The sequence below is a fragment of the Diabrotica virgifera genome, chromosome 3 (assembly GCF_917563875.1).
Source record: "Diabrotica virgifera virgifera chromosome 3, PGI_DIABVI_V3a".
NCBI classification, from domain to species: Eukaryota; Metazoa; Arthropoda; class Insecta; order Coleoptera; family Chrysomelidae; genus Diabrotica; species Diabrotica virgifera.
The window spans coordinates 242979505-243051593 of NC_065445.1; the positions used below are offsets into that span (position 1 = coordinate 242979505).

Sequence of the window (72089 nt, forward strand, 5' to 3'; positions counted from 1 at the left end):
ATATTTCTAATAATGTTTAAAAAGTAATGACAAAAAAAATGTTTCGTCTTAAAATAATTTAAATTCAATATACAGGGTAATTAATGAGTGTGATAAAGCTCAGTAGATCCGCTATAGTAATAGATAGCAATAAAAGTTGATAAAAAAAATTGTAGCCAACTTTTAGCTTCACATTACGAAATTAGTTAGAATGTTACAGGGTGTGTTCGATAACATAGTGGCAAACCAAACTTATGTTTTTTTAAATGGAATATCCAATATTTTATTTTATATTCGAAATTCTCTTAACTTTCCCATCACAAAAATATAAAGGTCTGTTATGTTATATAGGGCTTTTACAAAGTTATAACCAATTTTTTATGAAAAACGTAACAAGTTCAGCTCCCTGTATAAATAAAAATAAGCACAACAGCAATGGTTTATTGGTGCTATATTTTTTTGTTAATTGTCAAAATTTATAAAAATGGTTGATATTGCTAATTTTCCTTATATCGAATACAGGGTGAGTCAAAACGCAAGTACATTCTTTTCTCAGAAATTTTAATTGGAACACCCTGTATTTTATATCACCATCGAAAAGTATCATTACCGTACTTTAATTTTTGTATAATATTCCCTATGCCTAAATTTGTTATTTTTCCAGATATTTTCATTTTTCAGAGCAAGTTATTAATTATAAGGTGTTCTATTTAAAATTACTGAGAAAATAATGTACTTGCGTTTTGACTCACCCTGTATTCGATATAAAGAAAATTCGCAATATCAACCATTTTTATCAATTTTGACAATCAACAAAAATATGGCGCCAATAAACCATTGCTGTTGTGCTTATTTTTATTTATACAGGGAGCTGAACTTATTACGATTTTCGTAGAACATTATTGGTTATAACTTTGTAAATACCCTGTATAACATAACAAACCTTTATATTTTTGTGATGGAGAAGTTAACAGGATTTCGAATAAAAAATAAAATATAGGGTGTTCCATTTAAAGAAAACATAAGTTTGGTCTGCCACTATGATATCGAACACCCTGTAACATTCTAACTAATTTTGTAATGTGAAGCTCAAAGTTGGCTACAAGTTTTGTTATTAACTTTTATTGCTATCTATTACTATAGCGGATCTACTAAGCTTTATCACACTAATCAATCACCCTAATTTTGTATTTACCCGTAAAGGTGTGCTGCGTAGTAATAAACGCAACCTGTATCAGCAGCCAGATGGCCGGTACGGTGTTCGAGGAAGCATAGGGAACAATATATGAAAGAATCAGCTGTCTTAAAATAGTTTCTCGAAAACGTTGCTAGCTCTTAGACCAATTCTAAAGTTCCAATTCTCGATAACGCGTTCGAGCATTTCGATTGGTATTTGACCAATGACTCGAGTAATATTGGCGTCCAATACCTCCATCGTATAGCCGGTTTATTCATGTAATCTTTAGACTTGCGTGAAATAAATTGCTCACCGAATCGTTTTCGCAGTAAAGCAATGCTTTCATGTGCTTTTGGAACCAAATGTAATTGAAACTACGAGCTTCAATTTCTGGTACCAAATAGTCCGTTATGATGGCGCGATAACGGTATCCATTCACAGTAACAGTCTGACCGGCCTCTGTTTTAAAGACATATGGACCGACGATTCCACCGACCCATAAACCACACCAAACAGTTATTTTTTTTAATGTAATGACAACTCTGAACCTCTTCGGGTTACTCATCAACCCAAATATGAACATGTTGTTTATTCACTTCCCCATTAAGCCAAAAATGGGCCTCATGGAAAACTGCTCTAAGTGCACGAAACACATTTCTCATTGAACGCCTATTTTCGTAATACAGCTGAATAATTTCTAGACGGTGTGCTGATCTAAGTATTTCCGGGATGAAATGTCAAATACTGAACAAAACCGCAACTTCAAGTGGTACGATTCATGCACGATCTCCCATCAAATCCCAACAAAAAAAGTGCCTCTAAATGAATCACCCTTTACATTCCATATAACTTTCCTCCAAATATTTTCCTGATTGACTTTTCTTTCCCACACTTGGAACATGACTTTTCGTATTTGTTTATCTTCCATGTTTCACTGGCAGAGGTCTTGTCCTTATCACTGCCTTATATATTCTTATCTTAGACCTTGATATGTTTTTACTTCTGAATAACTCATTTAGAGCAAAGATATAACGATTACCAGCCAATATAGGTCTGGATCCCGCGTATGAAAAAAAAGTTGATTAATAGCAAGCTGAAAATTTGTTAATAGCTTATTAAGGGTGTCTAGTCGGACAAACTTTGATATATGGGAACACTGGAACAGGGGCAGTTTTAATTGTGGAACAGGTTAAAAATTTGGAACGGTCACACCACGAAAACGGCATATTTATTTTGTCCGACAGAACAGACTTAAACTCTCTGAACATAGAGATAAAACTCTCATGCAAAAATCAGACTGCTATTTATCACCTGTCATAATTCCTGTCATTTGACATATTCTACATGTTCCACTCATTAAAACGCCCATTTGGTGATAAATAGCAGTCTGATTTTTGCATGAGAGTTTAATCTCTGTTCGAGGAGTTTAAGTCTGTTCTGTCGGACAAAATACATGTGCCGTTTTCGTGGTCTGACCGTTCCAAATTTTTAACCTGTTCCACAATTAAAACTTCCCCTGTTCCAGTGTTCCCATATATCAAAGTTTGTCCGACTAGACACCCTTAAGCTATTAACAAATTTTCAGCTTGCTATTAATCAACTTTTTTTCATACGCGGGATCCAGACCTAATAATTCACACTTGCTTTTCCGCCTTTATAATTATTTGGTCTCCTGATGAATATCGCTCCTAGGTATACTGGAATCTTTCTACTTCTTCCAATTTATAAATTTTTACTTCTATAATTCTGCCCATTCCATATATTGAGTCTTTTCATCGTTTATGTATATTCCTTTCTTTCTTGCTAACGCTTCTAGTCTTTTTAATATTTCTTTTAATTCTTGTTTACTTCTGGCTATCAGTACTGTCATCAGCGAATGCTAAGCATTGGTGTTTTCGTTGATATACAAGTCCTGCCATTTCTGCTTCTGTGACGACAATTTCAAGAAGGATACTGAATAACAGTGATGATAGTGGGTCCTCTTGTCGCACCCCTTCACTGACTTCAAACTGATTTGTGTCTTTTCCATTTATTTTAACCCTATTCTCTATTTTTCTGAGCGTCACTTTTATCATTCTTATTAATTTTTCACAAATTCCCATTGCACGTCGTGCCTTGTATATGTCTTTCCGTTTGACTCTGTCAAACGCTTGTTTAAAGTTGATGAATAGAGACATTTAGATTTACCATAATAACTGATCTACTGTGTTGAGTCCTCTTCTGAATCCACATTGATATTTTCCTATGTCATTATTTATTTTTGTGATATATTTTATGTACTGCAAGTATTTTATATGCAACATTTAGTGTATTATTCCCCTGCAATTATGGCATAAACTTTTGTCGCATTTTTTATGAATTGGGCACAGCAGTGTGGCTTCAGTCCATTCTTCTGGTATGTGTTCTTGTTCCCATATTTCTTTCACCAACTGTTCCAAATGTTTAATTAGTAGGTACTGGTCCTCCCAGGCCTGGCCCTAGGAATTTTGCCGCCCTGGAAAAGTTGGTGACCTCGCCCCTCCCCCTCACTTGGTAGACAAAAATATGACTGTCCTCTAAAATTTGCCGCCTTGGGCAGACGCCTGTGGCTCCCACCCCTGGGTTTTCCGTATTTGAACATTTAAGTTGTTACTTCATTCTTTCCTGGGCTTGTATTTTTCTTTAGTTTCTCTATTATTTCTTTTTCATTATCTTTCCTCTGTTCGTGATTGATCGGTATATTCTTTCAGTTCTTCTCCTTCTTCGTATTATGTTGTGTATATTTCATTTAGAAGCCTCTTTCCATCCGTTCAGTATTTACTCGCCACTAAATTACTTCCATTTTTTGCTTTTGTAGTGTACAGGTTGAAAAATTTGACATTTGTACATCTAGTTCTTGTTCTATTTTACATTCCTCATTGAACTCCTTCTATTAATCGTTTATATTTTTCTATTACTGGTTTTCGCTGCTTTGGTCATACATACTTTTATATGCATCCATATTTGTTCGATATTTAAATTATTTGTTTTCTGTATCTTCCAGTATTTGGGACCATCTCTAGGCTACTCGTGTAGTTATTACTTCTTCTTATACTTGATATAGATCTGTCGATCTGTTAACTCCGACGTTGAAGTATCTCTTGAGAGGTAGACTGCCAGCTATCTCTCCATCTTTTTGATGGTCTCCCCGGTGCTGGTTTTCTTTCTAGCGCAATTCTTGGTAGTCTGTGCTCTTCCATTTTTTTTTACATGACTGAGCCATTCTCTTCATCTTTGTCTGCCCCATCTTACTACATCTTGCACGCCACATTGTTCCCTGATAGTTATTACGCTTATGTATACAGGGTGAGGCAAATAAAGGGCCTATTAGAAATATCTCGAGAACTAAAGGCAACAGAATCATGAAAATTTGAATAAAGGGGTTTTGAAGGATGATCTATTAAATGAAAATATTTTCATCTCTTTGCAACTTCCGATTATACCGGAAGTTGCTTATAACTTCGTTTTTTTTAATGGGACACCCTGTATATTTTTACATTTTTGGATTCTCTTCGATGTCTTCTTTCTTAAAATATGAGGTTTTGTAATATTATACAGGGTATTTTAAAAGATAATTACGTTTTTTTATTAATTTCGTAGCAAAATTAACACCCTGTAGAATTGTAGTAGTTTGACATCTAAAACTCTACTTACGTTCAAATGATTTTTAATATACTCTACTATTGTTAAGAATCATTAGTATAGCTAAATTTTTAATTTTAGTATACAGGGTTGGTCGAAACTCGGAATGAGTATTTTCTGAGTTTTCTTAAATGGAACACCCTGTATTTTAGTATTGTAATGAAATGATATTTTATGGTACTTTTTTATTTCTTAAACATTCCCTATACCTAACTGCTTTAATTTGTGCTTAATTGTTAATCGCACCAACAATCTTAACTAAGTAGGTATTTCGATAGCTAAACCATTATTGGTAATTTTAAGGACCAGTCTGGATAATATGTATTTATTTCTGAAAAATTATTTGGGATTAAATATTTTCACGGCCAACCTAATAAAATTTTACGTATTTTTTGTTGCAATTAATGTTTAGCTTGAATCACCAATAACTCACAAATTAAAGCAATTAGGTATAGGGAATGCTTAAGAAATAAAAAAGTACTATAAAATATCATTTCACTACAATACAAAAATACAGGGTGTTCCATTTAAGAAAACTCAGAAAATACTCATTCCGAGTTTCGACCAACCCTTTATACTAAAATTAAAAATTTAGCTATACTAATGATTCTTAACAATAGTAGAGTATATTAAAAATCATTTGAACGTAAGTAGAGTTTTACATGTCATACTACTACAATTCTACAGGGTGTGAATGTTGCTACGAAGTTAATAAAATAAACGTAAATATCTCTTAAATACCCTGTATATTACAAAACCTCATATTTTAAGAAAGAAGATATTGAGAATCCAAAAATGTAAAAATATACAGGGTGTCCCATTTAAAAAACGAAGTTATAAGCAACTTCCGGTATAACCGGAAGTTGCAAAGAGATGAAAATATTTTCATTTAATAGATCATCCTTCAAAACCCCTTCATTCCAATTTTCATGATTCTGTTGCCTTTAGTTCTCGAGATATTTCTAATAGGCCAGTTATCTGCCTCGCCCTACATTCATTATTCATTATGTATAGGCGCAGTATAGGTATTACTATATTAATATTGTTATCCTCTTGATTTCTAATGTTGATTTATTCACGAAACAAAAATATGTGGCATAATCTTTAAATGGAGTTTATTTCCTTTTATTCGTTTAGGATAAATTATATAACAACAAAATGTTTGACGATTTATTACAGATAAAAATTATTATAATAGGTAGATCTTATAGTACATGTTTTATTTTAATTTGTGTCTCTGCTAAATTGTTTATTTTTCTATTTATACTCTGAAAAAACTATCAAATTTTTGCGAAAAACACGAAATAGTTTATTATAAAAAATGCAACATTTTTTTCAACAAACTCCTCTTCTCCTCCAGTAAGTTGGTTGGTTCCGTTTTCATGTAAAAACCAAGGCGGTAGTCCAAAATCAGCTGTTTTACCAAATGTAAAGATCATGTGAATTAACGTGTAGACAAAGTATATTTTTTTTTGTAAATAACTTATATACCTACTTTATATCACAAGTGGTAAAAAGAAAATAAATGAAGTTTTTTTCTTCAGAGTATAAAAATATCTTATAGAATACAGAAACAGTATCCTTAGTATGACCAACTAGTCCGAAAAATCCGGGACATAGCCCGAATTACGAAGTCGTGCCCCGGTGTTCCGGGCCATCCGAATTTTCAACGTTTTGGTAAAATTCTATTTTGAATATGATATTCTTCTAGGAATTCAGATCAAATTGAATTGGTGGGACAAAAAAAGATGGAAATCCAACATCAGTTGATTTTATAATTTTTCATTTATTGAGGATCATTTCCGGATTGGAAGTCGAAACGTCAAAAACTAACAAAAATGTAATTATTATATGAAACCAATTGTGGTTTAATCCCACCAAAAATATCATTGTCAGCACAAAAATATTAATATTGTTCGTAAGCTGTATAATCAATAAAATAATGATATTAAAGTTCTATATTGAAAAAAAATTACCCGCTTATCATTGAAAAGTCCCGGATTTCAGGTATTCTTATCAGTCTTGTCCCGAATTTGACTGAATTGGAGTTGGTCACACTAAATATCCTATAATTCACTTGTCCATAGATAAAATCGTTCAGCAAAGACACACTTAATAATCAACTTCATCAACTTAGATATTAATTGTTTTATACACAATCATCAGATCCAATATTCTAAACATAGTTTTATCATTCATGGTTTCTAGAATACCAGACTACAACGCTGACTTAACAAACTTTTGATATCAATACTATCAGCATTTCAGGTGGAGGGATACAAAGAGAGGGATCTAGAGAAAATGGGAGTGAGATAATGGGAGATAGTGGCACATGACCGACAAACATGGAAGGCAATAGTAAGCGCGGCAAATATTCAAGGAGAGTTGTAACGCCATAGTGATGATGATCATAAAAGTCTAGCCATAAATGTTGAGGCAATAATACAAACAAATAATATAAAGGCAGTTTTTGTTTATATTCGATTCAGAGTTGGACCACCATCTCCATATAGCTATTTCAGCATCCTCATGCATCCTCAGTGAAGCTATGCAGTCACAACTCTGAAAGAAATATCAACAATCTGTCTATTTAAGGAAAACCATCGCGATACAATGATTCCACCTTTTGAGACGCAATCTAGCGACATCTCTCGTATTACGAGGAAAATAACGAAAAGCCCTAGATACAAAGTTTACTACTTTTTAAACAATTAGAATAATTGAAATAAAAATATAATAAACAATATTTTAAATCTAAGACTTTTCGTTAATAAACTGCTTTCTGGCTGCATCCTGTATCTCCGGCTTTTATAATATATAAGCACAGAGGCGACGAAAACAGGAGAAAGCAAATAGAGGACACTTAGGCCACGCATTTACCTTCTCTTCGTCTAGGAAAAGGACCGAAAGACAGTTTCTAAATACTCAAATCTGAATCAAGATGAAAAAGATAAAGGCAGTTTTTGTTTATATTTGATTCAGAGTTGGACCACCATCTCCATATAGCTATTTCAGCATCCTCAGTGAAGCTATGCAGTCACAACTCTGAAAGAAATATCAACAATCTGCCTATTTAAGGGAAACCATCGCGATACAATGATTCCACCTTTTGAGACGCAATCTAGCGACATCTCTTGTATTACAAGGAAAACAACGAAAAGCCCTAGATACAAAGTTTACTACTTTTTAAACAATTAGAATAATTGAAATAAAAATATAATAAACAATATTTTAAATCTAAATCTTTTCGTTAATAAACTGCTTTCTGGCTGCATCCTGTATCTCCGGCTTTTACAATATATAAGCACAGAGACGACGAAAATAGGAGAAAGCAAATAGAGGACACTTAGGCCACGCATTTACCTTCTCTTCGTCTAGAAAGAGGACCGAAAGACAGTTTCTAAATACTCAAATCTGAGCAAAGATGAAAAAGATAAAGGCAGTTTTTGTTCATATTTGATTCAGAGTTGGACCACCATCTCCATATAGCTATTTCAGCATCCTCAGTGAAGCTATGCAGTCACAACTCTGAAAGAAATATCGACAATCTGCCTATTTAAGGAAACCATCGCGATACAATGATTCCACCTTTTGAGACGCAATCTAGCGACATCTCTCGTATTACGAGGAAAACAACGAAAAGCCCTAGATACACAGTTTACTACTTTTTAAACAATTAGAATAATTGAAATAAAAATATAATAAACAATATTTTAAATCTAAGACTTTACGTTTCGACAAACAAATAAGTAATTATTACTAAAGGAATACGAACAACAGGCTAGAAGAAATCCCAGCAAAGTTCAGTAATAAAAAAGAAAGAGACAAGAAAAAGAAGTATGGGACATATCCTGTACTCACATAAACTTACGCAAATAAACGAATTATTCAAGAAAAACGCACCCACAGTAAAAAATGGAATTCATGCGTTAGGGTGAGTACAACGATGCCTACTCTTTTAAATTGGATAATAGATTCATGAATATAAAGAGTATAAATATTTTGGACTGGATATATACCCTGATGAGCACTCAAACCATTGTAGGAAAATGTCAACAATAGCTGATGCTGGTATGGCAGTAAAGAACGTAAAGGAGACAACAAAAACCCAACAAAAAAAGTATGAAGAAAAAAAATGGAAAAAAAAAGAAATAAAAAAATACATAATTAAACAATCAACAAATAGAACAAAAATAACAGAAGGGTACGGGTTTTGTGTAGAAAGAGAAATGGCATGTGATGAAATATAATAGCACGACAGTATAATAAAACAAATACATTTTTAATTTCTCTACTGGTTGTAATCTAATATCCTGTGTAACATAAACTGAAAATACATAAAACAATCCTCACACAAATCCTTCCGTTAAAGGAGGGAGGGTATGGTTTGAAATTCTTAATTTTTTTCTCATTTTAAATAAAACTGCACAACTCCAAGAATACTCTATGACAATTTCAGATGGATCAGAGTAAAATTACCAGAAATACAGCTTGTTGAATATTCCTATCTTCATTACCGCGGTTTCGCATCAGCACGCTTAAGCGTAGTGAGAAACGTTCAACAACTGTTCCTCTTCTCTTTTGTAGATTACTCCACGATTCAAAATATATTCTAGTGTGAATTACTTTACGATTTTACAGAGAAATAAGAAGATGAAAACGAAGTTGTCCACACTTTAAACGAGTTTTTTTTTAAACTCTATTTTCAAAGGCGGTGGACACGTGTAACTCAAAAACTACTTGACCAATCCACCTGAAATTTTGCATAGATTTTCTTTAGACATTTTTTGAGGTAACGCTGTCGAGATATATGTATTTGTTTTTATGCTTATTTTTTCAATAATATGTTGATTTTCACTCTTTTGTTACAAAGAATTTCGTGTTTTTTTTTACTTCAGAGTCATGTAAAGAACTGAAAAATCGGTAAAAATAAAAAACTCGACAGCATTACCTCGAGGAACTCATAAGCTAACAAAATCTTTTTGAATTATTTGTTTCACCTGATCGAGTGATGAGTTCTGATATCCACCGCAAAATTTATTTTTTCTTGTAAAAATTTGCCACCGTTGGCTTATTTTTCAATATTTTTCCTTGACAATGTTTTTGAATATTCTTTGAATAATTGTACTTAATAATCTTATTTATATTTAATTTAACAATAAATGTGCTTAATAGTGTTAAACTATTAAGTATACAAAATAAATGTCTCTTCAAATCAAAAAATAATCTAATACAAAAAGAAAAAAATGTAACATTCCTGTATAAATTCACAAAAACCTCTTCAATGAACACATGTAAGCTTAAAACTAGAACATTGAGACATATGTAACCACAGTAACCAGTGATATAAATGTAGTATAGAATTTATTTGAACATAATAAATTTGATATATTTAGAGACTGTGGCTCTAAATATTATGAGTTATGATTATCAAATAAATGATTAAGTGGCTCACTTAATCCAAGAATAGTTAGTCAAATATACGATTAAAAGCATTAAGTAAAAGTAATGCAGTATATAGATTATTTTTGAACTTCCGGGAAAAGGAGTATTTAAAATTAGTTAAATAATTTTAAATTTAATAAGCACTTTAATAATTACATGTATAAACATTACATAAGACACTTTATATTTACGTCTGCAGTTGTTAATCTATGTTGGAATGCGAAAGTGATATTTGACCCTAAAGCCACATGTCAATTTATTATGTTGTGATATACAGGGTGTCCCGAAAAGATTGGTCATAAATTATACCTAACATTCTGGGGTCAGAAATAGTTCGATTGAACCTAACTTACCTTAGTACAAATGTGCTCATAAAAAAAGTTACAGCCCTTTGAAGTTACAAAATGAAAATCGATTTTTTTCAATATATCGAAAACTATTAGAGATTTTTTATTGAAAATGGATATGTACCATTCTTATGGCAGGAACATCTTAAAACAAAATTATAGTGAAATTTGTCCACCACATAAAAATTTTATAGGAGTATTGTTCCCTTAAACCCCCCCCCAAATTTTGTGTACGTTCCAATTAATTCATTATTGTGGTACCATTAGTTAAACACAACGTTTTTAAACCTTTTTGCCTCTTAGTATTTTTTCGATAAGCCAGTTTTTATCGAGATGCGGCTTCTTTTTAAATATATTTACATAAAAATTTTATGGGGATTTTGTTCCTTTAACCCCCCCCCCCCCAATGTTTGTGTACGTTCCAATTAAACTATTATTGTGGTATCACTAGTTAAACAGTGTTTTTGAAACTTTTTTGCCTCTTAGTATTTTTTTGATAAATCACCTTTTATCGAGATGCGGCTTCTTTTTCAAAATATATCTAAAAATGTAAATTATAAATAAATTTTCAGATTATTAACAGGTCTATAATCGTACTTAACCTCTTAACCATATACAAATACGTGGTGGATTCGACAAATATTCAAAATATCTCGATAAACACTGGCTTATCGAAAAAGTAATAAGAGACAAAAACGTTTTAAAAACATTGTGTTTAACTAATGGTGCCACAATAATAATTTAATTGGAACGTACACAGAAGTTTGAGGGGTTGAAGGGAACAAAACCCCCATAAAATTTTTATGGGGTGCACAAATTTCACTTTAATTTTTTTCAAGATGTTGCTGCCATAAAAATGCCACATGTCCATTTTCAATAAAAAATCTCGTAAGAGTTTTCGATATATCAAAAAAAATCGATTTTCATTTTGTAACTTCAAAGAGTTGTAACTTTTTTTGTGTGCACTATTGCACATAGGTAAGTGAGGTTCAATCAATCTATTTTTGACCCCATAATCTGTGGTATAATTTATGACCAATCTTTTCGGGACGCCCTGTATATTGGAGAGATCCTTGATATTGGTATTGTTAATTTTGATCTCTCTTTATGTGAATTTTAATAAGAGTCTTTTATACCGCTAACGCAGCTTGAGTGCAAAAACTATTTTATGTTTCTATTTTTAAAACAATTGTTTCAACGTTTAATATCTTTATTACGTATTTGGTCGTTTACAATTATTAACTTAAAAAATAATAAGTAATGTAAATGCGGAATGTGGGCATCTGATGAGCAAGTAAAAATTCTATCTGTCAATCTGTCTTTTGACGTTTTTTTTTCATTTTCAATTTCACGTTAATACATTACATTTTATCACAAAGCATCTACGTTTTATTTATATTTCAAACAAATATATTGGTTTTGAAATATGTTTTTTGGTTCAGTTTAGGTAACTATAACTAAATAAATAAACTATTTTCCAAAAAATTTAAACAGTACACTTCAATAATACTAAAACCTTATCGACAAATAGTTTTGTTGGAAAATCCTAAAATTGTTTGTTTCCCATTCTAAATGATTAGATACTACGAACATACTGTTTGTTAATTAATGAACAACTATTTAACCACGTAGCAAGATAAAAAAAATAATGTATACCACATGAAATTATAACCAATTCAGTTTAAAGAATGTTTTTCCAGTATTGTCACTACTATGCAATAAATATAATGTATGGACTACTTCTTCACTTCTTTTAATTTGTTTCATTATATGACCAAGATCTTCTTGTGAATAGGTTATTAGTGGTATATCATCTGCATATCTTACTGCATAGTTTAAAAACCAGTAGACATTGCAATACTAATACAGTATTGGTTAAAAAATAAATCATGGTCTTAAGTTGACAAAAAGTTTCAAACAAAACAAAAAATCTGTTTGATATTCAGAGCACAATTATTATTAAAAACGTTTCTTTGGATTTATTTTGGGGTTGTTGAGTTGAATTTTTTACCAAATAGGGAACTTGCACATTTCTTTTACTCCATAATAATGTTCAGTTTTGTTTAAAAATAAGATTTCTAAAATTTTACGCTTCAAAACCTTAAGGGGATGGGTACGAACTTTCTGCTTCAATAATATTTAAATTGGATTCATTTTTTTCGAATCCTGAGAAAACTAATGAATATTTTTAAAAACTTTAAACGCAAAATGAAAGATTACGTTATTACCGAGGGCCGAAAGTCCCTGAAAACTTCTATAATGTTTATTTTAATAACTTACAGGAGCGAAAAACTAAGAGAAAATTTAGTGTGATTTTTAATTTCAAATATCTCATTTAAAAGAAACTTTTTATTATTTTAACTATTTATAATGGGAAATAAGCCACAATATTATTAAAAATGATTTTTATTAACGTTTCGACGCCCAAATCGGGTGCCGTTGTCAAAATACAAAATACTACTAACATAAACAAAAATGTTCTTGCTTTATAAAAAAATTTTTCTAATAATTTATTTAATTTGACTCATTTATATCGGCAATTCAGATACATATGATACATTTTAAAGTAGAAGACTTTAAAATGATATTGCCAATATTTATGAGTTGCGTTCCTGGGACGACTTTACTGAAAGATAGTTCATTCGATTACATGAAATCAACCCCAACTCAAGAATATCCGTCACAAAAAAATCATAGCATGTGATCTGTCTTTAAAAAGACAACCATATGCAACGGTGACATTAAAATTCTCGCGTTAGAGATCTCATAGTAAATCACGAGGGAAAACCAGGAAAACCCTCGTGATACTATCCCGACATCGTAAGTATTTGGTCTTACATTTAATTTACTCTCAAAATTAATACCAAATTCTGACTTTACTATAAACTTTTTATTCATTCTAAAGCAAGAAACCCATTATGAACGCCCGGCACGGCACAGCCCGGCCCGGCACAGGACAGTCCAAATTCATTTGTATAGTTTTAAATGCAACGTAACCCATTATGAGCGGCCGGCTCGGCCTGGCACAGTCCAGCACGCAAACGGAACGGCCAAAATTCTCCGAGGAGAATAAAATCCGTTGAAGTCGAACGGCCTGAACGGCCAGTCGGCGCCAGTGCGTCATAATTGGTAATAAGCAGATATATTGTTGATTTTTTAATTGAAAGCGCGTTGTTTCTTTTGAAATAAAATAATATGGACGAATTTTTCATTGAGAGTGTCAGAGAATACCCATTTTTGTATGATGCATCGGACTCAAGTTATCATGATAGTAAGAAAAAGGACAAATACATGGGTACAAATATCCGAAAACGGAACGGCCAAAATTCTCCGAGGAGAATAAAATCCGTAGAAGTCGAACGGCCTGAACGGCCAGTCGGCGCCAGTGCGTCATAATTGGTAATAAGCAGATATATTGTTGATTTTTTAATTGAAAGCGCGTTGTTTCTTTTGAAATAAAATAATATGGACGAACTTTTCATTGAGAGTGTCAGAGAATACCCATTTTTGTATGATGCATCGGACTCAAGTTATCATGATAGTAAGAAAAAGGACAAATACATGGATACAAATATCCGAAAATTTCTATCAATGGGCAGGTACGTACATTATCTTTTAACCATGAATTCGTTTTTTAATATGATGCATATTCTTTAAAATTGTGTAGTTTATGTCTTTTAAAAACTTTTATTTTACGATAGTTTTTAAAATATATGATAATTTTTCCGGTGCCGTGCCGGCCGTTACAAATGGGTTTTTGGACGTGCCGGCCTGTGCTGTGCCGTGCCGGGCCGAGCCGGCCGCTCATAATGGGTTACGTTGCATTTAAAACTATACAAATGAATTTGGACTGTCCTGTGCCGGGCCGGGCTGTGCCGTGCCGGCCGTTCATAATGGGTTTCTTGCTTGTCCCTCGGTAATAAAGTAATATATTTCATTCTGCGTTTAAATTTTTCAAAAATACTTAGGTATTAGTTTTCTCAGGATTCGAAAAAATGATTACATTTAAAATATATTGAAAATTTTGACAAGCGTCAAAATGTTCCTTTCCTCTTAAGTACAAATTTAAAATCTTCTCGTGTTTTTAAATCATTTCAAACGATCGAAAAATCGCGCGAAACCCTTGTGACGTCAGATCATAATATTTTATAATGACATTTCTCATGTCTAATATAAAATTATATACCCCTTTGTTTACTTTGCAGTTGGTTGAATACAGTTGTTGAAGAGATAGTATTGAATTGTGTGTTTACAATGAAAAATAAAAGTAATTACTATGTGTTGCTTAGTACATACCATTTTGTGTTACAGACAACCATTAAAACCCCAATAAAATATTTATTATATTACCAGTCGATAAGCAAAAATGTTAAATTACATTTAGTCCGTTCATTAACGGTAAAATATTGCAAAACCTCTAAATTTTAAAGAACCGCTTGGATTGACATGAAATTTGGCATACACATAGCTAACAAGTCAAAGAAAAAAAGTGATATTGTGCCGATATGTGCTTTTGCCCTGGGGGTGGTTTTCACCCCCTCTTGCGGGTGAAAAATATTTGTCCAAAGAAAGTCAGGAAATGGATAAACTGGCTAATTTTAAGTAACTTTTGTTCTATAGAGTTTTTTCACTAAGTCAATACTTTTTGAGTTATTTGGCAGTGAATATGTTCATTTTTTCAACAAAATAACCACGCTTTTAGACGGTTTTTCTCAAATAACTCAAATAGTAACTATTTTGTCGAAAAAACATTTTTAACAAAAATATAGCCTGTAAAAAATTTAAAAAAATGGTGTATTTATCACGTGTCCACACCTAGTAGAAGCAGAGTTATAGATAATGAAATATAGGTTCATATTCGTCAAATTCCAAATAAAATACTTTAACGTGAAATAGCCAAAAATGAAGCACATTTTGGGGAAAACTCATTGCAACATATTTATAGTGTTTAAAAAAAGCTTCATTTTTGTTTTATAAAAAAAATTTCTAGCATCAAAATTAAACAAGTTACGCTCAAAATAAAGTTAGTCCCTTTTGGTTTTGGTAAAAAATCGAGAAAATCACCCCCTAATTAGTATCTTAAATGAACTTAATATACGACTTCACAAGTTTCTTGACTCGTGTATATATTGTTTATATGATCTGTAAGTTTCATCGGTTCAAAGTCCTTATTATTGAAAGGGCTGTAGTTAAAAGGGGTTGAACGAGTCACTGATCACGAATCTATGCAAATTTAGAAACACCAAATCTTAATCAATTTTTGTCCGACAGAAAAACAAAAAAATACATGATATTCAGAAAAGCAATGCCGACTTTTTTTTGTTTTTCGAGATTTTTGGTATCTCTAACAATTTTTAAGTTATTTTGAAAAAAAAAACATATTTTTCAAAATTTAAATTTTTAAATATTTTACTTTGGAACCAAATTTTTTCAAAAATAAGCACTTTGAATCGATGAAACTTACAGATCATATAAACACAACATAAGTAAAATAATTTGTGGAGCGGTAACGATTAATTTCATTTAAGTTGCTAATTAGGGGGTGGTCTTCCCGATTTTTTTTTGCACAAAAACAAAAGGGACCTACTTTATTTTGAGCGTAACTTGCTTAAATTTAATGCTAGAACCTTTTTGTCAAAACAAAAATAAAGCTTTTTTAAACACTTTAAAAAAGTTAAAATGTATTTTCCCAAAAAAGTGCTTAATTTTTTGGATATTTCACGTCGAAATATTCTATTTGAAATTTGGTGAATATGAATCTATTTTTCATTGGCTGTAACTCTGGTTCTGTGAGATCCAGAGACCTAACGCGTACACCATTTTTTTTTACTTTTTTATAGGCTATATTTTTGCTAGGAACGTTTTTTTCAACAAAATACTTACTTTTTGAGTTATTTGCGAAAAACCGTCTAAAAATGTGGTTATTTTGTTGAAAAATGAACATATTCACTCGCAAATAACTCGAAAAGTGTTGACTTGGCGAAAAAGCTCTATAGAACAAAAGTTACTTAAAATTAGTCAGTTTACCCATTTCCGGACTTATTTTGGACATATATTTTTTCACCCCCAAGAGGGGGTGAAAGTCACCCCCAGGGCAAAAGCACATATCGGCACAATATCACTTTTTTTCTTTGACATGTAAGCTATACGTATGCCAAATTTCATGTCAATCCAAGCGGTTCTTTAAAATTTAGAGCAAAAACCGTGAAAGAATGGACTAATTGAAGTAATTTCAGTTCATTCTCACAGTCTTCATTTATGTGAAGAACATTTTAATGTCTGTTGTCTGATTAATAGTTTTTTTTTAATAAACCAAGTGTATTTTGCACAAAAAGAAACTATTATAACTTTTGGTATATTTTGGTAGATGTACATTACAGATTGAATGATATTTACCTACCTATACAATATTTTTCTGGAACTGTTTTTACTATAAAACTAAAATAAACTAATCATAATAATAAATATTTATGTTCATAATGGGTAAGTTATCATATTCCCCTTTAGAAAAACCCTCTTCGGTCATTTTAAAAAAATTGTCTTAATAAAAACACTCAAATAATATGAAATATCTACACAGCAACTATCTAAAGATTTATAAAACTGAGACACACCATAAAATGGTTACAAACAAGCAAACGAATATCAAACATAATGAATTAATGACGCGGAACTCGAACATTATAATGATATGACGTCACGACCAATGAGGGAGCGTTTTGGTCTGGCTGCTATAATTTGAATTTTCTCTCGATTTTAATCGTCTTCGGTTGTGATTCAAGTTCCCTATTCTATCACTTTTTTGTGCCCACTGTATAAATACCTAAAATGCACATTTATCAATACAGGAAACAAGGAAAGTAATGTAGGAGATAGAAAAAATGAAGGGGGAAAAGGAATATAAAACAAGAAAGAGAGGAAAAGAGATAAAATGAAGAGAACAATTAATGGTGAATGATTGAAATCTTATGTATAAAAAAATGTTGTATCTAACATTAAAAAAAATAGAGTAAAAAAATATTAATAATAATTTATAAATAAATAAATTTACGAAGACGAAGGAAATTTTAAGAACATTTGTCAGTACTGCCTCACGTCATAAATATGTGAAACATGAGGTTTACTTGTTACTATTGAAGTAGGAGAAGCTTTTGGGGTTCTTTGTTTGACTTAAGTACATGTAAATATATACAAAAATTAGTAAATGTGTAAAAAAAGGCCAAGTATACAGTAACCGCCGTGCTACTAGACACACGGGTACATTGAGCTAATACAGTCCTGGACCCCTCACTTGTTGCACTGTTTACTTTTATGTCTAGTGACGTCTAGAATGCCAGAAAATGTATACAGGGTGATTGATTAGTAGGGTAAAGCTCAATAGCTCCGCTATAGTAATAGATAGCAATAAAAGTTAATAACAAAAATTTTAGCCACCTTTGAGCTCCACATTACACAATTAGTTAGAATGTTACAGAGTGTTCGATAACACAGTGGCAGACCAAACTTATGTTTTTTTTAATGGAACACCCTATATTTTATTTTATATTCGAAATCCTGTTAACTTCTCCATCACAAAAATATAAAGGTTTGTTATGTTATACAGGGTATTTACAAAGTTATAAGAAATTTAATATGAAAATCGTAACAAGTTCTACTCCCTGTATAAATAAAAATAAGCAAAACAACAATGGTTTATTAATGCCATATTTTTTAACGTATTATCAAAATTTTCAAGAATGGTCGATATTGCTAATTTTCTTTAAATCAAATACAGGGTGAGTCAAAACGCAAGTACATTATTTTCTCAGTAATTTTAAATGGAACACCCTGTATTTTATATCACTATTGAAAAGTACCATTAACGTACTTTCATTTTTAGATAACATTCCCTATGTCTAAATTTATTAGTTTTCGAGATATTTTCATTTTTCAATGGACCAGTAGCGTGGCCACCAAAATCACTTGAATTTAATAAACTGGACTGATTTTTTTGGGGTTACGTTAATAATGAAGTTTATGACGATGAGATGAAAAATAGAATAAGGCATTAATAAACCATTGCTGTTGTGCTTATTTTTATTTATACAGGGAGTTGAACTTGTTACGATTTTCATACAAAATTGGTTATAACTTTGTAAATACCCTGTATAACATTACAAACCTTTATATTTTGTGATGGATAAGTTAACAGGATTTCGAATATAAAATAAAATATAGGGTGTTCCATTTAAAAAAACATAAGTTAGGTCTGCCACTGTGTTATCGAACACCCTGTAACATTCTAACTAATTTTGTAATGTGAAGCTCAAAGGTGGCTAAAATTTTTGTTATTAACTTTTATTTATATTTATTACTATAGCGGAGCTATTGAGCTTTACCCTACTAATCAATCACCCTGTAGAAAGTAATATAAACATAGAAAGTTGACAGTTTATAGAACAGTTGTATTTGAAGTAAGTATTGTAATATTTTTGGTGTTTGAATAAAGTTTTTTTAAAGCAAAGTAACAATACTATTAATTCATGTATTTTTTGTCTGGAAAAACAATTATTTTGAATAGTTTTATGATAGTCACATGACACTACAGAAAAGAAATTCATAAGTGAGAACGGGCCGGTTTAGCCCAAGCCTAGCAATTAGGCACCCGTGTGTCTACTAGCGTGGCGCTTACTATATAAAAAACAAATGTGAAAGCTGTTTAACACGTTTTCTGAAAACAATATTTTCTGTCGATGCCTCTATATAATCGTCTTTTTAAACAAGGTGGTTGTGCACGCCACCATATTTTTGTAAGTACTTTCGAAAATGTATTTAAGTAAGTAATACACCCTGTTAAAATTTATATTTTTACAATATTTTGCGTGATTTTGGTTGTCTCATCATTCTAAATCTCTGACAGAACGTGATTTGCAATTTGCAAAAGCTTCAATTTGGGTGAAACTTCTGATGCAAATTATGAACCATTCAAAGCTTCCGATAGCGTATAAGTGTGTAGAGTCCTTTTCATGAGCACTTTTCAGTGCGTCACAAATGATAGAAAAAAGGTAAGACCGTGATAATACCAAAGATCTTATACACATAGATTAGGCCAACTCGGAAAAATAGCGTAACGCGGAGCAGTTCGGGTCGGTGGTCTATCTATCTCTCTCTACCAGCGTTTAAATTTCTCTCTCTAGCATATGATGGCTGCCGCCTCTGTGTAACTGTCGTTCCATTACTTCCACCTCTTGGTAGATACGATCACACTCGCACGACAGGCAAAGATAGCTAGACCACCGTACTTAATATCGGCGTTACACCCCGATGCATTGAGTGGCATATCCCTAGCCAGATCTATTCTCTTTACATATCTCTGGATAATACACATTTATGACATTTATTCTAACATGACATTTTAATTAAATCTGACAGTTGTCACATTTTATTTGTAATTTGGCATAAAAACAAATCAATTGTGTTTATTGCATTTATAAAATGGTATTTTCTTTGATTTGTATAGTTTTATAAATTGTACAGGTTATATTCGGAGATATATAATTCGTAAATAATTTTTTTTTCGATTACAGCGCCATCTATCGACAACTAGAATAAATGTTATAAATGTCTGTAATCACAGACGTGCCTTTTTTCTGTCACATACAGTTTAATGCGTTAGAAAGAAATTAAAACTGTGACGCACTGAAAAATTCTCATGAAAAGAACTCTAGCTCAGAATAAGAATCATATTCGTAGAATTAAGAAACTGGAAAATATACAAAAGTTTGTAGAGAAAAATATCAATACAGAACCAAACTTCGATTCACAACATAGTGAAGATCCAGTACCGAAAATAAAACCAAACTGGGTTCCAGTATTAATAAGTACCTACAAGCTAATAGCACCTTTTTCTATTCCTTCAGAAATAAATGCTTAAGTAGCTAAAACGTTGGCAAATGGTGAGCCAGGAAATTTCTTTGACGCTGTAGTGGATGGTAGAGTAATTAATCTGATTTGTAATCAAGCAAATGTTATACAACTCAGTCTCTAATGGCTGCAGACGCAGCACCAAGCCCTCACTTATATTATGACTGGACTCCAACGATAAAAACTAAAATAATAAATTTTTAAGACTGACTGCCCCACTGGTGGGGATCAGTTAAACTATGTTCTGGGTTTGGATATCGTTATTACATCGACCTATCCTTCTAAAGCCATTCTCATGACATGTTCACCATTTGAGATGTGGATCTATCGACGAATCCTTAAAGTTCCCTGGACCGCAAGAATAACAAATGAAGAAATCCTGAGAAGAATTGGTACAGAACGACAACTGATGTGCACAATTAAACAGAGAAAAACGGCATACCTGGAACACATAATTAGAAATGAAAGATATCAGTTTCTGCAAACCTTAATTGAAGGAAAGATCGAAGGAAGAAGGGGAGTGGGCAGGAAGAAAATGTCATGGCTCCGTAATGTCAAACAATGGACAGGACTAAAAAACATAGGAGACCTAATACATACTGCAAGGGATAGAGAAAAATGGTCAAACGTGATCGCGAACATCCATTAGTGGATTGCATAAGAAGAAGAAGAAGTTCACCATAAATATTGAATAAGTCAGGTTCAGTTGGTAAATCTTTGTCGTAACCCCTCTCTTTGCTCTGAATTGACTGGGGAACTTTTGATATACCTAGTTGTACTTTTGCCATATTGGACTGGTACAAATTTTTAATAAGTGTCACCAGGTGTATCGATGCATCCACCTATATTAAAAGGGACCAAAGATTTACCAAGCTTGCACAATCGAATGGCTTCTGGTAGTCAACAAAGCATATTATCATAGATACTTGAAATGTTCTCGACTTTTTAATGAATTGTCTCGGGTTTACGGTTTGCTCACTTGTGTCACTCAGGTATACACCAACCACATGGATATTTTCCCAAATAGCGACACAAACAAAAGGAATGATCTATTTATAATCCTTTGTCACCTAATGACTGAATCATTTCTCCTGATATAGTGTCAATGCCTGGGAATTTATTTCTTTTTAGCATTTTAATTGCCTATTTTACTTCAGAAAACAAGACAGTAGGTTCTGTAGGAAAACTTTCTCTAGAGTTACCATAGATAGTTTTTAGTGTGATAATATCGTATGACATTTTTGCGGGGAGATCCTTTCGGATTGTTCAGGCTCCACTGCATCTTTAATCCTGTTTGAAGTAGCTAGTGTCGATGCACAACTAGCACAGGGGGACCGACGGCTTAACGTACCCTCCGAAGCACGGTGCACGCCTCTCATATCATTTTAGAAATGAAAATGTCGCTGTTAGTGCCGAGAATCGAACTCGTTTGCTCTGGCTTATGAAGTCAGAACATTGCCGCTGAGCTACAGCCGTTCACAAGTTTTTACTAAATAAGCACCGACGGCTCGGTACATATCAGCATAAAAGTTTGTTCCATAGGACCAACATGATCTGTTAATAAATACAAAACTTCTGATGATCCCATCGGAACAATATGTAATGTTGAACGAACACCAGTAATGTCTCATCGGACCAACGTGGCAGGAAACGTGCTAAATGAAAGCTTTGAACTCGTTGAATACGTGTCCGTATACTCCACCAGATATGGCTAAAATAGTTTCTGTATACTACTTCAACAGGCCAGATTGTCGAGAACGATTTGACATTTTTGAACAGCGGAATAAATCGTTTCAAAATCTCCTTCGTCAGTGTACCATTACAAAATTGAGCAAATAAAATTACGTATGTATCAATAAAACACTCATTGGCGAGGTGTAATAAAAATCAAACTTAAAATTAAAACTTGGTTCCGACATAGCTACTTATGTCTATAATAAATTTCATTATGACCCATTATATGACAATTTTTTTATTATTTAAATTAAAGGTATGAAAGTGTGACTAAAACACTACGTAAAATTAAAAACTCACTAATATCGCAATAGTCTAAGATTGCCATGAGATCAATAAATACACAACATAACATACAATTTCAAGAAAAAATACGATGTAAGACAAGGAAAGATTTGTTGGCCCTTAGTATTATCAATAAATGCAAAAAAATAACAGAAATAAAAGCAGCTTTGAAAGTACAAAATTAGAAAAAATTTTAAGTGTTGAAACTAACTCTTCTGTATATTGCTGAAATGTGGGTTATAAATAAGACATCTCAAAATAAGCTGGGAAGATAGGAACGGAAACTTATGTGCAGAATATGTGATGTGCAGCTAAGAGAAAAATAATGGGATAGAAGGCCAAATAATGAACTGTATGAACCCCTCAAAAACGTGAAACATTTAAAGTTATAAGAATACGAAGAGTACAATGGTTGGGATATTTAGGTAGAATGCAAGATAGGTAAAAGATATTGGATGGAGAAAACGTGACCAAAAACAGGGGAAAGAAAGGCCCAAAACAAGATGGTCAGAGATGATTACGGATTATCTAAATCAGAAGTAAATTAGAAACTGAGAAGAAATGGTTAAGGACAGCAGAGAGTGAAAGAAGATAATATTTAGCTCAGAACCTACAAGGCTCGTAGATCAAAAAACTTAAAATAAGTTTTTCGCGGTACAAATAAAATCAATTCAAATTCACAGAGCCCAAATTCCATTTATGTCTTTGTCTCTTGTCATGGATACCAGGTGCACCTGATTTTGAAATAGATACTGCAACTGATTGGATTTTGCAAGTCATACTGGAAAAATACATCTTACACAGTTTGTAAAATAAATAGACACAGAAGAAAACGAACACGAAAGTATTGCGAGAAATGGGCAAAGAATACGAAAGAATAAACACAATCAAAATAAGAAAGTTACAATATCTGGGGCACGTAATTAGGAGACAGCGATATGAAATGCTATATATAGTCCAGGGCGCATCTGTTTTGAGATGGACGTTGAGAGGCGACTCTTATTTTTTTGCAGAAATTGCTTGAAAATAACTCATATAATAATAATTGAGCTGTCCCCCCACTCAAAAAGGTCCGGAACATTGTTTAAATAATCAAAATGCCAAAAAATGAAGGAAAATTCGATTTTTTTGTTCGTTTTTTGATTATAACTTTAAAAGTATTCACTTCCGAGAAAAGTTGCACTAAAATAAAAGTTGCGTAATTAAATTTTCTACAATATAAGATTGGTTTAAAAATTGTCACCCTTGTTGCAAAATAGCAATAATTGCGAAAAAACCATAAAAAACAAGTATTCGCATTTTACGTTTTTTAACCATTTATGCTACACTTAGGACCTTCATATTTTACCCAGAAAAACTTTAGTATATAATAAAACAATACTGTAAATTTCATTAAGATCGGTTTAATAGATTTTGCAAAATAAATTTTGCTATCCAGCTTTCGCAAAAACAATTCCTTTTTTCAAAATGCTGCAGGACTGAAACTAATGCAGATAGCAAGTTGAAATTTTTTATGTACATATATAGAAGAATACTGTACCTTTCATTTGCAATTTGCAATTTGCAAAATTAAAATTGGTTAACTACCACGACGTCAGGAATTTTTTTAAATAAACATTAATTTTTGGTGCTACGCGCAGGACAGAGGTGTTTTTTCTTTCTTAGTTTCTTACTCTATATTTTGTTGTATTTTAATATTTTAATTCCACAAAAATCAAACTAATTTGATTATTGTTTGTGAAATATTGTTTAAACAATGGCATAATATGTTTAAAAATAATAAACTTTTATTCTCGAAGTTAAAATATATGAACAAAGAAAGTTTTTGTCAAAAAAGTGTTACAGTAGAACCCCGTAAATCCGAACCCCGCGAATCCGAACTTTCGGCAAATCCGAACCAACGGAAAGTGAAAAAAATTTAAAAATTCAAGACAAAAACTTAAAAACAAGTTTATTATACAGAGTAAAGCCAGAAAATTGGACAATGTTGGATTACTATAGCACTTTGACATTTAAAATTTCTTAAAAATAAATATTATACTTTAATATATAGGTTTATAAAGTGTTTATAAAGGTTAAACACAAACTTACTTTGGTTCTATCGTAGTCAACTTGACTCCAAAAATATTGTCCAGACTCTTGCGAGAACGTTTGGCTACTCAAAATCACAATGAAAGCTTTGAACTACTAGTTAAGGCTAACTTTCGGATAATCCGAACTTTTCGGAATCCGAACAGGCTGTCCCCCCAATTAGTTCGGATTTGCGGGGTTCTACTGTATTTCAAGGACAGAGTATGTGTTTTTATTTTGCAATAAACAAATTTATTTATTTATTCCGAAATGTACTAAAAATTAAAATTTATCAATAATTATCAAAGGTCATTGGAATGCCCAATCAGAGCAAACGTATCCGCTGTCCTGCGCGTAGCACCAAAAATAATGTTTATTTAAAAAAATTCCTGACGTCGTGGTAGTTAACCGATTTTAATTTTGAAAATTGTAAATGAAAGGTACAGTATTCTTCTATATGTAAAAAAAATTCAAATTGCCGTCTGCTTTATTTTCAGTCTTGCAAAATTTTGAAAAAATGATTTTTTTTGCGAAAGCTGGATTGCAAAATTTATTTTGCAAACTCTATTACACCGATCTTAATGAAATTTACAGTATTGTTTTGTTATATCATAAAGTTTTTCTGGGTGAAATATGAAGGTCCTAGGTGTAGTATAAATGGTGGAAAAACGTAAAATGCGAATACTTGTTTTTTATGGTTTTTTCGCAATTATTGCTATTTTGCAACAAGGGTGACAATTTTTAAAATTTTTAACTAATCCTATGTTGTAATAAATTTAATTACGCAACTTTTATGTCAGTGCAACTTTTCTTGGAAACGAATACTTTTAAAGTTATAATCAAAAAACGAAGAAAAAAATCGAATTTTTCCTTCATTTTTTGACATTTTGATTATTTAAACAATGTTCCGGACCTTTTTGAGTGGGAGGATAACTCAAATATTATTATATGAGTTATTTTCAAGTAATTTGTGCAAAAAAATGAGTCACCTCTCAACATCCAAATGTACTAATATTTTTACAGATGCGCCCTGGTCTACTAAGATTTTTAACACAGGGAAAGATAAGAGGGGGGTAATGGTTGAAAAGATTAAGGGACTGGTTCAAATGCAGTTCAATAGCAGAGGTAGATAAAGCGAAAATAATGATGATGATATCCAACCTCCGATTGGGAGATAGCACTTAAAGAAGAAGAAGAAGAAGAACAGCTCAAGCAAGAACAAGACAAAATCTATGCAATATAAGTATGAAACTGTTAACGCAAACAGTTTAAAATACATTTGATTTGAACTGATGAAGTTTTTGATAGGGAGGAATTTCTAACGATAGAAATGAATTTTGTTAATAGTTTGTTGTAGTGTTAATTATATATGTTACGGTTCAAGTTGAGTCTCAGTTAGATTTGACTATTCCCAGTTCGAGTCAAGTCCAAATAAAACGAGCAGTAAGAGTTGATTTGAAAAACTTAATTCAACTTTTACTAGTTGAAGTAGACTCTTCCCAAGGGCGGTCATATATCTTAATTCAGGGGGGGGGGGGGGGGGCATTTTGCACAATTAGATATTAGCTCTCAATTTCAATACAGACACAAAACGCAGAATGGGATGTTTTATATATTGAAAAGAGAAAATAACAATAACTCGAATGAAATGAAATTATAAACAAAAAACTAATACTCTACAGTAGGAAAAATTAAAGAATACCCATGAACGAACATATAAAACACGCTGTATTTTCCTGTCACCGTGTCGAACAAAAAATTGGCCAGCGCCAGTACATGTAATAATTATTGTTACATGTACTTGCTCTGGACAATTTTTTCTGTGGAACGGTGACAGGAAAATACAGCGTGTTTTATATGTTCGTTCATGGGTATTCTTTCATTTTTCACACTGTACATGACGAACTCTATGTTTCGGCTCACTCCACTTTTAGCGAAACGTTCTATTATATTGTCTTCGTTAATAACAATGTCCTTGTGGACATGCATTAGTGCAAGGCCAGTTAACCGTTCTTCACCCATATTGGCCCTCAGCCAACTCTTAAGTCTTCTCAGTCCTGAAAAACTCCTCTCTGCAGATGCAACACTTACTGGAAGAGTACACAATATTTTTAAAATTTTATTAATGATTGGATACATCATTTCATCACATTGTATGAGAGCATTTAGATCATCGCTCGGAATTTCCGATTCTTTGCTGTGTTTCCATCTCATTTTCCATAAATGTAGCTCTGCAATAAAAGTTGACTTCAGCACGTCTCTAACTGTCTCAAACAAACTTCCATATTTTGCAATCAAAATTTCTACGGCGGAATGGATGTCATCTTCATTTGAATGAATTAATATAGCAGGAACACATACTTGCAGATTAAATACATCCATGGTTTCTTGCTGGAAACGACACTCAATGTCGGAAATGATACTTTCAAGTAAAGGAATATATATCGTTATTCGAAAGTATTCTGTGGAGGAATGAATATCTGGATTAGGTCGATTTTTCATGAATTTATTCACTCTTGGAATACATAAATCTATATTCAAATTTTCTAGACATGGCATTATTTCTTTAAGCAAAGCATTGAAATTTGTTTCTGCATTGTTGCGTTTGTCTTTCAAAACAAGCAGCGTATTTAGAACAGCATTCTGTGTAGAGCTTATAGCCAAATTTTTTGTTTGCAATAATTTGCTCAGAGGTAACGTTATTGCGAGTACTTCATTTAGACAAAACAAAGTGATAATAAAGCTGCAATTTGATGAGATCGCAAGTATATGCGTCCTAGCTTTACTGGAAGATTCTCTTTCGTTCCATTCGGAAATCAAATTCAAAGCTTGCAAAATTTTTTCAATCGATGCTTTAAACTGCAGAACGGAGTCGTGCCGTTCTACCCATCGCGTTTCACACAATCCAGAGAGCTGATCACCCAATGTTTGTTTGAGGACATAATTGCGTTTAGAAGAGGCTTTGAAAAAAGATATTATTTCCTTCATTACCCCTACAGCATTTCTCACACATTGAACGTTTGATGATTTCGACAAACTCAAATTTAAAGCATGATTGAAACATGGACATCGTACAGCTATATTCATATCTTTTTGAATTTCTTGGACGGCTCCTTGTTGTTTTGATGTCATTACGCTGCATCCGTCTGTACAAATTCCTACACAATTTTCCAATGGTAAACGAAATTTTTGAACTTGTTTTATCACTGATTTTCCTAAAATAGTACCATTCAAAACCGGCTCCAACGTATCGGGACTGAGCTCATAGTTCTCAGAATGACAATCTATGAATGACACAAAATCCTCCCGCACGTTGTTACCTTCTAAGTATCTAATAACAATCGACATTTGGGAAACGTGCTATGTCAGTAGTTTCGTCAAACATAATGCTGTAATATTTAGCATCACTAATTTTTTTCACGATAACAGACAAAATTTCGTCTTTACAACATTCAATCAACTCATTTTGCGTTCTTTTGCTAATATATGTGGCACGTGACGACGTGTTTCTTAAATGCTCTTCTAAAGTTTTGTCTCCTGCTTCGATTCTGAATTGAAGAAGCTCTCGGAAGTTTCCCTCATTATTTGTCACATTGCTTTCTTCTAACAATGGCCCGTCATCTCTATGGCCACGGAAAGGTATACATTGTTTGGCTAAAAAAATTATAGATCGAATGATTGGTTTGAGCCGATTTCGATTATCCTCTATCTGCCTGGCTCGAGCACTATCTATCAAATTTCTTATATCTAAAGATCGGTTTTCGTAACATTTTATAAAATTATCGCTCGATAAAACCGCTTCAATGTGATATCGATTTGTATTATGTTTATCTAGCACACCATCCATTCCAAATAATTTTGCAAATTTTGTAACTGGTGTGGTAACCAAACTTTGCAAACTTGTTGCTTTATTTTTACCACCTGAATTTGCGAAGATAGCACAGTGCTTACAAAAAAGTCCTTTCTTCAAGTCCGAAAACGCAATCCAGTTATATTTTTGGAGATGATCGTATCTCAAGTACCGCTTAACTAACTTGTTATTTTTGTTATGTTCAGAAAATGGAAATGAGTAGTTTTTTTCCGGAATCCACGTATTTTTCAAATAATTATATTTTTGAAAGTCTCCCAAACCACTCAAACCATCAACAACTCGACCAATGTCGTAGTTACTAACTTCATTGGACTTTTCTACAGCGACTTGCTTTAGAGTATTTTCATTATTAACTGATGTTTGTAATGTTGATACTGTTGTAAGTCGTTCTGGCACTACGAGATTCTGTTGAGAAGACGATGAGGAAGATGACCGGGATGACCCATTATCACCCACATCTTTAATTACTTTCTTCGGAACAACAGAAAAATACGAATTCAACGTATTCGTATTGTTTGCCCTCTTCATTTTCTGAAAAAAAGAACATTTGTGATTCCGGCCAAACGAGAGATGGATATGCCCAGGTTTTTTAATTTGAGCCTAATAATAATTTGCAGTCACTTTTCGTTCAAATCGGAATCTATTAACTTTTGTATTTCGAAATAGCATCCTACATAGCGAACATCTGCGCTGGACGAGAGAAAACTGCAGAGTATTATTTACTCATTGCTGATGTATTCGTTCCGTTAGCAAACAGAAAATTATTCCTAACCTATCTATGGATTTTTACTCATCTGTCACCCTGGAATAAAATGATGATTACAATCCGGCAATATACAGGGTGTCCCGAAAAGATTGGTCATAAATTATACCACAGATTCTGGGGCCAAAAATAGGTTGATTGAACCTCACTTACCTATATACAATAGTACACACAAAAAAAGTTACAGCCCTTTGAAGTTACAAAATGAAAATCGATTTTTTTTCATATATCGAAAACTCTCAAAGATTTTTTATTGAAAATGGACATGTGGCATTTATATGGCAGCAACATCTTAAAAAAAAATTTAAGTAAAATTTGTGCACCCCATAAAAATTTTATGGGGGTTTTGTTCCCTTAAACCCCCCAAACTTTTGTGTACGTTCCAATTAAATTATTATTGTGGCACCATTAGTTAAACACATTATTTCTAAAACTTTTTTGCCTCTTAGTACTTTTTCGATAAGCCAGTGTTTATCGAGATATTTTGAATATTTATCGAATCCACCACATATTTGTATATGGTTAAGTACGATTATAGAGACCTGTTAATAATCTGAAAATTTATTTATAATTTACATTTTTAGGTATGTTTTGAAAAAGAAGCTACATCTCGATAAAAGGTGACTTATGAACAAAAGACTAAGAGGCAAAAGTTTTAAAAATACTGTGTTTAACTAATGGTACCACAATAATACTTTAATTGGAACGTACACAATCATTTGGGGGGTTTAAAGGAACAAACCCCCCATACAATTTTTACGTAAATATATTGAAAAAGAAGCCGCATCTCAATAAAAACTGACTTATCGAAAAAATACTAAGAGGCAAAAAAGTTTTAAAAACGTCGTGTTTAAGTAATAGTACCACAATAATCAATTAATTGGAACGTACAAAAAAGTTTGGGGGAGTTTAAGGGAACAAAATCCCCATAAATTTTTTATTAGGTGGACAAATTTCACTAAAATTTTGTTTCAAGATGTTCCTGCAATAAGAGTGATACATGAACATTTTCAATAAAAAATATCTAATAGTTTTCGATATATTGAAAAAAATCGATTTTCATTTTGTCACTTCAAAGGGCTATAACTTTTTTATGAGCACATTTGTACTAAGGTAAGTTAGGTTAAATCGAACTATTTTTGACCCCAGAATGTGTGGTATAATTTATGACCATTCTTTTCGGGACACCCTGTATATAGTGCACTGCACCTATGTCACCTCTATAACTACGATACGATAGTGTATATCGGGTAGACGATAGATACTTCAGAACGTTCAAATTTCTACACAATACACAACGATATAACTTCCATAAAAAAATATGTACATAGGCATTCTTATGTTTCTGTTTCTACACTGGACGTCGCCGGTGTCGGGATTCGCGCAGAAGGCGATGCACTTGCATTGGCGTAACCAGAGTTGAAGAGACAGGCATTATGATTAATTATCATTATTACAGATTGCAGTATCTAGGTATTTCAAAATCCGTATGTGAATCCATTCAAAATAATTAATTTACAGAGTAAATAATTTAAAATATATTAACATAACATTATCCTGTGTTACTAGACAAGTTTATTTAAGGTGCATTGCCACCTTTGGGGGGGGCCATGGCCCCCATGGCCCCACCCTTATGACCGCCCTTGACTCTTCCTAACCATTGTTAGTAAAAGTAGATCGCGGGAAAAATAGAATCAACTCTTACTAGTTTGAGTTGACTATTCCTGGATCGATTCAGTAAACGTAGATTATACGAGTATAATCTCGAGTGCTTTTCTGATAAGTGTGCGTCTCTTTGTGTTGACCGTTTCAACTACTTATCACGATTTGAACATATCCAGTAACATTTAATTTCTAGAATCGGTTGTTTGTGTGAATCAACTCTTACTAAATGGCATTGGGAAGAGTATACTTTTTCTAGTTGGAGTCTACTTTTACTAGTAAATGTTGAATAAAAATCTTCATTTTATATTTAAAATCAACTTTTACTAAAACCAGCCGGTTGAGTTGACTCGAATTAGGAATAGTCAACTCCAACTGGATAATTAACTTGAACTGTAACATATAAAATGAAAGAGTGTCAAATTGTCAAATTAACGGGACTTTGTGAAACCATACAACAGTATATCTATACTTTCAGAATATTATATAAGCTCACGTTGTCTATTTTATAATTCATTAATTTTGAATGCCCATAACTTTGGATCAACCTGCTTGATGCATTATTTAATCATTCGATTATGGTAAAAATGGGTAATTCCGAACGGAAGCAAATGTCGATTAACTAATACTACCAATTAGTGATAATGAGCATGCCAATCATTTTGTTTTTTCTTGAAACGAATACATTTAAATTGTGTTTTTAAAAAGACGGTTTTTTGTAGTTCTATACTTTTATATACCTTATACATTATTCTTTTAGCCTTCTATAGTCCATTTATGGGTATAGGCATCTCCCAACTCCTTCCATATACATAGCTCTATCAAATAGCTTTGAATCAACTAAACTCTCAGGAATATAGCACAATAAAGACTAAATTATGTGTGTGCGGTGTGCTCAACTTAAAATAACAGAGAAATGGTGGATTCAAGGGTATAATGCTATTAAGATCTTTTGTAGTGCTAGAAAAGACCTTTAAGAGCATGCTAATGCCGATTACATTCAAACTAAGCGAGATATGGTGCAAAAAAGTGATGACTAATTTATTTTAAGATAAATGCGATCAGATTTAAATGCATCATTTTACTTTTACAATACCTTTTATGTGTTATTTCTATGTGCAAAAAGTTGAAAGGGTTTAAAATGCATGGTATTTGAAAAAAAATAAGATCAAATTATAAAGCGCATTTTTAAATTTTCTTAAAAATCTTCCCTTTTCTCCAAGTAACTCGAAAATGATAGAGATACGGTAATGGAAGAAAAAACAAAATTGTTATATGTATAAAAAACCCTATATTTTTGTACTGTATCTTTTTTTGTATCTCTTATCAATCATTTTCGAGTTACATGGAGAAAAAGGAAGATTTTTAAGCAACCTTAAAAATGCGCTTTTTTTAAATGCGAAATTTGATCTTATTTTTTTTTATTGTTCATTTTAATGAATGAACGTTCAACTTCAGACATAACACTATAATAAAAGGTATTGTAGAAGTAAAACGATGCATTTAAATTCTGGTGGATGAGGAGTTAAAAATTCTTATTATTCCTTAAAATACATTAGTCATCAATTTTTTTGGCAGCATATCTCGCTTAGTTTAAATGTAATCGACAATGTAATTAAACAGTGCTCATTTTAAAGGGGTTTCCAAGCACTACAAAAGGTATTAGTAGCATTATACGCCTAAAATCGACCATTTCTCTGTTAATTTCAATTGAATACACCGCTTTGAGTATACACCAAAAAAATCTCTTTCCACCTACCATATCTCTTTTTGTATTATAACTAGAAGATTTATGAAGAAATGAATTTCTTTGATTTTTCATAAGCTATAAAAATATTTTACATAACATTACTTAACCCTTAAGTACTAACACCCCGTCTCTCAGACGGCATCGCTTGTCGAAAGTGGGATATTTCTCCTCCTAGAAAATTTTGAAGGTCACCCGTTTATGACTTTTCAAGTTACGTTGTTATTTAGTTGTATTGAATTCGGCAATTTGCGGCAGGTTGTTATTCGAAAGATATTTAGACTCAAAGTGTGATTTCCGTCTAATAGACGGGGTGTTAGTGTTTGTGTCCAGTTCGTCATTAATCATAATGTGCTCAGTTCGTCAAAAAAGATCAAATAAGGGGATAAAGAATCTAAGGAAACTCTTTTGAAACGGTTTGATGAGGTAGAAGGTGACATAAGCGAAGTGGAATCAATTTGTGATGAAAATAATGTTGCCACTGACTACCATTGCTACACTATACCAATTTTAGTGCGTGTCAGTTTTTTTTGTTTCAACATTTTTAAAAAAAACCTTTTTATTTTCATGTTTCTTACTCTTCATTTAACTCGATTATAAATTTTTATCAAGATTCTTTAATTTGTTTAATTTTTATCACACTTTTTTCAGGAGTAAAAAGTAAAAAGGCACACAAACAAATTCTTCCATTCTTGTTATAATGTGTTTTATTTTAATAAATACAGAATGACTAGATTAATTACTGTGTTTTTTAGATAACTAATACTTTCAGTAAGTCACCGAAAGATTTTTTGCATTCAAATATTTTTTAACAATAAAAAAAATAACACTAAAATATTAAACCCGTCTGTCAGGCGGTTAGTTAGTGTTTACGTCATTGATTTAAGATGTTAGTACTTAAGGGTTAAATATTTTACAAATATTATAACTAGAAGATTTATGAAGAAATGAATTTCTTTGATTTTTCATAAGCTACAAAAATATTTTACATAGTTTTTTTCGTTAGATGCATAATTTTTAAGGTATTCGCAAAAAACGTCCGAAAAGGTCATTTTTCAATGAAAATGGTAAATTTTCAACCACGAATAACTCAAAAAGTATAGAGTTTTCAAAAAAATTATAGAACAGTTTTGGCTTACGATTAGGTTCTCTAGCCATTTTGGTGGTTTTGACTAAAAAAATTTTCAGCCCCGGGAAGGGGTGGGAACCACCCCAAGATAAAAGCGGCATAGAATGTAGGGTAGACTTTGTTTCTTGAGTTATTGCTTACTTACAGTGAAAATAAGTATGAAGTAAATTTATGCAGTAGGATGGAATTCTGAGTCAAATACCCTCACTGACTGCACTATCAACAATGAAAACGCGTTTTCACGTTTTCACTCATGTAACGCCCCATTTTTACTCTAAACTGACAGCTGTCAAACTGTTTGTCTTTTTTGTACGCAAAGGGCGGCAAATTCAAATCCTGCTTGAATTTTAAGACACGCATTATATGGCAACAAACAAATAATTCTTGTTGTTGGCTTTATGAACCGTTTTATGTTTGTAATGTATTCTACGTAACTTCTACGTAAAAACACGACAATTTATCATACTCTTTCATAAAATTATATGTTTTCCTTGCAGGTGTTATTTAATACATTCAAATTTATGTTAACTTAAAACAATAAAAAAATTTAAAACTCATTTGTTCGTAAATACCCGTAATTACCCATTTTTACCTGATAATATCGCCGCAATGTCATCATTAACCTAAAGTTACAACATTTTTCAATATTTTATTTAAATACTACACAGTTCAGTCCAATTTTACCAATCAATTCAAACCTATCAATCTCCCTAGAATTAATAGACTAGGCGTACTCCTCATTCGGCAACTGTATATAATTATTATCACATTCTTTTCTGGATTTCCGGACACCTACTATCACCGCCGATAACAGCAAAATGACTGTTATTAATGAACATATCAGAATAATATTCCATTGGAACGTCAAAGGCCAAACAAAATCCCATCTAACCACACACTCTTTCTCCCATTGGTCTAAACTTACGGTAATAGGTTTCAAAATCTCAACAAAATCAGACAGGCTACAATTAAGACGACAATTTTTTAAAGCTATTGGTCGAGGTTCGGTAGTATTCTTGTACAAAATGTTAACATAGTCCTCACCACTAGAGCTTCTCCACAACTCGAACATTATGGTACTTGTATAAGGAGGACAGTGACGATCAAAGGCTCCCATCGCGTTAAGCACATTGGCAATATTTGTATCATGAGCGGAAAACACCACCAATTTCGTATCGGTTGGATTCTTCGAAGTCCTATTTTTAAAATAGCTTGTTACATAGTTAAAAAAAGGACCTGTTTTGATCCTAGCCATTGCAGGCGTCCAAGTATCTACTGCAAAGCCTACACTAGCTAAAGCCTTTAATTTACCGGGAAAAACTTTGGAGGTCCATGGAGGTAGAGTATAGTTGAACACAGTTTCTATATATAGATTACTATACAAGTATTGAATTTCTTTCAGATCTGCTACTAGATGTCCAGTATACCTCGTCAAATAAGCAAATAAATCGTGGTTGTTATGACTCACGTTTCTAAAATACTCCGATTTATAAAGTTGTTTCAACAACTGGTCATACTTAGCACAAGGTTTCTGGGCAGCTACTAACGCGTCTTGATTTTTGGGACTGGAGTGTACTGGAATAGGCTGCCATTTGAGTTTCGGTTCCCATGTTTGTGTCTTTACAGGCGGATAGAGGCCGGCCAGATTTGCTTCGGCTGACATAAGGGTTCTGTCGTAGTCTGATGACATCACGTAAATATCGTCTACTAGAAAGTTTCTTGGCAAAAATCCGTCGTATCTATCTCTAAACCATTGCCCCAGCTGGAAATGCTGCTGTTTTCCTTTCTGTAATAAATAAAGATGGTGATTACAAAACAAAATACAACATTACAAGTAATGGATACAAGAGTATATAGAGGAGTATCATGTGATTCGGATCACTTTATGGTAAAGTCCGAAATAGTTTTTCCGTTTAGATCCAAGAATACAAAAGAACCACCTGAAGCCACAGAAATTTTTAACACAACAAATTACAACCTGGACAGCTTACAACATGAAAGTACGGGAACACTATATCAACGAAGACTAAATGAAAAATTAGAAGATATAATCCAAAATGTATCCGTGGAAGAAGTGTACAAAAATATAATAGACAGTATGCAAACAGCCGCAAAAGAAGCGCTTGGTTTAAAATCCGAGCGCCACAGGTAAAAAGCTATGGTGGACCGAAGACATACAAAACCTAATAATGGAGAAAAAGAAAGCGTACGCACGGTGGCTAAGTACTAAACATCAAGTAGACAAAGACAAATATTTGGACCTACGAAGAACAACAAGAAGAGCAGTAACAGCAGCAAAAAAAGAAATGTGAGATAGGAAATGCCAAGAGATCAACACTTACATAGGCGGAAGGAAGTGTTCAGAGACATGGAAATTTTTAAACAAAATAAAGAACACAGAAAGAAATACTACTTCTACAGTATCAACAGTTCAGTTAATATCAACAGAAAAATGGAAAGAATACTACGAGAGTTTGCTAACAGAAAGTAGAGCCGAACATACCACACAATCACCAACAGAAGTATTCGTTGAAGGCGAAGAGATAGTAGTGGGAGTTGATATGGAGAAGAAAGCTGTAAATGAACTAAAAAATGGTAGAGCTCCAGGGCCAGAAAATATTCCTGCCGAATTAATAAAATGTGGCACAGATAAACTCTTTCAAGCACTTACTTGGTGTATGAACAAATATATAAACGGTGTTTATGGAAAGTAGCTTATATTTCTTCCATTCATAAAAAAGGAAATAAGTTGGATTGCTCAAATTACAGAGGAATGTCGGTAACTAGTACACTAAGCCGGGTGTACGGGCGCATTCTTAGAAATCTCATTGAGATGGAGTATAGGGAACAAGAAGAAGAAGAACAGGCTGGTTTCCGCGCTGGAAGGACTTGCACAGATAATGTCTTCTGCCTAAAACAATTAATTGAAAAAAAATCAGCAACCAATCAAGAGACCCATCTCATGTTTGTTGACCTCCGTAAAGCATACGACAGCGTTCCTGTGACTAAATTGTGGAAATCACTACAAGAAACTAACATCAGCTACACTCTAGTCAAAGCCTTAAAAATCTATATGAAAATTCTACATCACAAGTAAAAATTGGCAACACACTATCTAAAAAGTTCATAGTTAACAAGGGTCTGCGCCAGGGCTGCTGTATTTCACCAACTTTGTTCAAAATATATGTTGCAAAAGCACTAAACCAGTGGAAACGTAAATGCCACGGTATGGGTATAGACCTCGAAGAGGTTTGTTTATATACCTTATAATTTGCTGATGACCAAGTCATCATAGCTAATGATAAAGACGACCTACAGTATATGGCAAGAAAACTAAAGGAGGAATATGAACAGTGGGGCTTGGAAATTAATGTGGAAAAAACTAAATACCTACCCATAGGAGCTGAGCTATCCAATATCGAACTAGAGGATAATGAACAAATCACATCCTGTAGTGAATACACTTACCTGGGAGTAATCTTCGATAGAACGGGAAAAGACGATGAGGAAATAAAGAAAAGGGTAACACAAGCTAGAAGAACAATTGGCTGTCTAAATGGAATCAATGAAAATACAATATCTATGAAACACTTATTAAAAGCAACCTACTTTACGGAGCAGAAACTTAAAGAACAGAAGATAAATATGTGTACCAATTTTCGTTTTTCTAACTAGAAGCGTTCTGGACGTATTTAAGAAAAACTAGTTCAAAGACGCCATCTTCAAAGAGCTCTAGCTCCCTTAGGAAGCATTTTCGGACTAGGTGAATTTGGTTAAATTGTCTTAAAATTATCTAAGGAATCTCCTGTCTTCGTTTGTCTGTAGAGTTTCTGGACACCCTGTACACATAAGATGTCTATTCCTAACCTACGTTTGATTCGTTGATATTTAGAATGCGCGTTTTTTCTAGCCAATCAAATACACGTATTACGAACATTTGACGAAAACTTTGTCCATTTTGGCCATTTTTTAGAAGTGTCAAAGAGTCAAGTGACGGTTATTATTCAGGTCAGTATTTTGTGTACCTGTCATTTTGAAATTTCGAATTCGACTTCCCTTGTGTTTCACAACGTTTTTGTGCATTATTTTGTGTTTTGGTTTAGAATTTAGTTCGTTAAAAGTTAGTCATTGGTGTGAGGAGAATAGAGACATTCGAGATGTACCGAAGAGTGCTAAATATCTCATGAGTAGATAGAATAGCCAACGTGGAAGTAATGAGACTTACGCATAAGGAACGAGAAGAACTAACAAATAAGAAGAAAACTGAGATATATGAGACATGTGATGAGAGACGTATATCTAATACTCCAGGTCATTATTCAAGAAAAAGATCCATAGTAAGAAGACGTAGGTAACTCATGGTTGAAGAACCTTAGGAACTGGTTTGAATGTAATAACAATGAATTATTTAGAGCTGCGGTTTCAGAAATAAATATCTCTCTGATGATTGCCAACTTTTGAAGCGGAGACAGCACCTAGAGAAGAAAATAAAAACAGTTTATGGATAGTTTTGTGTCATTTTTAATGTTTCCATATTTATAAATTTAATTAACAATATTGTTTACTTTTTAATTTTATTCCCCTTTATAAAAAATACCTACACGTTAACATATTGTGTAAAAATCAAATCTACTAAATTACTAATTAGTTTAATTCCACAAGCTTTTCACCTATGGCTAAGTACGATTCTAGCATCTGTCAGATTTGTCAATAATTACATGAAATAAGTCTCGACACGCCCAATACAGTATATGACGTCATAATTAATGACGCACTGAGAAATGATCATGAGAACAAGAATACATACATTTTACTGAAGACCGTTCACATGCTAAATAACGGACGTTTTAGTGACCTAAATGTATGTATGTAGTTGTATGTAGTTGTAATCGCGCGTTATCAAAACGGCGTTAAGTGCCTGTCATGAGAACGGGGCCTTAGTTCATACCCCATATCTTCCACTATTAAAAAAAAACTCACACTCCTTTGTCATGTAAAATTTTAAGTTTTCAGTATGGAATTGAAATTCGAAATTTGGTAAAATTTCGGGAAAACTTATAGAGAACTATTCGGCACCAAATATTTCTTGGGGATTTTTTGTCCGGGATTTTTTGTGGGGATTTTTGTCAGGGAATTATTTGTCCGGGGATAATTTGTGGAGATTTTTTGTCCGTGATTATTTGTCCGGGGATTATTTGTCCTAGTTTCGCCTTTATAGTGTTAATATGCATGTTCTTCAATATTTAAATCTATATTACTGTAAACCTCAGAAAATTCCTTGCAAATAAGTTGGCAATATCAATGAGGTTCTTTGCCAGATTACCATTGAAAAACAATTTATTAGGAATATCATGACCTTTTCGTAATGAATTAAGATGTTTCCAGAAGCTCTTAGAGTTCAATATAATGGCAGAGTCAATCTGAGAAATATAAGAATCATGACAAAGCCTTGTCAAATTTTTACATAATATAGCCTTCTTCAAATAATTCAAGATAATTATTGTCAATACACAATGTATGCTTACAATTCTACCAAAATGTAATAAATCCATCCTTCAAAGATATGTTGGTTACATAGGGCCCAAATTGTACAATTTGCTACCGGATAATTTAAAACAATTTAAAAATTATAAAAAACATAGGTATAAATACGAAATTAAACAATGGATTGGAAACAAATCAACAAAATTCTGCGAAGAACTTATTAATGGACAATAATTGTAATAAATAAACTTAAATAAGAAATAAAAAATTGTATCGAAAATAAAAATTGTATCTAAATAGATTTTTATTGTCAACTACGACATTTCTTGAATTATTGATGACCACATTTATATCACAAATTATATTAAAATTATTATATTTTTATTTTTTCTTGATTAATGTTAAGAGTTTTTAGTATTTTTATAAATTTTCATATAACTGTATACATTTATACATTTGTTAAATATTCTTTGTGTTTGTTTATATTTGTAAATTAGTATATTATATTTTTAAGTCTCACGCACAAGGGGTGCTACTTTTGTATGTATATTAGTAATATATATACCTACAGGCCACAGGGTAGCTCAACTTCAGTGAGTTATTTATTTTTATTTAGGTAGTACTCATTATGCTTTTTATTTTTTTTTTGTAAATATTTATTGTTATTCCTAAATAAACATTATTATTATTATTATTATTATATTTAGCATGAGCAACTTTCTGTTACAAAAGATTTTCTTTGATCTGGGGAAAACCATCGAGGTAATTTAGTGGGCCTATAATTTTTTATGGGTACAAATAGTGTAGGAAACAGATGTTGAACCTGGCAAAATGGACACAAGTCAGGTTTTATTTTTTTTCTGGTATATCAAGGGGTGCTTATTCTGAGACTAACATTTTCTTATAAAATTTCGCCCCGGAACTCCTCTTTTCATCCCTTTAAAGGGGGTAATTTGTGGTTTTTGCGAAACGTAGCCCTTCCTGTACGTTTTACAAAAAATTGACTTGATAGTAAAATGAAGAGGACTATATTTCCTGCAATTTATTTCGCGACAGCATACGCCTATCAGCCACTGTTTAGCGGGGGTGACGCCCCAAAGTTGACAAAATTTAAAAAAAAATTATTTTTCCCTAACTGTAATGAAAATTAAGAAGAAACAATTAATCACAAATAAGTGGCTGATTTTTTGGTATAGGTTTCATTTAAGGGAAATTGCAATTTTTTTAATTACAGGGTGATACATTTTAAAAAACCCCTTTTTATAGCATCTGAACCGCCTATGCTAGAGTAAAAAAACTTTCAGCGATTATCCATGTATGTACTAGTTTTATTTAAAAATTTGTATAATACACCCCCATATTTTCCCCGGAACCACCCCGAAAAAAAAGGAGAATTAATAAAGAAAATAATCAAAAATTGATTTTGGGCCACTACTGTGGCTTTAGACTGTAAAGAAAATAAAATATGCATAGGTCATAATGTGTAGCAGACAGTGTGGTCTTTTATTTTCCATAAGTACGTTATCAATAAAATGAATAGGTGATGAAAAAAAAAAACAAAAACTGGAGCCCGCCAAAGCATTTCTGAGGTTTACGGCGCCACTGTGCCGTAACGGTTGCTTATACGAAAAAAATGCATAGGACCTTATTTGTAGAGAAAATAGTGGTCTTTAATTCTGTATAAGTTTTGTTTAAAAAAAATGCCTAGGTAATGAGAAAATCATAAAAACATGCTCTCAAAGGGATAGGGGAAGTTTCTGCAGTTTATTTTCAAGGATAGGGGTACTTTCCGCAGGGATGTTGCAATAATCATATATATTTATGAAAAACCCTGTTGATGGAGCATATGTCCATATGGGTCAAAAAGCAAAAAAAAAAAATTTTTCAACCCCCCTTTTTGATTTTTTTTTTTGGCTACAGGGGTTGCATCAAGAAATCGCTTTTGGTGTCCATGCATAGGTAATTAGAACCTGCACAAAATAATATATGAAGCATTTTAATAAAGGGCATGGAGTGTGAAGGATTCCAAGAAAATCACTTTCTTTATTAATTCTCCTTTTTTTTGGGTGGTTCCGGAAAAAAAATGGGGGTGCATTGTAGAAATTTGTAAATAACACCAGTACATGGATAATCGCTGAAAGTTTTTTTATTCTAGCATAGGCGGTTCAGATGGTATAAAAAGGGGTTTTTTAAAATGTAACACCCTGTAATTGAAAAATTTGCAATTGACCTTAAATGAAACCTATACCAAAAAATCAGCCACTCATTTGTGATTAATTACCGCAGGGTTTATTCTTAATTTTCAGTACAAAGGAAAAATAATTTTTTTAAAAACATCTTTTTTTAAAATCTGTCAACTTTGGGGCGCCACCCCCGCTAAACGGTATGTGATAGATATATTCTGTCGGGAAATAAATAGCAGGAAATATAGTTCTCTTCATTTTACTATTAAGTAAATTTTGTGAAGTAAATAAAAACCACAAATTACCCTCTTTAAAGGGATGAAAAGGGGGGTTCCGAAGCGAATTTTTTTAAGAAAATGTTAGTCTCATAATAAGCTCCCCTTTATAAACCAGAAAAAAAAAATAAAAGCGGACTTGTGTCCCTTTGCGAGATTCAACCTCTGTTTCCTACATTAAAACATGCGAATAACATTATGTAAAATTTGATACAAAGATTTAACACTTCTGTTTATATCAAGATTACACAAAATTTCCTGCCATAATATTGGTGCTAAGTAGTTGTTGATAGCATCGTAATCAGTAATGACATGTAAATGTTATTTTTGTTTAAGTCTGTTGTATATAATCTGAAAAATGTAAATGAGTAATAAAAAATATAAAAACATTTCTGCCACAAAATCGGCTCATACTGAAATCAGCTCCAAAATGTCTGGTACACAACTTCACATTTATAAATATAATACTCTAAGATAAACGCAAATATTTAATATACATCTTAAAAAATTTCCCCCACAGAATTACTACTTAAAAGAAACAAAATTATTAAACCCATGTAAGGCACCTGGACACAATTTACCAGTAGGAGATATTTTGAAGAACTTGCCACAAAAAGCAGTAGTCCTGCTGACTATACTATCGTATACAATGGTATGTATATTGAGGATTGGATAATATCCTATCCAATGGAAAATGGCACAAGTCATCATGGTAGCAAAACCCCGTAAGCCGACAACTCAAACCAACTCTTATCGCCTGATCAGTTTGTTACCACTAATGTCCAAATCATTTCAAAAGACTCTTACTTAAAAGAATAGAAGAAACAGTGCCTCTAAACGAGATTATGCCAGATCATCAATTTGGACTTAGAAGGAAACATTTAACAATACAACAGTGTCATAAAATAGTTAATAAGATCAAAATTAGTTTACAAGTAAGAGAAAACTGTGCTTCGTACAAGCATTTGATTGAGTATGGCACGAAGGACTACTTTATAAACTAAAAATCGTCTTACCTGATAGATTTTACATTATCTTGAAATCGTGTTTAAATGATAGATACTTCCAAGTGAAAATATATGATAACCTATCAAGTTATAAACCTATAAAATCAGGAGTTCTTCAGGGTAGCGTACTTGGCCTTTTTGATATTATAACAGCTACATTTGCAGATGATCATCATCATCATCAGCAGTGGTGTTACAGCTCTTTATGTACCAAAGCTTTCTTCAGAACAATCCTCCATTAGCCCCTGTCTCTGGCAAATCTTCTCCATGCTCTAATTCCAATAGATTTTAAATATCTGTTTCTAAGTTGTCTTGGTACCGAAGTCTCTGTCTTCCTCTTGTTCATTGTCCTATCAGCCCTCTTCGATCAAAAACTTTTCTGATTATGACATCTTTCTCTTGCCCAATTACATGACCTATCCATCTAAGGTGTGCTACTATAATGAATTTTACAACATCAGGTCAAAGAATACATCAGGTTCTCCAAAACTTCTATACATCTCAAAGTTGTAATGTCTGCACCACAAACCTTGTTCTTTTATGCCTCCATATATTCGTCTTAGGATTTTTTGCTACAAACATTTGAGCAGTTCTTGGTCATTCTCTGTAAGTGACCAAGTTTCTGTAGCGGCGGCTCGTGGCCTAAAAAAGTGGTGAAGATGAGGAAAGTCTGCCGGACCCAAAAGAAATTTCGGTATACTTATACCTATGACGCGCCCAAATCTCATTAAAAATTCTTTAAAAAATGTTTAGAGTTTAGGGCCCTAACAACTTGAAAACTTTTTTATGGCACTTATATTAGAGACGAGGATGAAGAGATACTTAAACAAAAAAGCAGTATGTATTAGATAGATTAATAAAACTGAAAGTGATAGTTAGTGACGTCACATCCTGAGTGTTCATTGTGTATAATAATGAAAAATTTTAATTTTAAATAAAGTACAAACAAGTTAGACAACTCAATACAAAAAATTTTATCAAACTAGACTGATAGTGAGAGCACATATTTTTAGAATTTCAAAAAAACTGCAATTGTGACGTCACTTTGACGTACTTCCGGAGTTTGCTCAAACTGTTTGATCAAATTATTTGATGGTGAGACGCGGCCTTTAAGTTTCAGATTAGCTAAGCTCTACTTTATAAATAGGGTTGAGTATCACTTACGTTGCACCAGAATTTTAGATTCTTACCTTATTATCAATTATATCTATTATTATATTATGGTATTCTTATTGTAATATATTATAATTATATTATATTAATCCTTATGATATTCTCGACTTAAGCTTAAGATCTGTTTATGGAAGCAAATATATCAATGATATCTTCGTAGAAAGGATGCTTGTGCATAAGTTTATATATAATAGTTCTCTATGAGTGCGATAACAAACTAAAAGTTTTTAGCCTTTTTAAGCACGAAAAACTTCTCTTTCTACAGATACGGTATTCGATGGAATTGTCAGAATTAAACAAAACAAATTATAGGCTTCTGTAACAATGTCTTTAATTGGTTGTAATTTTATAACCATTTCTTGCAAATTACCATTTTTTAAATTTCCGTCAGCATAAAAAAGGCAGAGCTCTCTTTTAAGTCTTTGAATTTTAGTAAATATTTGCCAAAAACTCAAAATAAATTTTGAAAAGCGTCGGAAGGAATGATCAAACTGTATGACCCAAACTTTGTTGTATCTTCTAAGCTTATTCATCACAATCACAATTCACAAAGAATTTTAATTCATCACAATCCTGAAAATGTACATCCATTTCCATTAAAATATATATATTAAATAAAAAAAACTGGGTAGAATTTGCATTCGTGCTCATACCATCATCACACCTATAGATCTTTTCAAAGTATTAATAACGGTCATTGTGCTTGCTTTGTCAAAAACAGAATTAAAAAATTATTCGCTTCTTTTATCACGTATTAATTGACGAGTCCTTTTTATCTAGTTTAAACAAAGATGAATATCTAGGGACGTTTTTTTTTAAGAACGTCATATAAAATATCTGTTATAATATGAAAAATGTCGATAAAAACTGCTAAAAATGTAAACTCAAAATCATTTAAATCTCGTAAAAAGCCTTTAGCCAGCTGAACTGATTTGCGGTCTTCCATCTTCCGAAAAAAAAACGAATATTGCCCATCATAGCACGCATCCAACTAAAATTTTACTAGGTGAATACGGCGGACTTATTTTTAAATTCATCTGCACTTGCTAATTTGGGTACTACCAGTGCCGATATGAGGACGTCACGTTGCCATGACAACTGTTGACACTAGTGCAGCCGAGAACCGAAATTTCATCTACGCCTTCATCTAACTCTGCTCGAGTCAGAGAAGTCAAATGACACAGGTCAGTATCTGACCGTCAAGGACCTACAGTTTTAATTTTTGGATTACATATTGAAATTCTTTTTTAATTTTTGGATTACATATTAAAATTCTTTTTTAATTTTTGGATTAATTAAAAAAAATAGGTTTATAATTAATTTCAGTATTTAGATATAATAATGCTACTTATATTTTTTTATTTTTTTTGTCTCAATTTGATTATATTTTTTGGTGAAGATCACCTTCACCTACTTCACCTGGCCGGCCGCCGCTGAGTTTCTGAACCATATGTTAGCACTGGTCTTATTAGCGTTTTGTAGACAGTTAATTTAATTACAGATGATACTGCAATAATAACCTCAGACATGGACCCGACGAGAGTATCTCAGAAGCTACAATACCACCTGGATATCCTTTCTAGATGGCTACATAAATGGTTATGATACATAACAACCCAGGTTACCATAAATAACAACCCTATCCATGTAAAAACTAGCAAAAAATAAGCCAACTTAATCTGAAAATCAAATATACGTACTGGCTACTCAATAGAAAGTCTGGTAGACCGTAGAATGGTACCCGGCAGGCACATCCATAATACAAAATATAAACTTTTTACTTATTACAGTGGAACCTTCATAAGTCTGATTAATCAGGACTGCGGCCGATCCGGATTAGCTGGAGAATATGGTAAAAATTAGCAAAATACAGTATACTTATAGATAAACTCCATTATAATTGCAAAAATATGAAATACATATGCACAGTGCATCTAAATTACGTACAGTTGTATACAGTATTGTTCATTTCATTATAAAAAAAAACACAAAACTGAAAAAGTCAAACTGAAAAAAATGTTTGTTTTGTCTGATGAAAAGTGGTCCAGGTTAGCCGGACTTCCAGGTTATCAGAGTCTGACTTATTGCGGTTCCACTGTACTCTAAATCTAAATAATGTTAGTGTGGAGTAGATTGTAAATTTGCAATTAAATAAAAAGAGGAAAAATATTAAAAAGTGGTAAAAGTAATATTATTTAAAATGTAACTTACATTCGTAAGCTGTCCATATCCAATAGGCCAGAATGATCTATTCTTGTAGGGGTCATTTGGGTAAGGATCAACAGGTGTTCTATCACCATGTCTGTACATCTGTAAAAATCACAGCGTTAATGATTGGAAGCAGATCCATAGAAAAAAGAACTTACCACTACAATACCATTAAGTTTGTCTTCTTCTCCATTAGCTCCCAAACAGGCTAGTCCAAGAAAAATGAAGTACATAAGAGTCATCTTCTACGAATAAATTACTAGCAGGAACTATTTACTATTTAAGCTATCACAGCCGTACGTACATTAAAATTAGGGTCGGTTTCACCAACAAAAAATAAATCAGTGAATAGTTATTCGTCGAATAAGATTTATTAGTCGATTAAATTTTATTTCGTTTCAATAACTATTTGTAATCCACAGTTAGTTATTCGTCAAATAAGTTCAAAGTATAATGATTTTCCACAGACTGTACTCGTTGACATAAGCGAATGACAGTTCTTCTTCCTCATATTAGCTTGTTGGCCTCCACCTCTTCGGTGTTTTGCCAAGCACATTGCATTATTTTCCACTGTAATCCCACGTGACCTCTGGTTGGCACATAAACTAACAACATAGATTAGGGGGTGAGGTTATGTTTGTAGGTATCTTTTATCTATTTTTCAATGATTTTTCATTGTTTATAATCATCGTATTTTGTCTATTTTGGATTCATTTGGATTTCGTTTCCTGTTTTTGTGAACTTTATAAACTTAACCACAATGCAAAATGATTATTTAAGGAAATTATTATTGGAAACTTCCGATGTTGCGAGAAAGGTAGGCGAAATAATTTTTATTTCCTTTTCATTTTGCCCCGTTATTTATCAATAATGATGAATTTTGCAAGCAATAACATTATTTCTTTTATTGTTTTAGATATTTATTGAAGCTGAAAATAATTGGGGATTTAGATCCATACGCAATTCAGTCAGAATTGGATTTTACAGTTAAGTGCAGTCCATCAAGTTACTATTATAGATATTTATACATATTTGGTGGAGTCTCACAGTTGCTACTCTAAGCAGCAGATGAAAGCATACAAAAGCCTTCAGGCACATAAATATTTTACAGCTGGATTTGTTTTGAATGGAGTAAAAATTGTTAATGATTTCCATATTATTGTAGGAAAGGTATGCCTTTATTTTATTTATTCACCATTAAGAAATATATGGATAACAGTATTAGTGTCTTTTGGATAAATTGGTTCTAAATATTAGATTTATTACGTTTATATATCTGTATGTAACCAGACATATTGTCGTCCTAATCTGTAAACTGCGAACTCCATAATTCTCTGAAAATGATTTATTACTGCCATCTATTTGAATTACTGTCATGATTGTTCTAAAATTATATTGTATGAATGTCTGATTTTAAATAAAATATTCTCAATCATTGTAAAGAATGCAAATACTCTAATAAAAATAAATTTTTGTAGTTGAAAAATTTCCAAAAAAATAAAATATTTTTTTTAGGTGAAGCATTTCCAAAAAGCTAATGCTAAACGACTAAATGCTTGGGTGGGGTGATAGCCAGTTCTGATGACATAGCAAATGCACATTGTATGCATATGGCCGGTAATAGTAAAGTATGCCCAGGGCAAGACAGACGAAGAAGAACCCAATGCATGTACATATGTTACAGCTACATGGTTTGGAGATAGCAACATATGCATTCTCTGATGAAAAACTAATGAGTTTTGAAACTGTTCGGTCAGAGTGCTTGTTGCGCTCACTGAACGAACTGAAATATGAGATGGCTTTGGCATTGTGTTGCAGCGATATGAAAATGGTTATTCATTTTTAATTATAATGTACTTCTTCATCATGAGTAATTATGTATTGGTCTTTTAAATGTGTATTTATTTTTGTAATTAGTATCAACTTGTAATGATAATATACATTTATCGTTTAAGGTATGACTATGTTTAGACTCTAAAATAAATGTTTTAAAAATCGAATCCTGCCTCTTTCTGTTAGTAACTACCCATGGATATCACAAATTGTGCTTACTGATAGGTTTGTTCGTAGAACGATCAGCAACTCTTGCCAACCATCACACATGTGCATTCGTAGTCTATGAATGCTAACTATTAACTGCACAACGCTAACTGTTAACTTCTCATGCATCTGATGGTTGGCAGCAGTTGCTAATCGTTTGTGTCGTACTACGAACAAACCTATTAAGCCGGACTCAAACGACTCGTGTACTTGGCGAATAATCGTCACTTGCGTATACTGGCAATGCTGTGTGAGTGGGTTACTAGTACAATTATTGTACTATTTGTCAAACAGTAATAATAATAATGTTAATACTACTTTTAATTGTCAAAGAATTGTTCTAGTAACCCTCCCAAAAGACATAGTAAGTAACGCAAGTAACGATTATTCACCAAGTACACGAGTCGTTTGAGCCCGGCTTTAGGTCTAGATCCCGTGTACCAAAAAAATTGATTAATAGCAAGCTGAAAATTTGTTAATAGCTTAACGGTGTCCAGTTGGACAAACTTTGATGTATTGTGACACTGGAACAGGGGTAGTTTTAATTGTGAAACAGTTTGGAAACTCAGATTTGGAACATCAGATTACGAAAACATCCCATATATTTTGTCAGACAGAACATCCAATTGATCTGTTACCCTGTCATTAAATTCTCGTGCAAAAATTAGACTGCTGTTACTCACCAACATGATTCCTGTAGTTTGACATGGTCTTCGTGTTCTACTCATTAAAATGCCCAGTTGGTGATTTTTTCACCAGTCTAGTTTTTGCATGAGAATTTAATGAATTGGTAGCAAATCAATTGGAAGTTTTATCTGACAAATTACATAAACATTTTCGTAGTTTGACCTTTCAAATTTTTAACCTGTTCCACAGTTAAAACTTCCAGTGTTCCCATGCATCAAAGTTTGTGGGACTAGACACCGTTAAGCTATTAATAAATTTTCAGCTTGCTATTAATCAAATTTTTTTGGTAGGAGGGATCCAGGTCTATATGGAATAAATAAATAACAAAACAAATTCCCTGTCAAAACTGCATTTATTTTAAATAGAATGAAAAACAAAATAATATTATTTTAACAAAATAGGGGATACATGTTAAAATTTAGTATTAATAAAGTTTGTCACATTGGCCTAAAATTAATGTCACTAGTTACGTTAGTGTCACATATAAATAATTATTGTTATAATATTAATAAAAATCATAATTCCTAGCATGAGTGCGTCCTGTTTTTTGATAATTTAGTTAGGCGAGGAAACATAAATGAGTTTCTAATAGGGCTTTTCATCGATTGTCATTTGTTTCGAGCTCCTGTTAGATGTTGTATAATCCGTGTATAATATTACCACAGAATAACTAACCATGGTTAGTTATTCTGTGATATTACTATACAAGGATTATACGACATATGACAGAAGCTCAAAACAAATGACTGTGAATGAAAAGCCCTATAGAGGGAACACGGAAAAAATTAACATTATCCGATCAGCTCGACCTCCACAGTTCACTACTATACAAGTTACAGGCATGTTTTCAGCACTTAAAATCACCAAAAACGAAAAGTTTATAAAATAATTAATCTAATGAATGTCTTTAAATACTATATTAAGCTCAAAATCACGACAAAAAACAAATTAAAATTAACATTATTCTAATCAGTTGGACTTTCACAGTTCACTACTATACAAGTCACAGGCATGTGTCAGCACTCAAAATCACCAAAAACGTAAAGTTTATAAAATAATTAATCTATGAATGTCTTTAAATACTATGTTAAGCTCAAAATCACGACAAAAAACAAATTAAAATTAACGTTATTCTGATCAGTTGGATTTGCACTATTAGTTCCTATACAAGTGACAGGCATGTTGTCAGCAGCACTCAAAATCATTTGATATAATTACGTTTACCTGTTATAAAACATTGTAGATAAATTCAAATTAAACTAATGAATTTTCTTTATTATTGATATTTAAAGTGAGGTTAGCTGTCAACTTATTCTAAGAATAAATATTTATCTGCCCGATATTGGACTAATAACTTATTTGGAGTTTATTCATAGAATAAGTCTTATTTGACGTTGGTGAAACGGAAATATGTCAGTTTTATTGGTCGAATAACTTTATTCATTGAATAGACCGCTATTTGTCGATGGTGAAACCGGCCCTTAGGAAGATAGTTTGATTAATACATGATAGATAAATTTGTTTGATTTTAGAAAATCGTTGCTTAATCCAAGTCTCTCCGATGAAAATTATAGGAGAGAACTAACTTCAAGTGCCACTGCCAAAGCAACTGAAGTGTATAGTTTGCCAGACATACAATAAATAGTAATTTTAATTTTAAATGGCATAAATATTGGTTTTTAAGAGATAAACAAATGTTATCTGACAATGCACAAACAGCTGTTACGTGGGAAATGTTTATGGTCTAAGCACAAATTCTACTTCATCTAACTAATCAGCATCAGCATGGCAAATCGCTTATTTGGGTAAATCTGATTAAATTAGAAAAAAGAAGAAAAACAGACCGTAGCCTTAGAGATGGCAACACTGTTGAGCTGTCAAATAGAGGGCCAATTTAATTTCTTTCTGGTCTTCCCTTATCATTAAAAAAAAATCTAATGATTTTGGAAAAATTTTGGTTTAAAAATATTTTGGTTACTTGTATATTGATACATGATACTATAAATAACTATTGATATTAAAAATTTGTAATTAAAAATAATTAATAAAATCTTCGTTTTTATAGTTTCGTGGTTTTTGCGAAACTTATGACCTATGTCAAATGTCAAACCATCTAAGGAAAAGAAATTCTGGCGGGTAAACAATTTTGACGCTTGTGCACAGATTTTTTTAAGGTATTTTTGAAGAAGGCGTTTTAATAAAAACTCGTATTTTATATTTTTTATAACATTTTTGAAAGTTGGGTGTGTATTAATTAATCAGTGCTTCTATAAAATAATGGCTAAGGTCCAATTGTGTAACATAACCGTGATGGACAATCCTAGTCCTTTCTTGAACCCATTTCAGTTCGAAATAACTTTTGAGTGTATAGAAGAACTTAGAGAAGGTAAATTAATTATATAATGCGTCGAATATGTATATACGTATGTAATTTTTAGATTTGGAATGGAAAATGATATATGTAGGCTCAGCTGAAAGTGAAGACTATGATCAAACTTTAGACTCAGTTTTTGTAGGACCAATACCTGAAGGCAAACACATGTTCGTCTTTCAAGTGAGTATTCTTTGTTTGTTAAAAAGAAAATCAAAGTAGATTTAGATGCATTACATTTAACAATGTAGTCTTTGTAACATTCCTTCATTATTTTTTTTAATTGATTTAAGGCGGACCCTCCAAATGTCTCACGTATTCCAGAAAATGATGCTCTTGGTGTTACAGTTGTACTATTAACGTGTTCTTATAGAAGTCAGGAGTTCATTCGTGTAGGATATTTTATTAATAATGAATATACTGATCCAGAACTTAAAGAAAATTTACCTAGTCCTCCACAATTTGATAAGGTAGGGTAGAATTATATTTTACTTTAGTTTAGTGTACTTTACCCACCTTCGCTTCCGTCCCACCTTGACTTTACAGTATAGGAAACATAGGCAATGCAGTCCTTATGAGAGTTTTTAGAGTGATGATGCCGATTTGCCAAAAAAGAATTTGTAATCAAACATTAGAGAGATTAAATTAAAACTGTTTTAGAAAGATAATCTACAATTTTAGGATTCATATTCATTTAAGTTTATTTGATATACATACTTACTATAGTTATTACGCATATGAATCCTAAAATTGTAGATTTCCTTTCTAAAATAGTTTTAATTTAATCTCTCTAATGTTCGATTACAAATTCTTTTTCATAAAATTGGCATCACCACGCTAAAAACTCACATAAGGATAAGGACTGCATTGCCTATGTTCCCTATACTGTAAAGTCAAGGTGGGATGGACTATACATTATTATTTGGATATTGGATATAAACAGAATGACATGTGATACAAACATGTCAAGACTTGTTTCCTGTTTATTCTATGTTGTTTAATTTGAATATTAATTTTTAGATATAAATTTTGATAATGATACATTATCAAAATAATTGGTAGATAATATGATAGTGGTTCATTATAATAAAGGAATTAATCTGTTTTGTTGTCACAAGTTACTATGATTTTTATAATATAGATTTTAGCATTGTTGAATATTTACAGTAAAGACAAGAAATAATAATATATAATAAATACCCATCAACATAATACAGTAGAGCGTCGATAATCCGAACTAATTGGTACAGGGGTAGTTCGGATTATCAAATGGTTCGGATTGTCGAACATATGTTCAAAATACATACAAAGCTCATAAACATAGTACATATGTACATACGTTTTCGTTACAAGGAATAAAACACCTGCATAATAAACAAATATATGGTATGTATCTCTGCATGAACAAAACAACAATCCGCGGTCATATTTTGCCCATATTGTCATATTAAATCCAAAAACTCGGTCTGCGATCAGAGAGAGAGAGAGACATACTTTATTGATACAATGTACCAAAAGGCCATCGACCGAAGTCTTTCAGCCAATTTACACAATTAATATACATTATTACAATATATGTTTTTTGTTAATATTAATACAATACAATAATTAAAAAAAAAAAATATTTGTATGTGGTGGTAATCACAATATCACTGACAATTAGTTACAATACAGATGATGATTTGAATAGAGTTGTTTATTGTCTTGATGTGTAGCAGATTTCTTCAAAAAGAGTTCTTCCTGGATATCTACGGGCACTGTCCTCTGGTATCTTCACAATGTGGGGCTCAATCAAATTTTTGTTACCTGTCATTAATAAAGAGATATTTAAACAGCTTATTGAGTCTCTCATTAATAGGTTCAATTCCAGTTTCCTCATACAGCATTCTGTTGGATGGATTGTGAAGTGGATTATCAGGATGACGCATTCTAGTAATTTGTCGAAGGCTAGTTGTTTCAGCCACTTTTATATTATTTTTGGCAGGGCCTTTAGAATTATAGAAAATTGCAGAACCATACTCCAGCATGGGCCTGCAAATCATTTTATAAATATTGGCTGCTGTTTCAATCGTAATTCCCTCATTCTTGTATGTTAAACTTCTGAAGTGTTTTGCTCTAGTTATAATTTTCCTTTTTATAACTGCTGTGTGGTGGTTGAACGTCAATTTGTTATCTATTTCTATTCCCAAATACTTAACAGTTTGGGAGGGTTTAATAATATTGTCGCATATGTTTATAGTTGGTGAGTGATCTTGGATTCTATGGTTAAATATTATTAGTTTTGTTTTAGAAGGATTTATTGTTAATCTCCATTTATTCATCCAAGATATTGTGTCATCCACCTGCCTCTGCAATAAGTCCATTGTCTTTATTAAATTTTTTCCATATGATATCACTGCAGTGTCATCAGCAAATTGTAGCAAATTAGTGTTGGTTAGTCTATTGTCGCATATGTCACTGCAATAGAGATTATACAATAGAGGGGAGAGTGGTGAACCTTGTGGAACTCCTTGTTGCACTGAAAATGAATGGGAATATGTTTCATTGATCTTAACTATACACCTGCGTCTTCTAAGAAATTCGTCAATAATCCATATTAGAGAAGGGGAGCATTTCATTCTGTGAAGTTTATATAACAATCCTCTATGCCAAATGGAGTCAAAAGCCTTCTTGATGTCCAAGAAAACTCCAGCGGCCTTTAGTCCTTGCAATCTTGCTGCCTGTATATTGGATGTTACTATTGAAAGAGGAAGGATTGTAGATGATTTTTCTCTAAATCCAAACTGGTGTGCTGGAATATGTTGGTTTAATTCATTATATAATCTTCCTTGGATAATTTTCTCAAAATGTTTTCCAATTACTGGGAGAAGGGTGATTGGACGGTAATTTTGGGGTAGTTGATGGTTAGTATAAGGTTTAGGGATAACTATTACAATGCCTGTCTTCCACTCATCAGGGAAGAAATGATTCATGATGCAATAGTTATATATGCTCATTATCTCCTTATGAATATCTGGATCTAGTTGTCTAAGGATTTTACGATTGATGGAATCTTTGCCTGGAGCTGTATTTTTTCCTTTATATAGAGCCTCGTCGTATTCATCTTCTGCGATGTCCTGAAGAGCATTCAGATTACGACTATCTTCATAAAAACTTCCAAACCAACTATCCACCTCCTCTAAGGTGTCTCTATCAAAATTGTCATCCTCATCAAATTTGTAGGTTTCTTCAAAGTATCTAGCAAAAGTACTACATTTTTCTTCATCTGTACTATATGTCTGGCCATCATATATCAGTTCTGAAATCTGTTGTCTAAACGATTTATATTTAGACAGTTTTTTTATTTCATTCCAGTATGTTTTTCCTTTCATGGAGTTTATACTTTTACATGCTAGGATCCATTTATGTTGTTTAAATTGTGATATAAGTTTGTGAATATCTTGGTTTAGTTCATTACATTGTGATTTTAATGCATGTGTCTCATTTTTTTGGATCTGCCTGAGTAACTGTCTCTTCAATTTAATCAGAGACAAAATGAAGGGTGGAAGATTGTAATTAAAGGGTGATTTCTTCTGTTTGGGCGAATTTTCTATTATTAATTTAGACAACATAGTGTTGAAATTTTTAATGTAATTTGGGCAAATGTCATGCCTTATATTCAAAAATTCTTTCATTCTACTATTTACATTTTGTACATTACATTTTGCTATATTGGGAAGATTAATTTCATTAATGTGGTCAGGATCATGATGTAGATTAAAATCAAATTGCAATGCCAAGTGATCACTTCCCAGATCTGGAGTTACAAGTATATTTGTGATATTATTTATAATATTTTTAGAACAAAATAATATATCTGGAGTTGTGCTTGGGTTACCTGCCATTATAAACGTAGGAGGAGTAGGTATTTGACAAAAATTAGAACTTTGAAGAAAACCTCTGATTTGCTTCATACGTGAGGGGCTTGATTTTGGGTTAAAATCGCCAATTATTATTGAATAATCATAAAGGGATGCCTTAATGAAGATAGTTTCTTCAATTAGTGAGGAATTGTGAATATAGACTACGAAAATATGTAATTTGGAGTCTTTAAAAGGAAATGAGACATGAATGCAGTTATTAAGAGGGTTGTTTATTCGTGGAGGATTTTCTTTCCCCATCTTCCATGTTTTTCTGGATTGTATAAGACTGCCTCCTCTGAAGTTTTGGTTTAATATATTTCCTTTTTGTTGGATTATAGACCAGTCACAATATGGGTTAATAAAATCTTTATTTTTGCTTTCCACACACATAAAACTATCGATATTGTTAGCTTGTAAATAGTTGTATATTAAATATTTCTTTGGTTGAAAACTATTGATATTTGAATAAAGAAACCTCACCTTATGAGCCATTATCCTGAAATATTGCAAGGCCTTCCTGTGGCATAGTTGGTGAGTCATTGGTTGGTTTTTCCAGATCGAACATGAGTATAAATAGTCGATTTCCGCTAAATACTGGGGTAGTATCAATGTTATATAGATGTACAAATCTCTTTTTTAGCTTAATTATGATTTCTTGACGATCTTTATTTTTAGGATTATTTAGTTTGTTAGTATATGTTTCAATAATATGATCATGATATGTCATTGGTGAATGTATTCTGCTCGTACCAGTAATTTCTGATGGCATTTCGGAGGATTTTTTGTTCATAGACTTAATTCGCGCATTAGGAATTCCTTCGATAGGTTTAGTTGGTCTGTTAGGACATTTAGGTGACCATGCTTGGTGGTCTTCGGCATTGCACGACAAACACTTTTCTGGAAGAGGAGAGGTGCACATTTGTGTTGAATGTTTTCCTTGGCATTTCCTACAGCTTATTGATGTGGTGCAGTTCTCTGTAGTGTGGGTATATAGTAAGCATTTAGAACATGGGATAGGAAAAGGTTCGGGTGGTTGACTGGGATAAACAGGATAGTGGTAGTTCTTAAAGAACACTCCCTCGCTTAATAGTTTTTGAAATGATGAGTAATCTCCCGTAATTATTCTAATCAGAGGTGTCAGTTTTCCGGTTTTTCTTGATGTAATTCTTTTGCAGTATCTGTGTGTTATTCCGATATTGGTAAGGTGGTCTTTTATATGTGTATCCTCAATATCCAATTCTACTGATGATATAACACAGGCGAAAGTTGTGTTTTGTGATTTATGTGGTGTTGATGGATTTTGGTTAGAATTTGTTTCTTTGTATTCTTTGACCACACCTGACTGGACTAATGATTTCAGCTTTGTTTTAATGTGTTTATTATCCTGATTACTTTTTAAAATAAAACCACTTCTAGTTTTTATTATAACATCGGAAGAGTTTGGATCTCCAACACTCCAATAATTAGCCAACTGTAACCTTGATAATTCTTGATGAGTTGTTAAAAAAAAAATTTGTTTATAGTTTTTATTACTGATGGTTTTCATTTGAAGTGAATAGTTTTGTGTGTTGCTGTAAGTTACCTTTTTTTGATGACTTGGAGTGTTGATATATTTTTGTGAGTTTTGCTGAGTTTGTTGTGTTATGTTTTCAGAAGATTGTGGTCCAATTATTATATCTTGCACTTGCTGTTGAGATAGTTGTGGTTGTGTGATTCTTTTTTTTGCTGGATTATCCAAATGTTTTTTCCTTTTCCTTTTCACTTTTGTCCACTGTCCGGTATCATCCATTTCCATTTCTTCCTCTTCTTCTGTTTCGCTGCTCTCGGAAGCCATGATTCTTAACTATTTTTTTGTATAAATCAACTAGTTAACAACCTGCTCACTAATTGCTTTGTAATGAATGAACTCGTCTTCAATGTGTGTGTTTACACTATGAAGGTTCCAAGCATACTGTCCGCGATCATATTTTTTAATTTTATAATTTTTTTTGCGTTCGGATTAGCGATCGTTCGGATTACCAGGGTTCGGATTATCGACGCTCTACTGTAATTACAAATTATCTAGTATTAGTAGTATTTTTACAGCTGAGATTATAGCCATCGAAAAGCTCTAGAATGGATCAAAGAGAATAATATTGAAAAAGCTGTGATAATAATAGACTCCAGATCTGCAATATATGCAATTGAAAACACTGAGTTTAGTTCATACAAATCAAAAATTTTATGTAATATAAAAAATAATTTGTCTAAAGTGGAAGTAGTATTTATATGGGCAAAAGTGCATGCCGGTATACTGGGTAATGAGAAAGTGGATGAGTTGGCCAAAGAAGCAATAAAAAATGGTGAGATTCTAACTCAGATCTTATCGACAGATGCAATAAATGACATTAAAGCTAGAATAAATAAAATATGGAAAAAACAATGGAAAAATATTTCAAGCATATTAAAAAATTTATATTTTTCTTTACATCAAGAACTTCCTCCGCCACCTGAATACATATTTAAGTATAACCTGCCAATGCAAGATATTTCTACTATCTTCAGATTAAAAACTCGACACAGAAAATATGAGGCACATCTGCACAAATTAGGAATAGTTAATTCATCAGTCTGTTTTTGTGATAATGTTTCGATTAGAGATTTGAACCATATTTTCTTTGAATGCAAAATTAACGAGAGATATATAAATCAATTATATTACAATTTACGACAAACACCAGTTCATTTTCCAATTAGTATAGAATATCTAATAAGTTGTCATAACATGGAAATATTTAAATTACTCATTAACTACTTGAGAGAAACAAATATAGTCATTTAAGTGAAATAGGTATAAATATAACAAAACTAATAAATTGAGGTAAAAATAAAATAAAAATCTGTGACTAACGGACCCGCATCCAAGCCATTTTTTCTCTCTCTCACACACACACACACACAAGAAATAATAATTACAAAGTACTTAATTAATATTTATATCTCCTTTTATTGCAAATAATAATAAACTACTAGAACTGTATTATATATATTGTAAGATTGGAAAATTTGGTTTAAAATAAAATAAATAAAACAAGCTGAAAATGCAAGCATAATCATAACAAAAACTTTGTTAATTTACATATTTATTATTGTTTTTCTCATAGACATCTTTCAGTGCTTCACAGTTTTTCGATTTCTTTCTAACGCATTAAATTGTATGTGACAGAAAAAAGGCACGTACGTGATTACAGACATTTATTCTAGTTGTCGATAGATGGCGCTATAATCGAAAAACAATTATTTACGAATTATAATATATTATCTACGAATATAAACTGTACAATTTATAAGACTATACAAATCAAAGAAAATGCAATTTTATAAATGCAATAAACACAATTGATTTGTTTTTTATGCCAAATTGCAAATAAAATGTGACAACTGTCAGATTTAACTAAAATGTCATTAGAATAAATGTTATAAATGAGTATCACGGACTTACCTTTTTTTCTATCATTTGTGACACACTGAAAAATGCCCATGAAAAGGACTCTATTTAAATTCACAATAATTGGTATTATGAAAAGTTGTTTAGAATTAAAAACTATGCTAATGTGCAATTATATTCTTCTAATTTAAATATTGTGAACTATAAAGGTACTTTATTCTTGAGCGAAATTGATATTTTTTTTGACATACCTACAATAAAATTGATAAAATTTGATATGTGACGGTTGCATCTAAAATTATAGACCATGCAAATCTTTTTATGAGGAATAAGTTTTCTTCATAAAATTAATAATAAAAGAGTTAAATTAATAACAAATGAAAATGATGTTGGGTATCCGTAATTTCAGAAAAATTTTCAAATATTATTTTTATCAGAAGGATGTAACTGCATATGAGCCCATCAGAATCAAAACCTGCTAAATCCTAAATTTTTCATTCTGCTAAACCAATCTAAAGTACATATTTCTGAAGATGTAAGGGGCATACAGAAAATGGCAAATTAGTGTGCCATTTTATGATATTTATTGATGCCCCTTTGATTGAGAAATGCCGGATACTTTTTGGAAAATTTACATTTTTAATGTTCTTTAGCCTCCTGACAAAATTTCAATTTGATTCTATAGGCCTCAATATATTAGAACACAGTTTTTAATTCCAAACAACTTTTCATAATAACAACAATTTTCAATATTTATTTATTTATTTATTATTCATTTACGGACCGAAGTCCATTAGTACATGATACAATTAAAATTTTTTACAATTAAAATGTCACACAAATTAGAAAAATAAGATCTAGTAGATACAAAATTGGTAAATACATAACAAACAATAATAAAGAATAAACTTACTTGCTCTCATTCAACAATTGAGAGCTTTATTGTGAAAAATACAGGTACTTTTCTCTTTAGCGAAATTCATATTTTTTGACATACCTATAATATAGATAAAATTTGATATCTGATGTATGAAGAATAACTTTTTTTCGTAAAATTGTTCCCCATAATATGTTTATGTGACCAACTTCAGTATACACTCTGTATATAATACAAAGAAAGGCAAAATTGTGGAATAAATTCATTTTTTCGAGAATGGGAGATTTTGGAGAAAAATCACAAAACAGGTCGATTTTTATTTTATATGTATCATACTAGTGATGTTATCCATCTTAGCGTGATGACGTAATCGATAAATTTTTTTTAAATGAGAATAGGGATTGTGTGGTACTTTATTTGAAATGTTATTACCATTACCATAAATATTTATACAGGGTGGTCAAAAAAATAATTTTTGAATTCAATTAATTCACACAAAAAGAAGGATGTATAATGTATGTATTTTATTTAATTCAAAATACATTTTACGGCTGTCAGAAAACAGAACAAAATATTTGACAAATAAGCTGCCACCCACCTGCCTCTTGACAGTTGGGTGGCTAATTTAGGCGAAAAGCAATGTTTATTTGTCATATAAATATGTTTTTTTTGGACACCCTGTATAAATAATTATAGTAATGAATGATTATATTACTGAAAAGAGAATTGAATAACCTTCCAAATAAATTATCACATGACCCCTATTTTCATTTAAAAAATTATCAATTACGTCATCACGCCCAGATGGATGACATCACTAGTAGGATATACATGCCAAAAAATCATAATTTAAAAATAAAAATCGACCTGTTCCAGGATTTCTCTAAAAAATCTCCCATTTTCCAAAAAATTTATTCCATAATTTTGCCACTCACTAAATATTTGTTGTATCACCAAAAATAACCATTTTACTATTCATTTTAGGTAACCCGAAATATTCTAGCATCCGAACCAAGAGTTACCCGCTTTAAAATCAACTGGGAAGAAACCAACCCCACAGAAAATAACACAAACTCTGACCAAAGTGGAGCATCAGCACCCACGACATCAGAAGCTGGACCCTCTGCTCCTGTCGAAGTACCTGCTTTTAATGAAAATTCCAATTCGTGGGCTACCATGGAATGTTCATAATATTGTTGATAGTTAAATAAATTTTCAGCTTTTCCGTACTTTACGTTATTTACAGATCATTTGGATATTGTTTTTTTAGAATAGAGTTTTGTATAATAAATCATATTTAATTACTTGTATTCTTGTAAATTATTTATTTGTTTATTAACCTCTTCGCTACGGACCGTCATACGGCAAGTCGCACCTATATACGGATAAGGGTGGGTTTCCCCACCTCTATATTGGAATATGAACATTCCGATCGAAAAAAAATACCTTAAATATGGTGATATACCTTATATATATAGTGAACGCAAACTCATGATGCACCTTTGTGAATGTGACAGTCAAGCATGATGCACACGGGTGCATCACCGTGCCGTTAACGGCATCCATTTACAAACATTTTGACAAAGTAAGACATGAAAAATTAGTCCAAATTCTTAAGACAAAAGGGACTTACGAATAATAACAAACCTTTACTGGAATCAAAGAGCACAAATTGTAATAGATAACGAACCCAGTACAGAAATTGAAATCAGGCGAGGAGTTAGGCAGGGATGCATTATGCTACTTACTATTTAGTGAAGCCTTTCTTAAAGAAGCACTACTATCTCAATGTGAAGGAATAACACAGGTTTACAAAAAAAAAAAAATGTGGACTATTTTACGAAACCATATTACGACTAGTGGATTTTTGGGGTCGCTGATCACGAATCCGGGGTCCGCTGACCTCTTTCACCTCTAGCTCAATCGCTCTGAAAAAGTATATTAGGGGGTTTTTGGGGTCGCAGTCCACAAAACTGGAAATGACCCTTGACGCGGTAGATCTCAACGGACCCCAGTTTTGTAATTAGCGACCCCAAAAAAACCCTGATATATTCTTTCAGAGCGATTGTGTTGATTTATCTTGATTTGACCTTGAAATAACCGTTAGGTCAGCGGACCCCGGATTCGGGATCAGGGACCCTAATACACTTTTTCACGGCCATTGTCGATTCATCTTGATTTGACCTTGAAATGACCTTTACCTGACGTGATAGAGGTCAGCGACCCCAAAAACCTCCTTGTGATATGGTTTCGTCAAATAGTCTAACATTTATTTTTTTTATAAACCTGTGTAATTAATGGAAGATCTATTGTATACACATGACACCGTGATTACTGCTAAACAAAACAAACAGTTTCTGTGAAAAATATGGACTAAAAATGAATATAAAAAAGACCAAATACCTACATGATAATAACAAAGAAAATAAATATACAAACATACATTTGGGAAATGTACCGATAGAAAGGGTTGATAAATACAAATACCTAGGAACCTGGATTTCAAACAACAGAAAAAGGTTTAGGATAGAAATAGCAAGAAATGCATTTGTAAACATGAAAACAATAATTATCTGCAACAAAGCCCTTAGATTAGAACTGTTTGGATTTATAGTTTGACGTAGCGTAGACGTAGACGCAACGGAGACGTAAGAAACGGACTGGAAACAAGAAAATGTCAATTTATAGATCGACGTAGCGGAATTTTTGCGCATGAGTAGAAAGAGTAAACAATGACTTAATTCTAATTCAACAACATAGCCTATAAATTATGCGAACAGTAATAAACAAACTTTGTGTTTATTTATTTATACTTATACTATTATTTATTATAATATTTATCTGTTTTGTGTGTTACATGGATTAGGAAATAAACGAAGATATGCTCCTTGGTGCCGCATGCCGTGGGATTTCCAACTATTTTGTTTCATTTCCTGGTCTTTAAAATGTTTATTGGATTTATCTATCGTATAATATATGTATATAACCCCGAATTAGGCTAATAAACAACTCATATTTATCTGAAATATTGAAATGACTCTATGATATATTTTTATTAAATTAATAACTTAACATCCATTGTATTAACAAATAATTAACAAAATTCGAATATGTTGATAAACAACTTTATCTTTACAAAATTGATGAGGGCGTGTCCACTTTGGGTGACAGAACAAAATTCTTAATTTTGTTTGGCCAGACGTAAGAAACGCACTGTAAAAGATGAAAGTTGGTGAACTCTTCCGTTATGTTATGTTTCTCTTATGTTCCGTCAGGCGCTTGCGTTCATCTATAAACACGAGTACACAAAATTCAGTGTTGATCTTTTCCAGTGCGTCTCCGTTGCGTCTACGTTTACGCTACGTCAAACTATAAATCCAAAGAGCTTTGAGATGCTACGTGTTTTCAATACTGCAATTTGGACATTGAAATAAGCTGCAGTTCTTTGAAATGTGGTGCTACAGGGGGATGTTTAGAATAGCATGGACACAGAAATAAACTAATACGGAAGTATTGCGAGAAATGGACAAATACGAAATTATAAACACAATAAAATTAAGAAAGTTACAATATCTGGGACAGCGATATGCGATATATATGAACTGCTAAGACTGATCATTAGAGTGCATCGAAAAAGGCGAAAAAAATTTTTTTTTTGGCGATGGAAAAGTAATACCTTACAAAAGTTGCCCAATCAACTGTTAAGTATTTTGGTAAAATTTTTTTCAAATTGGAAAATATCTTCTACCCCTCCAAGACAATTAAAAATTTTGAAAAAATGTTAACAGACGAAAAAAAATTTTATTTTGAAACGAAAATGTAATAGCTCACAAAAGTTGCCTAAAACACTATTTAGTATTTTAGTAAAATTGTAATACCTTATAGAACTTGAATAAATAAATTTGGTTTAAATTGGAAAATATTTTCTGGTCTCACAAGGCAATTAAAAATTTTACTTAAGAAAAGTATACTACATTCTTTTTATAACAAAATAGCCTAACTCATCCGTCTCCCTGGCGTCACCCAAGTTTTCTAAAACTAAAATAAATATAAAGCAAAGTACAAAATTGGGTATATAAATATTACAAAAAAATATGGTAAAAGCATTATATTCGAAAATGTCTTCCGATTAGCATTAAAGTGAGGCATAGTTTTTCTGGAATAAATTCGAGTTTTTATAAATCCATCCCTCGAATACGCTCCACAAACTGCTATAGAGAAGCTTGTGTCACAAGCTTGACACATCGTTCTACACATGTTTTGTGGCAGTGGTATTTCTCAATGTTAAAAGGGTCTAAATTAGGATTCTTAATAAAATCTCGCAGATTATTTTCACTCGAAAATCTAGAGAATATAGGTGGTTCTGTAAGGTGATATTCTTGTTAGTTAATTAACTCAAAGTAGTCGGTTGAATCAAAATTTTTATAGGAGAAAGTTTGAAGACCCTCACGTTTTTTGATTTGGTCACTGTGGCAAACTTCTTTTGGTGTCCAAGGGGTAGATCATTTGAATGTCGCAGACATACAAACCACTGAAGCGGTTTTTTTAAGATGTTCTTTTAACAGCCGTATTACATCACCCTTAACGCCAGTAAACGACTGTTTCGTCACATGCAATAGCTGGATTTGATACTTTCTGATAAACCAGACAGAGCGGATATCCATATCCGAAATATTTGCACCTTGGCTCATGCACAAGTGTTGTGTTCTTCCACGATCAATTGACCATAAAACTTGGTACTGTTTTTTACATGAGCTAAAGTTTTGTCTTTGCGTCGGTAACTTTCTTCTTTTACCGTTGTTCTCTATATGATTATAATTGTTTTTGTTTTCCCTATCAATCGAGCTTATCGCCATTTTTCTGGGACCTCTTTGATTTAATAGAAATTCGCGCTCATCCAGAGGCTTTTTGAGATTTGCTACAAAGACAATTATAGTGTCACATTTGCATGCTGTAAGATCGAAACGTGTAGTTTTACTTTTGTTCTTAAAGCATTGAATTTTATTTTTGTAAAATTCACTGTTTTGCCTGTTTTTAAATGGTTTCATAAGTTTCATATATTTGTCATGATAGGCTTTTAAAAGCTAAATAATTCTTGTATGTTAAATTATTGGAATTAAAGCCTTTTTCCATATTTCCTCCAATTTAATTGCCACCTCTTCGGCAATACCAGAAAATTCTGGCTCTTTCTTGCTGTTTTTTATCCTCTTGCAACCATAAAACTTCATCGGTTGTTTGTATTTCGGTAAAACATTTTCAGGTATATTTGGTGGTTGCCCAAAAATGGGGCGGTCCACAGCACATCTTGATTTTATTCCCCATGGTCCTGGTTTATCTATTTTAAAAATCTTTAATTTACAAACAGCAATAATAACAAAGTAAGGCATCGCACCAAACATAAGTGAAAATTACACGCACGGACTCCACGAAGCGGGATATTTCAAAGGGGTTTGGGGAGACTGAAAAAACAAATAAAACTTTAAATATCGTTTAAATTTGTAATTTACAACATTTTAAGTTTTCTTTAATTGATCTTAGATCGAGTTAGCACATATTTTATTTCAAATAATATAAATTGAAATTCCCATAAAAATCAGATATTTAATAAAATGCAAGATCGTTGGGGGAGGGGGGCAGAAAATTCGATTAGAAAAAAAAATTAAAAATACTAATATGCTGAAAAATAACACTATTCTCCTTTTCATGAACATTTTTCAGTGCGTCACAAATTATAGAAAAAAAGGTAAGTCCGTGATAATACACATTTATGACATTTATTCTAACGTGACATTTTAGTTAAATCTGACAGTTGTCAAATTTTATTTTCAATTTGGAATAAAACCAAATCAACTCTGTCTATTGCATTTATAAAATGGTATTTTCTTTCAATTGTATAGTCTTATAAATTGTACAGATTATATTGATAATATTATTATTTTATTTAATAAATAATTCTTTTTTGATTATGGCGCCATCTATCGACAACTAGAATAATCACCGAACTAGAATAATTAATTACCAAAGTATTCAGAGACGTGCCTTTTTTTCTGTCACATACAATTTAATGCGTTAGAGAGAAATCGAAAAACTGTGACGCACTGAAAGATGATCATGAGAAAAAGAATAGCAACTTTTTCACGCTATTAGATATAACATTTCCAACTTTTATTTTTTCGATGCACCCTCCCACATAACAATTTCATGTTCTTAGTAGATTCATAGAACATACTTTTCAGAAAAAGTATATACTTAATTAGAATATGCGTAATTACCATTGCGAATGTGCAGAGCATATACTGAGTATATACTACATTACAGTACTTAAACGTTCTATGTATATACTTAGAATGTACCACCGCACTTCTTTTCAGTATATACCAAGAACATACTTTTTAGAAGATTCTAAGGAGGTGCTATAAACCTTCTATTTATATACTTAGAATGTACTATCGCACATATTTTTAGTATATGGGAAGAATATTCCAAGGAAGCGCTATATACCTTCTAGTTATATACTTAGAATGTACTATCGCACATATTTTTAGTATATGGGAAGAATATTCCAAGGATGTGCTGTATTTCTCAGAAGTATGTATTCAACATCACCCAATCTCACCTAGGTTCTACTAATATTATTTACATATTCTAATTGCATATGAGAATGTAGTTATTACATTCTACAATAATACGTAAAAAGTAAGTATAAAATATATAAACTTTAGTTATGTTATATAGGTACCTATGTATAATAAATATTATATGGGTAAGTAGTAAGTAGCCTATATATAAAATATACCTAAGTAATATATTTAGTTATTATGTGCACATCAAAATAAAAATGCTGCTTATATAATTATATAATAGCCAAATATATATAATATGTATGTAAATTACTAAAATTTATAGGTATCTATATACATTGTACATACTTTTACTTACTAGGTATTTAGGAAATATTGAAGTACCAATATGAATTTATTATTTTCAAGCTGCTTTTTATGTTCTTAAAAATATTTTAGTCCTTGTAGCTAGAAATACTTATAAATAGTCTTCGCTTCAACAGCGTAAACATAAATCATGCTCATCTATGACATCAATGCCTAACTGTACTCTGGAAACAATTTTCATATTTTGCCCTTTTGTTACCTACCCCCTTCCCTTGTGCAGGTATAAAATATGCAATGCAAGGGGTCAGAATGACAATGAATAGCCGTTTCCGGATTCCCGAAAATTATAGATAAAAATACTTATGGTATAAACTCAAATCAAAATGGTATTATATTCATTTCAAAACGAAACGAGAATTTCTCATTTTTCTTCAATAGAATTAAGTTTTAAACTTTTTTACCATACAATTAAAACGGTTTAAAAAAAATGAATTAGATAGTTCAGTAGCACCTACCAAAATACCTAAATTTTATTAATTATTCTTAACGCGAAGTTGATAATCTATAGGCTAACATTATTCTTCTTCCTATAGGTACATACAGTATATTCTTTTTAAGATGTTTTAAAAGTATATACAAGTATGTGTTAAGCATATACTTTTGCATATACTTACGCATATACTAAGAATATTCGATTAAGGTATATTCTAAGAATAAACTTTTACGAACATTCCGAGATACTACGTACACGAATGTGCTCAGTATATTCGGTGCAAGAATATTCTTTGAAGCACATGCAAAGAACATGAAATTTAGAATGTTTTTTATGGTACATGTGTTAAAGTTGGTACATTTAAATACAAGCGGTACAATATTAGTAATTTATTAATTTTCTTCTGTCACCTTGGTAACACTGTTTTGACACATGATCCAATATGTCTGACTTGACTGATCTTTTTAATGTAATAATGGTTGTCATTTTTTGTTAAGCTTTGTTTAATTTAATGTATAATAAATATCTTTCATACTAATAAAGTTGTACGCTAAAATATACTGTGTATAAGAAGAATATTTGGAATCCTCTGATTTAACATGGTAGAAGAGTGTAGGTTGTAAAGTGATAAACCTAATTTTTGTCATTCAGTTCCTACAAGCACACAGATATTTTTTATTAACTTGTTTTTGTTAATCAATATGACAACTCCAAGTAATTCAAATAATTCCACAACAATGGTAACTTCAGTTTCTTCAAACGTACCAAACATTGATAAACTTGAAGGACAGGTAAACTATGGTAGCTGGAAATTTGCCATGAGAATGAGTTTAATCTTGGAAGATATTTATGGGTATGCTGATGGTTCATTACCAATTGTATCAGATATTGACAAAGCAAGAGATCAAAGAGCATTAGCAAAAATATGTCTTTGCATCCAACCAAGTTGTTATGTTCATGTTCACAATGCTAAATGTAGCAAAGAAGCATGGGATAATCTTAAAAAAGCCTTTGAAGGTAATAGTATGGCGACGAAATATGAACTCACACGAAAATTCTTCAATATGCGCCAAAATTCATGTTCCTCAATGGAAGAATATTTAAACAATATTTTAGTAACAGTACAAAAGTTGGCAGACATAGGTGAGGCCATAGAAGATAAATGGATATCTTTTGTTATGAGGAACGGAGTGTCTGAGGAGTTCGAAAGTTTTATTGCTGCACTAAATCAGCAATTAAGTGACAAATCAACATCTGAAGATGTGAAAAATGCTTTACTTGGTGAAAGTGAGAGACGAAGAGTTAAGGAAGAATTACCACAAACGACAGCTCTTCTATTGCAAAATAAAACTTTTAAGAAGAAATATAATAAGCATAAAGTAACCAAGAAATTTGCATGTTATGAGTGTGGTGACCCTAATCATAAAAAATCTGATTGCCCAAAATTGTGTCAAGGTTCTACTTCAAATTTTTACCAAAAGAAGAAGGAAGAAAATAAAGACAGTTCAAACAAAAGTGTAAAGAATACTACTCTTTTAACTAGAGCAATGATGACATCAGTTTCCCCTTCATCTTGGATAATTGACAGTGGTGCTACTTCCCATATGGCCTGTGATGAGACTGTTTTCCATAATTTGAATTCCAGTACAACTACTTCTATTTGTGTTGCTGATAATTCTGAAGTCAAGTCAAAAGGTATTGGTGAGGCTGTCATTCAGTTTGAACAAGGTAACAATTTAATTAAAACCGCTACTAATGTTTTATATGTACCTAACTTGTCAGCTAACTTGTTGTCTGTTGGAAGAATGACAGAAAAAGGTTATGCTGTTGTTTTTGATAAAGATGCATGCACAGTATATGCTAGTTCTGATTTTTCAGTTAGGGGTGAAGTAGAATTTTCATGTAATAAAAAAGACGGTTTGTATGGTATTCATAATTTGAAACAAGAATCAATGATGGTAGTAAAAGAGGGATTTTTATCAGACCAAGAATTATGGCATAAAAGACTTGGTCACTTGAATCGTAAAGGGTTAAGATTGCTAAAAAATACAGCAGGTGGGATTAATTTTGTTGACGAACCAAACCAGGTATGTGTTACTTGTCTTGAAGGCAAGCAAACTGTGAAACCTTTTCCGAAAAGGGGTAAACGGGCAAAGGATCTTTTAGGTATCGTTCACAGTGACCTGCAAGGACCTTTTGAAGTGTTATCATGGGGAGGTGCTGCATATTGTCTTATATTTGTTGATGATTATTCTAGGAAGGTTTTTGGGTACATGCTAAAATATAAGAGTGAAGTTTTTTCAACATTTCGCTTATTTAAAAGTATGGTGGAAAATCAAACCGGGAAAACTATAAAATGTCTTAGGACAGATGGTGGTGGTGAGTATACTTCTAGGGAAATGGAAAATTTTCTTAAGGAAAATGGCATTATTCACCAGTTAACAGTATCCTATACACCTCAACAAAATGGGGTGGCAGAAAGGACTAATAGAACTATAACTGAAAAGACACGTTGTCTATTATTTGATTCTAATTTAGATAAGCGCTTTTGGGCGGAAGCTATGAATACAGCGATTTATCTCAAAAATCATTCACCAACAGCAGCTTTGCAGGGAGGTATTCCTGAAGAAGTATGGCGGAAAGAAAAAATAGATCTGTCGCATTTACGTATTTTTGGTTGCAAAGCACAGATACATGTTCCTGATGTAAAAAGACATAAACTTGATAAAAAATCCTCTACAATGATTTTTGTAGGCTATAGTGAAGAAACAAAAGGGTATAGGTTTGTATCTGAAAGCAATCCAAAACATGTAACTATTGCACGCAATGTAGTATTTCTTGAAAATGAAATTAAAAGTAACTTTTCTCCAAAATTATTAAATATTGATAGTAAAAATATTAATATTCATGAAAGTTGTAAAGATAATCCACATCGATCTGAAACTTTGGACCATTCAGATGGCCAAGGTTGTATATTATCTGAAATAAGTGGTCAAAAAGAGGAAAACGAAATATTTCCTGATTATACGAATGGTGATGTTAGTGAGGGTGAAGATTTAATCTCAGTCCATGATGTCAGTGAGGGTGAAGATTCAGTCACAGTCCATGATGTCAGTGAGGGTGAACAGATAGCTCCCACATTTGGTGGTCGGTATCCTAATAGGATTAGAACAGCTAGAAGGGATGAAGATTTTGAGTATTCATTTCTTTCTGTTGGGCCTAATGACCCAAAGACCTATGCTGAAATCTGTGAAAGGTCAGATAAATCCTTATGGGAAAATGCTATGGCTGAGGAAATAGAATCTTTAAGTGAAAATAATACATGGGAACTTGTCGATAGACCAATAAATAGAAACGTTGTCAAGTGCAAGTGGGTATATAAATTGAAAAATGCAATAGATGGGTCTAAACGTTATAAGGCAAGGCTTGTAGCCAAAGGTTTTTCACAAATCCCTGGAAAAGACTATGATCAAACATTCGCACCAGTAGTGAGATTGTCCTCATTAAGAATGTTGTTTGCGTTGAGTGCGATAAATGATTACGAAATAGATCATGTAGATATAACTACTGCATTTTTGAATGGGGAATTAACAGAAACTATTTACATGGAGCAACCCGAAGGGTTCATAAAGGAAAATGAAAAAATATGCAAATTGAAGAGGGCGTTGTATGGTCTTAAGCAATCTGCTAAGTCATGGAATGACAAAATTCATACATTTTTATTAGAAATAGGATTTGTAAGATCAAAAATGGATCCTTGTGTATATATAAAAGAGGATAATGGTATTTTCATAGTTATAGGTTTGCATGTTGATGATTTTTACATTTTTTCAAACTCTAAACATGAAATTAAAATTCTAAAAGGGAAATTATCAAGCTCTTTTAAAATTAAAGATTTAGGGGCAGTTAAGGAATGTCTTGGAATGAAAATTACTAGGGATAGAAAAAATAATTTTTTAAAAATGGATCAAGAGAACTATGCTTTAGACATAATAAAAAGATTTGGATTGGAGAATTGTAACTCAGTTTCAACTCCATTAGAATCAGGTATTAAACTTCAAAAACCTGAAAATAATGAAATGAACCCAGATTATCAAAAGCTCATAGGAGCATTAATGTATTTGGCAGTTGGGACTAGACCTGATATATGTTTCGCTGTTAGTTATCTCAGCCAATTTAACAATTCGAATAGCAAGGAGCATTTCAGTGCAGCTAAACGGGTTGTTAGGTACCTTAAAGGTACAGCCAGTTTAGGTATCACATATTCAAAGAAAGACAAAAATTTGGTTGGTTATGCCGATGCAGATTATGGTAGTTGTGTTGTAGATAGGCGATCATTTACTGGTTATGTTTTCATGCTAGGTGGAGGAGCCATTAGTTGGAAAGCTAGAAAGCAAACATCTGTAACAATAGCAGATAGTACTACGTTTGCAGAGTATGTGGCAATAAGCGAATGTGGAAAGGAATGCATGTTTCTTAAACAGCTGATGAAAGAACTGAAGTCACCTACAGGAACTGTCACTATTTATAATGACAATAGTAGTGCAAATCAACTTTGCAACAGTCATACGTCACATGCCAGGAGTAAACACATAGATGTTAAATATCACCAGATAAAGGAGTGGGTTAAAAGGGGTGAGATCGAAGTTAGTTACTTACCAGGTGAAGAAATGATAGCTGATTTCTTGACTAAAGTGCTGTCAAAGAAGAAACATTGGGCATGCGCAGTAGGATTGGGTTTAAAAAATTAATGAATTAAGTGAGGGTGTTAAAGTTGGTACATTTAAATACAAGCGGTACAATATTAGTAATTTATTAATTTTCTTCTGTCACCTTGGTAACACTGTTTTGACACATGATCCAATATGTCTGACTTGACTGATCTTTTTAATGTAATAATGGTTGTCATTTTTTGTTAAGCTTTGTTTAATTTAATGTATAATAAATATCTTTCATACTAATAAAGTTGTACGCTAAAATATACTGTGTATAAGAAGAATATTTGGAATCCTCTGATTTAACAACATGCTATGCTTGTACTACGCATATACTAAAAAGGATATACTTCGACGAATGTTGGTAGGATATGCTTAGAACATGATGCGAACATCATTGTTATGTGGGCTATAGTGATCATACTGGGAAAGATAAGAGAGAAAGGAGTATAGGATGAAGGAGAGTGTCCTGGTTGAATAATTTAAGGGACTGGTTTAAATGCAGTTCTATCGAACTCTTCAGAGCAGCGGTAGATAGAGTAAAGATAGTGATGATGATATCCAACCTCCGATTGGGAGACGGTACTT

General features: G+C 32.2%; 3 protein-coding genes and 1 long non-coding RNA gene across 5 annotated transcripts; 2 read left to right on the forward strand and 2 right to left on the reverse strand.

The window, feature by feature from the left end:
• Positions 1–5973: 5973 nt before the first annotated feature.
• On the reverse strand, positions 5974–27948 carry LOC126881630 (52 kDa repressor of the inhibitor of the protein kinase-like). 2 transcript variants are annotated; one of them, XM_050646007.1, is made up of 2 exons: positions 8405–27948; positions 5974–7439 (listed from the first exon to the last, which is right to left on the reverse strand). In XM_050646007.1, the coding sequence occupies exon 1, from the start codon at positions 27946–27948 to the stop codon at positions 26392–26394; it is 1557 nt and encodes a 518-aa protein (XP_050501964.1). In that variant the 3' UTR covers positions 5974–7439; positions 8405–26391. The 2 variants fall into 2 exon arrangements, with proteins under 2 accessions (XP_050501964.1, XP_050501963.1); XM_050646006.1 differs by having other exon boundaries at positions 5974–7922.
• LOC114337583 (prostatic acid phosphatase) lies at positions 5974–46541 on the reverse strand. Its single transcript, XM_028288064.2, has 3 exons — positions 46261–46541; positions 46106–46204; positions 5974–35558 (listed from the first exon to the last, which is right to left on the reverse strand). The coding sequence occupies exons 1-3, from the start codon at positions 46342–46344 to the stop codon at positions 34497–34499; spliced, it is 1245 nt and encodes a 414-aa protein (XP_028143865.2). The 5' UTR covers positions 46345–46541; the 3' UTR covers positions 5974–34496.
• A 75-nt stretch (positions 46542–46616) lies between these two features.
• LOC126881631 (uncharacterized) lies at positions 46617–48102 on the forward strand. Its single transcript, XR_007696938.1, has 3 exons — positions 46617–46919; positions 47019–47272; positions 47618–48102. It is a non-coding gene; the product is annotated as an uncharacterized LOC126881631 (long non-coding RNA).
• Positions 48103–50916: 2814 nt separating this feature from the next.
• LOC114337582 (histone chaperone asf1) lies at positions 50917–60716 on the forward strand. The gene is made up of 4 exons (XM_028288063.2): positions 50917–51215; positions 51268–51383; positions 51494–51670; positions 60391–60716. The coding sequence occupies exons 1-4, from the start codon at positions 51107–51109 to the stop codon at positions 60595–60597; spliced, it is 609 nt and encodes a 202-aa protein (XP_028143864.1). The 5' UTR covers positions 50917–51106; the 3' UTR covers positions 60598–60716.
• Positions 60717–72089: the final 11373 nt, after the last annotated feature.

Excerpts from the sequence above, each read along its gene's own strand:
- LOC114337583 (XM_028288064.2), bottom strand. The coding sequence starts at position 46,344 with ATGACTCTTATGTACTTCATTTTTCTTGGACTAGCCTGTTTGGGAGCT. Across the intron at positions 46,205-46,260 it reads AACTTAATGGTATTGTAGTG|ATGTACAGACATGGTGATAG; the intron begins GTAAGTTCTTTT and ends TGATTTTTACAG. Across the intron at positions 35,559-46,105 it reads GATATGGACAGCTTACGAAT|AAAGGAAAACAGCAGCATTT; the intron begins GTAAGTTACATT and ends TATTTATTACAG.
- LOC126881630 (XM_050646007.1), bottom strand. The coding sequence starts at position 27,948 with ATGTCGATTGTTATTAGATACTTAGAAGGTAACAACGTGCGGGAGGAT.
- LOC114337582 (XM_028288063.2), top strand. The coding sequence starts at position 51,107 with ATGGCTAAGGTCCAATTGTGTAACATAACCGTGATGGACAATCCTAGT. Across the intron at positions 51,216-51,267 it reads TATAGAAGAACTTAGAGAAG|ATTTGGAATGGAAAATGATA; the intron begins GTAAATTAATTA and ends TGTAATTTTTAG. Across the intron at positions 51,384-51,493 it reads AACACATGTTCGTCTTTCAA|GCGGACCCTCCAAATGTCTC; the intron begins GTGAGTATTCTT and ends AATTGATTTAAG.